At 33.8% G+C, this 72,089-nt stretch overlaps 1 annotated feature.

Annotated features, from left to right (window-relative positions):
• Window positions 26,227-27,426: an enhancer, noted in NCBI's record as "P300/CBP strongly-dependent group 1 enhancer chr1:105248976-105250175 (GRCh37/hg19 assembly coordinates)". NCBI's record gives its function as "activates an origin of replication core promoter dependent on BRD2, BRD4, P300/CBP, MED14 and CDK7 cofactors, with strong dependence on P300/CBP, by STARR-seq in HCT116 cells {active_cell/tissue: HCT116}" and the evidence as "EXISTENCE:reporter gene assay evidence [ECO:0000049][PMID:35650434]".

The raw sequence follows: 72,089 nt of genomic DNA on the forward strand, positions 1-72,089 counted from the left end.
AAGCTCTATGATATTGGTCTTGGCGAATAATTTTAAATATGGTCCCAAAAGCACATTCAGCAAAAGCAGTAGACAAGCGGGATTACATCAAACAAAAACCCTTCTGCACAGCAAAGAAAACAATCAACAGAGTGAAAATGCAATCTATAGAATTCGAGAAAATATCTGCAAATTATACATTTGATAAGAGGTTAATTTTCAAAATATATAAGAAAATTATACAACTCAATAGTAAGAAAATGAATTACCTGATTTTAAAAGGAAGAAAAGGACCAAGCAGACATTTCTAAAAAGGAGTAATACAAGTAAATAACAGGTATCTGAAAGTATGATCAAGATCACTAAGTATCAGGGAAATAAAAATTAAAGCCACAATGAGTTATCATCTTCCACATGTTAAAATGGCTGTTATCAAAAAAGATGAGACAGCATATGTTGGAGCTGATGTGGAGAAAAGGAAACCCTTATACACTATTGGTGGTAATGTAAATTAGTACTGCCAATATAGAAAACAGTATGGAGGTTCCTCAAAATATTGAATATGAAACTATCATATGATCCAGCAATTCCACTTCTGTGTATACACTGAAAGGACATAAGATGAGTATGTTGAAGAGCTATCTGCACTTCCATGTTCATTGAAGCATTATTCATAATATCCAAGACATGGAATTCAACCTGTATCATCATTGGGTCAATTAATAAAGAAAATGTGATACATATGCACAGTGGAATAATAGCCTTAAAATATAAGGAAATCCTGTCATTAACCACAAGAAGCCTAAACCTGGAGGGCAATGTGCTAAATGAAATAAATCAGTCATAGAAAATATTGCATAATCTCACTTATGAGTGAAATCTTAAAAAGTAGAAGCAATGGAAATAGGGTAGAATGGTGATTAATATATATATGAGGCAATACATATGTTAAATAGCTTGTTTTACCCATTCAACAATGTATACATATATGAAAACCCCATGTTGTACACCAAAAATGTATACAATTTTTACTTGTCAGTTAAAATAATTTTTTAAAAGTCATTGGAATGAAAATAATAGGATGTTATTATACAAATATTACAATAAAATAATATTTACTTTGGTTACTCATAACAGGCATTTGAACAGAGAGCAGTGGAATATTATATGATGAGAAAACAGTTGATCTTAATTTTTATGTGTGCAACATTAAGGAACCTCTTCTTTTTAAATTATGTTTTTACATTTAAAAATATGCTAGTAATAGGAAATAAAAATCTTGTCTTCAAGTTCAAATTCTGGTTTTATATTGTCAGCTAGTATATCCAGAGTAAATAACTTATCTGAACACTGGCTTCCTAATTAATGAATAAGAAAGTAGGCCTACATTTTGATGAAACAAGCATACATTCTTATATCAAGTTGTAATTATTCCTTTGTGTGATATTATTCGTGAGGCAAATCTACTGTATCGGGGGAGTATTTTATTGGTTTTTTTCAGTAGGAACCAAACAAGATAAGACCATGAATTCAGAAAAATATGTATAAGTCAGTCAGAGAGATAGAACAAGAATTTGGGGGTTGGTTACAGATATATAATAATAATCATAATCATAATTTGTATGAACAAATAGGTTGATTTTATTAAAACAAGAATGAAATAAAGTAAGAACAGATGCAGGACAAAAATCTCAAAAAAGACCAGAAGTCACATGTCATTCCCAGTTACCTTTGAAGAAGGATAACTTCCCACATCTATGAAAACTAGAGTAAACAGTAATAACTGGCAAGATTAACTGGTTCATTCTTTGAAAGGATGTTCATAGTACCAAGAAAAGAGACTTTGAGAGATTGATTTGGGGTTGTACATAAGATTAATTTTATTAGGTCTCCATGCTCTGAAACAACTTGTCTAATGCAAAATCCCCAGACCTCCCCCTAACATGTCCAAAGATGACATAAACTACATGTTTGTGCGTTCCAGTTGCCACCAAGCTCTATGAGTGACTTTTACCACGTGAATATAAATCGATGAAATACATTTCCTAGGATAGTGGCTGGAAATTAGATTTGAATTCTTTTTTAAAACGTAATTGAAAGTTCTGGGATACATGTACAGAACGTGCAGGTTTGTTACATAGGTAATCATGTGCCATGGTGGTTTCCTGCACCTATCAACCCATCACCTGGATTTGAATTCTTTGAAATAGCAGTGATCTGATAGCTAGATTATGAGAAAATTTAAACCCACTCAAACCTATAGGTCAAGGCAGTAGAAGTCAACAATTGAAAAATGCTTGTACGTCTCAGCTCATTACTTACACATTACAGTCAACACTGATTATAAGAAATATGGAGAGTATTCCTGGTTTCTTTATGTCCAATAGAAAATCCAGTATAGTATTTTCTTAGCAATGAAAAGAAAGTAATCCAAAAATAAATAATAAGGAGATAAAAGCCAACACACTTTTGGAAAAGACAACTGATAGTATATTACCTTTTCAATATAAATTAATAATTATGATGAGTATTAATCCATATTTTATGATACATTTTTACTATCTTCTGTTCTATATGAAGTATTTTATAATTAAAATAAAAAGAGTGTTACCATTGAAAGCATAGACAAGTAAATGGTACAGAACAGTTCAGATTCAGGTATACACAATAATAACCTAGTATTGGGAAAAGGTTGTGTAATAATCACTAATGAAAGAGAATATTATTCAATACTTGACACTAGCAAAATCAGACACTTAAGATATATATATACACACATATATAATTTTCTTTTTCTTGTGTCCATATGTACATATGTATATAATTATATATAAATATATGTAGTTTTATATGTATATATACACATATGTATACAATTATGTATAAATATATATAATTTTATATGCACATATGGACACAAGATAAAGTATATATAATTATATACAATTTATATATGTGTGTATATACATATATATGCAATTTGATTCTCACTTCACCTCCAGACAATTTCTAAAGAAAACTTAAACTTTCTATAATAGAGCTATTTTATTTTAAATACAAATGCATGCACACACAATAACACAACAAACTTTATCTTATAATACTGAAATACATATACAAACAATAAATAATTAGTTAAATATTCATTTCAGAAGTCACAGAAGAAATTAGAATCTTTATATCTAAGTATCTCACAAACATATCATAAAACTATAAACTCAATAAAACGGGCAATGCAATGCACACAAAATCATAGAGGAATGACAAGTGACTGAGAAATATATTAATACATTTAATCCAACTGTGAATAAAATAAAATAATAAAAACAGCAAGCATAATTTTCAAATGAACTTAAGTATTACTATACTCAACTTTGGCATTCTGTGTTGGATTGGTACCCTCATATTCCTCTGTGAAAATGTAATTTTTAACAGAAGAATATGGAGAATATTATTGTACTGATTTTTATTGAAAATAGTTTTGTTTTTCAATTCTAATTCTACCTTGGGAAACACAAACTAACAGATAATTCAACAAAGGTTTATGTACAAGGAGTGGCTAGAATTGAGGATATGTGACTGAATCCTTAATATTTTGGGGAATTGCAGCAATCTTCCACTTTCTAAAACTGATTTTAAAAGTTTTGATTTAATTATAAAACAATTTATTTTATGCAACAATGTTTCCATTGGAAATTTGATTACACCACAGTAAAAAGGAAACACTATTCTAGAATGCAGAGTGTTAAGATAGGGCAAATACATCTTTCATGCCTGATAATTTAAATTGTTTTGGCTAAAGAAACACCTCAAGGAAAATATGTTGACTGGGAAAAATGGTCTTCAGTATTTAATGAAAAGCGGAAAAAAAAAATAAAGAAAACAAAACCTCTCACTGAGCCTAAAACACTGGAGTAGGTATTGGGCTTTAGGAAGTTTAGATATAATCAAAAAGAACATATTAAAAACAAAACAAGCTAACAAAAAATAGCAAAGACAGGAAAAATATCAATGATATTTGGTGAGAAATACCATGTAAAAGATTACTGTATGCACTCTGGAAACAGTTACATCTAGATGTGGCTTATATTTTATTTATGCTTTGTCACGTTTTCTGTTATACTTAAATCTTAAATCATCATTAAAATTTTTTTATCCCTTAAAACTTTAATTATATTTGGAAGATTGAGAAGGGCCTAAGTGTCAAATGGGACAAAAGTGTATAGAAATGGGTGGCATTAGCTTAGGGTCTGATGGAAATACAACACACAAGGAGCAGTTTTTCTGAAGCGCAGAGGAGTATCCTGCAGGAATGTTTAATGTTGAGCAAAGAACTAAATAACAAATAAACCAAGACAAGATAAACTTCTCGAACCTGTAATCATTTCTTAATGAGAAAAAAGACCTCAGGAAAAGAAGTGATAGAATAGAAGCCTTCTCATCATAAGTTACTATGGAGTCAGTTATTACTGCATTTGGTTATTAAGGGAGTGGGTGCCCTTTCTTGATAAAATACAGTATATTATGGCAGCTTGAAACTTCTGATGTCACAACTAGAAAAAAAGAAAGACAGATTAGTTACAAAAAAATATATTATGAAAGGCATCAGGGAGCATTGCATAAACAATGGGAAACATGATCAAAACTTCTGGAGGGGGAAGAACTGTTTTGATGTAAACTGATAATGTATAGCTGGTTGGTTTTCTGTTTGTTTGTTTTTGTTTGTTTTCGTAATGGATATTTTCCAGTTCTTTCAAAAGAACATTTTCCGAGTTCAGGGCTTATTTGGAAGACAGAGGAGCTAGGCCAAAAGCTTTGAAAAGCTACACACAGTAATTTCATCTACAACCCAGTGTCAATTGGAAACAAAGATCTGTCAAGGCAGAGGCCTTCCCCAAAACATGGCATGCTCCATCGTAAGGCATTTGTCAAAATTTGCAGCTGCGTAGGATCACTGGTTGGGGTAGAATTAAATCTCCCATAATCTAAGCAATGAGCTCAGAGCACAAACCCCAGAACCAAGGAATAAATTAGAAAGAATGAAACTTCAAATCAGCCCTGATGCAGCTCTGTCCTTTTTAGGGTTGGGAATTTTGCCTCCATACCACCTTAATACAAAATAAAACATACATTTTATGCAGCTGGCATACAATTAAACAATTATTATACATACAAGAGGGCAGACTATGTGACCAGTAACCAAGGGAAAAAATGACAAAATAAGTTTTTTATTTGTTTGTTTGTTTGTTTTTCTTGAAACGGAGTTTCACTCTTGTTGCCCAGGCTGGAGTGCAGTGGCACAATCTCGGTTCACTGCAACCTCCACCTCCTAGGTTCAAGCAATTCTCCTGCCTCAGCCTCCCGAGTAGCTGGGATTACAGGTGTGCGCCACCATGCCCGGCTAATTTTGTATTTTTAGTAGAGACAGGGTTTCTCCATGTTGGTCAGTCTGGTCTCAAATTCCCGACCTCAGGTGATTCGCCCGCCTCGGCCTCCCAAAGTCCTGGGATTACAGGCACGAGTCACCATGCTCAGACCAAAATAAGTAATTTTAGTAATTTTAGAGACCTTGTCTGGAGTTACCACAGAAAGACTTTAAAATTACTATGACACATATGTTCCACAAAACTTTAAAAAGTGACAAAATAGAAGAAACTATTAGAATGTTCACTTTTGAAATAATCAATAATCATGCTAGAAATTGAAGACCTTAAAAAATAAACATTGTATTTGAAACTCTGCAGCCAATGGATTTGTTTCACAGCATGGTGGCCAAAGAAGAAGCTAACATTAGTTACATGAAAGGCAGAGTGAATAAAAAAAAAAAAAATCCTGGGAAACTACAGAAAAAAATAATTTTAAAAATAGACTTGTGTGAGATAAATGTGAGACAAACATAATATGTGTACTTTTCACTATTTATATTTAAATAAAAACATTTTTAAAATTAATTTTTTTCTGGATGGTTTTACATCTTCATTATTTCTCTATTCTTTGAGGTTATTTTATCTTTTTATAAGAAAATCCCACTGGCTTTTCACCTAATTGAATTAAGTCTATAAATTAATTCATAGAGGATGGTCATTTTTACAATTCCCATCCTGGCACTTGTTATATTATACAATTTATTCATTAAAATAATTCCTAGTTAACTTTTTATTATTCTGCTTCTGGAGAGAGTCCTTACTAAGTTTAATTTCAAATGTATTTTAATAAGTCCTGTGACTATCTGAATATAATATCATATATTGTTTTTCTCAAAGGTTTTTCTTGATAGAGAAGATAATTTATTGCAACTTACTTATTTTTTGTTTCTTATTACTCTACCCTGGGTACAATTTTCAGGTAATGTACATCTTAATAATCTACATATTTTATTTTTAAAATTTATTTTTTATTTATTTTGCTTTCCAAATTTAGGTTCAGGGGGTGCATGTGCAGGTTTGTAACATGGGTAAATTGCCTGTCACAGGGGTTTGGTATACATATGATTTTATCATCCCATTAATAAGCACAGTGCCTGACAGGTAATTTTTTTTATACTCACCCTCCTCCCACTCTCTGCCCTCAAGTAGGCCCTTGTGTCTATTGCTTTATTTTTTGTGCTTCATGTGTATTCAGTGTTTAGCTCCCACTTGTGAGAACATGAGGTATTTAGTTTTCTGTTCCTGCATTAATTTGCTTACTATAATGGTCTCCAGCTGCATCCATGTTGCTGTAACAGACACGATTATGTTCTTTTGTATTCTATAGTGTATATGTGCCATACTTATTTTTTTTTTTAGACGGAGTCTCACTTTTTCGCCCAGGCCGGAGTGCAGTGGCGCTATCTCGGCTCACTGCAAGCTCCGCCTCCTGGGTTCACGCCATTCTCCTGCCTCAGCCTCCGGAGTAGCTGGGACTACAGGCGCCCGCCACCTCGCCTGGCTAATTTTTTGTATTTTCAGTAGAGACGGGTTTTCACCGTGTTAGCCAGGATGGTCTCGATCTCCTGACCTCATGATACGCCCGCCTCGGCCTCCCAAAGTGCTGGGATTACAGGCGTGAGCCACCGCGCCCGGCCTGTACCATACCTTCTTTATCCAGTCCATCGTTAATGGGTATCTAGGTTGACTCCATGTCTTTGCTATTGTGAATAGTGCTGCAATGAATACAGTACCGCAATGAACATATGAAGGCGTGTGTCTTTATGGTAGAACAATTTATATTTTTAATATTTATATCTTATTTTTTTGAACTATTTAAAAATCATACGCGATTTAAAACATAGTTGTGTTACCTAGTATCTTTGAGTCACCCCCAGTTTACAAGGAGTATTACTATTGTAGTCTCTTCCCAAGAGCGTGTTCATAGTATATATTATGAGGCTCTCCACAAACACAGTGAATAACTGTCATCTAATACACATTTAGTAAGTAGTTTAAACAGATTAATAGACAAAATTGTTCCCTAATTGTATATTTTTTGCTTTTACTATTTTACATCTCCTTTTGCTAAGCTTAAATAACTTTATCTTCTTTTTTTTCAACATACTATTTTTGTCCCAGGTTCGACACTATATTATGTAAATATCGCACATCAGCACATATGGAATTTCACTGTCCAAGGCTTTGGAAACATTAACATTCTGAAGCTAATATGTGATTACTTCCTCCTGTTTTATTTGATGAATGTGAGGTCATAAAATTCATTAAGTCAATTTATATTTTGAAACAATGTGTCTACATCTCAAGTCTTCTATATATAAGTTCTCTACACTGTGAAAGTTTTAACAATATTAATATGTTGCGAAACTAGAAAAATCTCACTCAGCTATATGTGAATCTAAATACAGAGGTAGACCATATGAATCACAATGATAATTTCACTCTAAGTTAACGTATTTTTTAATTGGTTCTCACATATAATTTCCACATAGAGACATCTGATTTCTGTGTCAAATAACTGTATGACAATGATGTTTACACATGCTACAATAAGTAACATACTGTTAGGTATCCTTTATTCTACAACAATCCTTAGGTGTTTTCTTATTCAGTGTACTGTGAAATGAATTAACCCAGTTTTTATTTTCAAGCCAGAACAAATAATTGATAAAGACTCCAAAAATCAGCTCTGGCATGAGGTACTATGAGGTGAAACAAAAATAAAACCAAGGATAAGTATGTACAGGTATGCTTACATTAAGAGAAAACAAAAGTAATATTCATAGGAAACACTTACCTATTGCATTTGTCAGGCCCTCTTTAAAATGCATCCCCCCACACAAACACACTTAATTGATTTAATCTTGTGGTATAGGTGCAATTACCACCTGTATGTTGGAAATGATGAAACTGAAGCAAAAAAAAATTAAGGCACTTTATCAAGGTAACAGTATTTTGAATAATGTCACATGGTAGTAATAGAGGCAGGGCTATGATTTAAACCCAGTAACATCACTAGTAGTAGTAGAAGTATAGCTATGATTTAAACCCAGGAAGTCTGTTCCCATGATCCATAATTTTAAACAGCATGTTATATTTTTCTGTATTACCTCATAAGTAGAAACAGAGACTGCTTAGACATCATGAGCTATCTCTCTAGTTCATGATGTTTATAAAACACATAACACAGCATCTAGCATAAACACTCAACTAGTTCCTCTTTTACCTTTATCTTGTCCTACTGTATGCAAAAATAGTATCTGCTTTCTGTGCGGAGAGACTCAAGTTTATAGTACCAGGTACTCTGGATAGTCAAACAGAAATTTTAGTAGAAATATCAAACTGAAAAATATGATCTTTGTTTGTATTAACCAGTTCTTCCACTGCTAATACCCGAGACTGGGTAATTTATTAAAAAAAAAGATGTTTTACAGACTCACAGTTCCATGTGGCTGGGGAGGACTTACAATCATGGTGGAAGGTGAAGGAGGAGCAAAGGCATGTCTTACATGACGTCAGGCAAGAGAGCTTGTGCAGGGGAACTGCTTTTTTGTAAAACCATCAGTTCTTGTGAGACTTATTTACTATCATGAGAACAACACAGGAAAATCCACCCCCATGATTAAATGTCCTCCCACCAGGTCCCTCTCATGACTCCTGGGAATTATGGGAACTGCAATTCGAGATTAAAGTGGGAACACAGCCAAACCATATAACTGTTTTTAACTATAGTGTAATAACATATAAAAGGATAATCACAGCTATTTGCCTGGAAATATTCAGGTTTGCAACTCTTCCTATTATGATTATTAACAGCATGCATTTCTTGCTCAAAAAGTATTCTAACTTGGAGGATATATTTTATTGTAGTCTTACAGATAAACTGTATACACAGTGCTATAGACTGAATTGTTCCACTCACCCTAATTCATATGCTGAATCCCTAACTTCAAATATAATAATGTTTGGAAATGGGGTCTTTGGTAGGTAATCAGGTTTAGATGAGAATGGGGGATTTAGGATGAGATTAGTGGCCTTATAAGAAGAGGCATCAGAGGTATTGCTCTTGCCCTCTCTCTGCCTGTGAGCACACAAGAAGAAAATAGCCATCTTACAAGCCCTCATCCAAACCTGACCATGCTGGCATCGTGATCTTGAATAGCCTCTAGAACTGTGAGAAAATAAATGTCTGTTATTCAAGCCACTCTATGGTGTCTTGTTATGACAGCCTGACCTGACTAATGCACACAGCATCAAAATACTATTATATGAAAGTATATTAACTGTTAACAAATTACATGCTAATTAAATTATATGCATATAAGAGCTCACTTGCTTTATTTAACCAACTAGAAAAAAACATGTTTGGCCCTAAGTTATTCTTAGTAAACTTTGATTTAACTATAAATTCAAAATTGTAATTCTAATAGTGGCATAATATAAATGTATATTACAGTAATTTTTTAACATTGAATTTTGATCTATCAAAGCAAAATTCTTTACTACATTAAAATTGGTAATTAAAGTCTAATTTCAAAACATTTTAAAGATAATTCCTGAATAATTTATCAGTGATTATTTAATGAACAAAATAAAAAGATTGAACCACAGTTTTGTATTAGTATATATTTTAATTTTTATTACATATCATCCTCAACTTTTTCAATCTTGGAAAATATTTGTTCACAGTTGAAGAGGGCAGGAAATATCTGTTTATGGTGAAGTGAAAACTAATTGACATCACTAAATCAATAAATACACTGAATTCCACACTAAATATTATTCCATACTCAAAATTCTTTGCAATCTCGATTTAGCAGGGGTTTGATTGTCTGTATTGTGACCATTTGAGTCTATTGAATATTCAGTGGGTTCCATTTGTATTGCTATGGGTACAACTCTAGCTTCAGCTTGTTAAAGTTACTGTATTTTATTTAGTCACATATTCTTAACTTCATTCATCATTTACCTTAATGCACCCTAATATATTGAATGTACAACAATACAGACCTAGATATAGACTTTTTTCTTATACAACATAATGATTAAGAAAAAGTGTTATAAATGAAAAACAAACATAAGTTTACAGGTTATCAAATTCTGATAAAAATTTTATTTCCTCCAAAACAGAGGAAAGTTTTATAAATCATAATTTAGATTGTTTGAATGTGTCCGAATCTATTTATTTCAAATAAATGACTACTTTGCTTCCTGAATATTCCAAAAGTAGTTGTGAAGCAACCTTATACTTTGATTAATAATGTCAATCACCTTTAAAGTACAGGAGGGATTCATTTTCTTTTCCTTCATTAATAAATATGAGAGTAAAATTGTGTCATAAATCTTTTAGATGATATAGTTAGTGATAATATGCCTGGATATAATTTCACCTTGGTAGTTCTGCCACTTATGCTATTACTTAATTAAAATATTTGAGAACATATAACATATATTTTTATATGTTACATATATCTTTATATGCATATATTATATAAATTTATATATTTTTCTCTAATGTCTTAATTAAATTATGGCATAAGTGGCAGAACTTAAAAAAACTATGTATTAGATATTAGCTATTATATATACACACATATGTGTGTGTGTGTTTGTAAACAAACAATTGACCCTTGAACTACATGGGCCTACTAACACATAATTTTTTTTTAAATAAATAATTGGAATATTTTTCAAGGTTTGCAATAATTTGAAAACCACTTTCAGAGAAATGATGTAGCCTATAAATATTGAAAATAATGATTAAAAAGTTTGGTATGTTGTGTATGCATAAAAAATTTTAGTATATGTAGACACTAGTCAATGTTATTCACTAATCAAAATGTATACAAACCTATTTAAAATTTATCAAAATGTATTCACACAAATATTTACAGGTCTTATATGGCCCATTCACAATCAAAACAAATATAAAGAAATTTAATGAGGATGGATTAAATCATAACAGCATAAAATTAATTGTAATACATACTATACTACAATATTAATTTCATAGCCACCTCCTGTTGCTATTGCAATGAGCTCGTGTTGAGACTATCCACTTAAAATGCCAAGTCGTGCTAATTATCACATAAGCAATTCTTCTCTCCAGTAAATTGCATATTGCAGTAAAAAAGGATTTTTCACCATTCTCATGTTTCATAACATTTCATGCAATACTGTGAGTCTTGAATAATACCATCAGACCCATAGGAACTGTCACTGGTGATGCTAGAAGTGGGTCCAGGAAGCAAGAAAAGTCACAACATCACAATAAAAGTTGAACTGCTTGATAGGTACTGTAGATTGAGGTCTGTATCTGCAGTTGGGCAATATTTCATGATAAATGAATCCAGCACAAGGACCATTGTAAAAAAAATGAAAGAAAATTTGTGAAGCCATTGCTGCAGCTACAGCTGCATGCATCAATACCTTGCACTTTTTGCTAAGTACCTTTTTAACTTATATTAAATATGAACCTTTACATGGGTGCATGATTCCTATAAGAAAGGCATACTTATAGATGATAATAAGACAAAAAAAGCAAAATTATTGGCTGGGAGCGGTGGCTCATGCCTGTAATCCCAGCACTTTGGGAGGCCGAGGCAGGCAGATCAAGTGGTCAGGAGATCGAGACCATCCTGGCTAACACGGTGAAACCCCGCCTCTACTAAAAATACAAAAAAATTAGCCGGGCGTGGTGGCCTGTGCCTGTAGTCCCAGCTACTCGGGAGGCTGAGGCAGGAGAATGGCGTGAACCTGGGAGGCGGAGCTTGCAGTGAGCCGAGATCGCGCCACTGCACTCCAGCCTGGGCGACAGAGACACTGTCTCAAAAAAAAAAAAAAAAAAAAAAAAAAAGCAAAATTATTACATGACAACTTAAAGCAAGAGGAAGGTGAAGGATCTGATTGGTAAATTTAATGCCAGCAAAGAATGGTTTGATAATTTTGGAAAGAAGTTTGACCTAAAAAAAGGTCAAGATAAAAAGAGAAGCAGCTGGAGAGAGAAAAAAAAGAAAAGCAGATGAGTTCCTAGACGCCACATAAAAAAGCATTGAGAAGAAAGTATAACTAATAACTGCCTACCTAAGTTTTAATGCAGACAGAAGAACATTTTTCTGTAAAATAATGCCACCGAAGACACTTATTAGTAAGGAAGAAAAGCAAGCACTAAAATTTAAGGCAGGAAAGCACATGCTAACTCTCCTGTTTTCTGCAAATACAAACAGGTTTATGATCAGAACTGACTTTATCTATAAAGTGGTTAACCCTGGAGCCTTGAAGGAAAATGAAAAACACCAGCCACCAATCTTTTGGTTGTACCCCAAGAAGTCCTGAACAATGAGAACTGTTTTTCTAGGTTGTTTCAATTGATGCTTAGTCCTTGAAGTCAGAAATTACCTTGTCAGTAAGGAATTGACTTTTAAATTCTTTTGATATTAGACAATGCCCCTGGCATCCCAGGATCCCATGATTTTAACACCAAAACATCAAAGTGGTTTCCTTGCACCCAAACACAAGTTCTCAAAATCAGCCTGTAGATAAGGGGCTCATAAGAATGTTTACGGCATATTATTCACAGTATTCTATGGAAAGGATTGTCAATATTATGAAAGAAAACTCCAGTAGAGAACATCATGAAAGTCTGGAGAGGTTACACTATTGACGATGCCATCATTGTTATAGAAAAGGCTGTGAAAGCCATCAAACCCATAACAATAAATTCCTACCGTGGAAAACTGAGACTAGATATTGTTGATAACTTCTCAGGATTTATGACAGAGCCAAAAATGGAAACTATGGAAAACATTGCTGATATGTCAAAAAAGGTAAGGGATGAAAGGTTTCAAGATATGAAACTTGAGATCTGTTTCAAGATGGCCGAATAGGAAGAGCTCTGGTTGCAGCTCCCAGCATGATCGACGGAGAAGACAGGTGATTTCTGCATTTTCAACTGAACTCTGAAGAGAGCAGTGGTTCTCCCAACACAGTGTTTGAGCTCTGAGAATGAAGAGACTGCCTCCTCAAGTGGGTCCCTGACTCCCAAGTAGCATAACTGGGAAAAACCTCCCAGTAGGGGCCGAAAGACACCTCATATACGTGGGTGCCCCTCTGGGACGAAGCTTCCAGAGGAAGGATCAGGCAGCAATATTTGCTCTTCTGCAATATTTGCTGTTCTGCAGCCTCCACTGGTGATACCCAGGTAAACAGGGTCTGGAGTGGACCTCCAGCAAACTCCAACAGACCTGCAGCTGAGGGACCTGACTGTTAGAAGGAAAACTAACAAGCAGGAAGGAATAGCATCAACATCAACAAAAAGGGGCATCCACACCAAAACCCCATCTGTAGGTCACCAACATCGAAGACCAAAGGTAGATAAAACCACAAAGATGGGGAGAAACCAGAGCAGAAAAGCTGAAAATTCTAAAAACCAGAGCTCCTCTTCTCCTCCAAGGGATCGCCATGGAACAAAGCTGGATGGAGAATGACTTTGATGAGCTGACAGAAGGAGGCTTCAGAAGGTCGGTAATAACCAACTTCTCTGAGCTAAAGGAGCATATTCGAACCCATCGCAAGGAAGCTAAAAACTTTGGAAAAAGATTAGACAAATGGCAAACTGGAATAAACAATGTAGAGAAGACCTTAAATGAATTGATGGAGCTGAAAACCATGGCATGAGAACTTCGTGATGAATGCACAAGCTTCAGTAGCCAATTTGATCAAGTGGAAGAAAGGGTATCAGTGATTGAAGATCAAATTAATGAAATAAAATGAGACAGAAGTTTAGAGAAAAAAAGAGTAAAAAGAAACCAACAAAGCCTCCAAGCAATATGGGACTATGTGAAAAGAGCAAATCTGTGTTTGACTGGTGTACCTGAAAGTGACGAGGAGAATGGAACCAAGTTAGAAAACACTCTTCAGGATTTTATCCAGGAGAACTTCCCCAACCTAGCAAGGCAGGCCAACATTCAAATTCAGGAAATACAGAGAACACCACAAAGATACTCCTCAAGAAGAGCAACCCCAAGACACATAATTGTCAGATTCAACAAGGATCAAATGAAGGAAAAAATGTTAAGGGCAGCCAGAGAGAAAGGTCAGGTTATCCACAAAGAGAAGCCCATTGGTCTAACAGCAGATCTCTCGGCAGAAGCCCTAAAAGCCAGAAGAGAGCGGGGGCCAATATTCAACATTCTTAAAGAAAATAATTTTCATTCCAGATTTTCATATCTAGCCAAACTAAGCTTCATAAAAGTGAAGGAGAAATAAAATCCTTTACAGCCAAGCAAATGCTGAGATATTTTGTCACCACCAGGCCTGCCTTACAAGAGCCCCTGAAGGAAGCACTAAACATGCAAAGGAGCAACTGGTACCAGCCACTGCAAAAACATTCCAAATTGTAAACAACATCGATGCTATGAAGAAACTGCATCAATTAACAGGCAAACTAACCAGCAAACATAATGACAGGATCAAATTCACACATAACAATACTAACCTTAAATGTAAATGTTCTAAATGCTGCATTTAAAAGACACAGACTGGCAAATTGGATACAGTCAAGACCCATCAGTGTGCTTATCCAGGAGACCCATCTCATGTGCAGAGGCACACAAAGTCTCAAAATAAAGGAATGGAGAAAGATCTACCAAGCAAAAGAAAAGAAAAAAAAAAAAAGCAGGGGTTGCAAGCTCAGCCTCTGATAAAACAGACCTTAAACCAACGAAGATCAAAAGAGACAAAGAAGGCCATTACATAACAGTAAATGGATCAATTCAACAAGAAGAGCTAACTATCCTAAATATATATGCACCCAATACAGGAGCACCCAGATTCATAAAGCAAGTCCTTAGAGACCTACAAAGAGACTTAGACTCCAACATAATAATAATGGGAGACTTTAACAACCCACTGTCAATATTAGACAGATCAATGAGACAAAATGTTAACAAGGATATCCAGGACTTGAACTCAGCTCTGCGCCAAACAGACCTAACAGACATCTACAGAACTCTCCACCCCAAAAAACAGAATATACATTCTCAGCACCACAACACACTTATTCTAAAATTTACCACATAATTGGAAGTAAAGCACTCCTCAGCAAAAGTAAAGGAACAGAAATCAAAACAAACTGTCTCTCAGACCACACTGCAATCAAATTACAATTTAGGATTAAGAAACTCACTCAAAACTGCACAAATACATGGAAACTGAACAACTTGCTCCTGAATGACTACTGGGTAAATAACGAGATGAAGGCAGAAATAAAGATGTTCTTTGAAACCAATGAGAACAAAGCACAATGTAGTAGAACCTCTGGGACACATTTAAAGGAGTGTGTAGAGGGAAATTCACGCACTATATGCCCACAAGAGAAAGCAGGAAAGATCTAAAATCGACACCCTAACATCACAATTAAAAGAACTAGAGACTGGGTGCGGTGGCTCACGCCTGTAATCCCAGCACTTTGGGAGGTCGAGGCGGGTGTATCACGAGGTCAGGAGATCGAGACCATACTGGCTAACATGGTGAAACCCCGTCTCTACTAAAAATACAAAAAATTAGCCAGGCCTGGTGGCGGGCACCTGTAGTCCCAGCTACTTGGGAGGCTGAGGCAGGAGAATGGTGTGAACCCGGGAGGCAGAGCTTGCAGTGAGCTGAGATCGCGCCACTGCACTCCAGCCTGGGTGACAGAGCAAGATTTCATCTCAAAAAAAAAAAAAAAAAAAAAAAGATCACAGCAGAAATGAAGGAGATAGAGACACAAAAAACCCTTCAAAAATCAATGAATCCAGGAGCTGGTTTTTCGAAAAGATCAACAAAATTGATAGACCATTAGCGAGACTAATAAAGAAAAAAAGAGAGAAGAATCAAATAGACACAACAAAAAATGATAAAGGGGATATCGCCACTGATCCCACAGAAATACAAACTACCATCAGAGAACACTATAAACACCTCTATGCAAATAAACTAGAAAATCTAGAAGAAATGGATAAATTCCTGGACACATATACCCTCCCAAGACTAAACCCAGAAGAGTTTGAATGTCTGAATAGAACAGTAACAGCCCTGAAATTGAGGCAAAAATTAATAGCCTACCAATCAATAAAAGTCCAGGACCAGATGGATTCACAGTCAAATTCTACCAGAGGTATGAAGAGGAGCTGGTACCATTCCTTCTGAAACTATCCTAATCAATAGAAAAAGAGGAAATCCTCCCTAACTCATTTTACGAGGCCAAAATCATTCTGAAAACAAAGCCTGGCAGAGACACAACAAAAAAGAGAATTTTACACCAATATCCCTGATGAACATCGATGCCAAATCCTCAATAAAATACTGACAAACCAAATCCTGCAGCACATCAAAAAGCTTATCCACCATAATCAGGTCAGCTTCATCCCTGGGATGCAAGGCTGGTTCAACGTATGCAAATCAACAAACATAATACATCACATAAACAGAACCAATGACAAAAACCACATGATTATCACAATAGATGCAGAAAAGGCCTTCGACAAAATTCAACAGAACTTCATGCTAAAAACTCTCAATAAGCTAGGTATTCATGGAACACATCTCAAAATAATAAGAGCTATTTATGACAAACCCACAGCCAATATCATACTGAATAAGCAAAAACTGGAAGCATTCCCTTTGAAAACTAGCTCAAGAAAAGGATGCCCTCTTTCACCACTCTTATTCAACATAGTGTTGGAAATTTTAGCCAGGGCAATCAGGCAAGATAAAGAAATAAATGGTATTCCATTAGGAAAAGAGGAAGTCAAATTGTCCCTGTTTGCAGATGACATGATTGTATATTTAGAAAACTGCATCATCTCAGCCCAAAATTTCCTTAAGCTGATAAGCAACTTCAGCAAAGTCTCAGGATACAAAATCAATGTGCAAAAATCGCAAGCATTCCTCTACACCAATAACAGAGAGACAAATCATGAGTGAACTGCCATTCACAATTGCTACAAACAGAATAAAATACGTAGGAATCCAACTTACAAGGGATTTGAAGGACCTCTTTAAGGCGTACTACAAACCACTGATTAACAAAATAAAAGAGGACACAAACAAATGGAAAAAGATTCCATGCTCATGGATGGGAAGAATCAATATCGTGAAAATAGCCACACTGCCCAAGGTAATTTATAGATTCAATGCCATCCCCATCAAGCTACCAATGACTTTCTTCACAGAATTGAAAAAAAAAACAAAACACTTTAAAGTTCACATGGAACAACAACAACAACAAAAAGCCCACATTGCCAAGATAATCCTAAGCCAAAAGAACAAATCTGCAGTCATCATGCTACCTGACTTCAAACTATACTACAAGGCTACAGTAACCAAAACAACACCGTCCTTGTACCAAAACAGATATATAGACCAATGGAACAGAACAGAGACCTCAGAAATAACACCACACATCTACAATCATCTGATCTTTGACAAACCTGACAAAAACAAAAATGGGAAAAGGATTCCCTATTTAATAAATGGTGCTGGGAAAACTGGCTCACCATATGTAGAAAGCTGAAACTGGATCCCTTCCTTACACCTTCTACAAAAATTAATTCAAGTTGGATTAAAGACTTAAATCATAGACCTAAAACCATAAAAACCCTAGAAGAAAACCAAGGCAATACCATTCAGGACCTAGGCATGGGCAAGGACGCCATGACTAAAACACCAAAAGCAATGGCAACAAAAGCCAAAATAGACAAATGAGATCTAATTAAACTAAAGAGCTTCTGCATGGCAAAATAAACTACCATCAGAGTAAACAGGCAACCTACAGAATGGGAGAAAATTTTTGCAATCTACCCATCTGACAAAGGGCTAATATCCAGAATGTACAAATAACTTAAACAAATTTACAAGAAAAAAACAAACTACCCCATCAAAAAGTGGGCAAAGGATATGAACAGACACTCCTCAAAAGAAGACATCTATGCAGCCAAAAGACACATGAAAAAATGGTCATAATCACTGGTCATCAGATAAATGAAAATCAAAACCACAATGATATACCATCTTATACCAGTTAGAATGGCAATTATTAAAAAGTCAGGAAACAACAGATGCTGGAGAGGATGTGGAGAAATAGGAATGCTTTTACACTGTTGGCCAGAGTGTAAATTAGTTCAACCATTGTGGAAGACAGTGTGGTGATTCTTCAAGGATCTAGAACTAGAAATACCATTTGACCCAGCAATTCCATTACTGGGTATACACCCAAAAGATTATAAATCATGCTACTATAAAGACACATACACACATATATTTATTGCAGCACTATTCACAGTAGCAAAGACTTGGAACCAACCCAAATGTCCATCAATGATAGATTTGTTTAAGAAAATGTGGCACATATACACCATGGAATACCATACAGCCATAAAAATGGATGAGTTCATGTCCTTTGCAGGGACATGATGAAGCTGGAAACCATCATTCTCAGCAAACTATCACAATAACAGAAAAATCAAACATCGCATATTCTCACTCATAGATGGGAACTGAACAATGAGATCACTTGGACACCGGGCCAGGAACATCACACACCAGGACCTGTCAGGGGGTGGGGGGCTGGAGGAGGGATAGCAATGGGAGAAATATCTAATGTAAATGACGAGTTGATGGGTGCAGCAAACCGACATGGCACATGTATACCTATGTATCAAACTTGCATGTTGTGAACTTGTACCCTAGAACTTAAAGTATAATAATAACAATAATAATTCACAAAAAAGAAAAAAAAGATATGAAGCTTGAAGAAATTCAACAGCTCATAGACACTACACCAGAGGAAGTAACATAAATTACTTCATGGAAATAAGTGCTTCTGAACCAGTGCCAGAGGATGAGGAAAAAACTTAGAAGTAGTGTCAGAAAACAAATTGACATTAGACAATCTGTCAGAAGCAGTCTGATTATTCAAAACTGATTTTGATTTCTTTTAAGACATAGATCCTTATATGATATGGGCACTGAAACCAAAGCAAACAGTGGAAGGGGGATGGGCACCATCTAGAAACATTTTTAGAGAAAGAGAAAGCAAAAGAGTCAGTTGGAAATGACAGTGTATTTCCATACAGTTAAACCAAGTGTGCCTGCCTCTCTGGCCTCCCCTTCCACCTCCTCCACCTTTTGATAGTCTCTGCCAGCCCTGAGACAGCAAGGCGACTGCCTTCCTCTTCCTCCTTCTCCTCAGCCTACTTATTCTGAACACCATGAAGGTGAATACTGTTATGATAGTCTATATCCATTTATGAATATAATTTATATTCATAAATCCATTTATATCCATTTACTACATTTAATGAATAGTAAATGTATTTCTTCTTCCTTATGATTATCTTAATAACATTTTCTTTTATCTAGCTTTCTTCATTGTAACAATACAATATACTATATGTAACATACAAAATATGTGTGAATTGACTATTTATGTTACAGATAAGGCTACCTAGTCAAAAATAAGCTATTAATAGTTAAGTTTGGGGGAAGTCAAAGGGTATAGGTAGATTTTCAGCAGAGTGGAGGTGGGCACTCATAACACCTGAATTGTTCAAGGGTCAACGCTGTGTGTGCGTGTGTGTGTTTGTGTATTTATAAAGTACATCACCATTATTATATTCAAAATTAAATTAGCTTCACTAACAATCCCAGAAATGAAGCACCATTTTATGATAAGAAGCAGCAGGATCCAAATTCCTAAAATGTTTTAATAATACTACTGTTAATATTTGTGCTAGAAGAATAATTTTGTAACACTAATCCTGATGTTTCATTCATTTCATTGGCACACGTGTCTTTTGCTGGGCAACAAATGAGCTTAACATAAAAATTTTAAAAAATTATATATATAGTGGCAATCAGGTTCACATTAAAAATTCTGATGCTAAAACCAAGTAGAGCCAATAAAAATTTCATCATAGAAATATATGATGTCAGACATAGCTAATAACATTCATTGGACAGTTCATTTTTATTTAATTGACACTTTTTTATTTATTATTATTATTGACACTTTTTTATTTAATTGCCATTCTAAAATAAAAACAATATTTTATAAGAATTTTTATTTGAGTTACTTGTATTTTTGTTGTAAATTCAGGCAGCAGTAGATAATTAAAATGAAAATAATTATGATTAATTTTTAATAAATATTTTCTATGAACCAGTCATAATCCTAAGTGTTTTACTCATGGTCTTATATTTACAAATGATTGTCTTACAAATATTTAATTTTAATGCACATTAAAAAAATGACCCTAAGTTTTGGCAATGCTATTTTATTTTAGAGAAAAAACAAAAACAACAAACTTAGAAGCTACAAAACAAATTAGCAGTTCAAATTATGAAATTAATATTTGTTCTGTAGCTATTTGCATTGCAATACACTGTTTTAATTGGTGTTTCATAGCATTTTAGTGGATTTTATACAAATAATAATATTTACTATAGCTATATATGTAATTCAAAAGATTTAACCAAAACATGTTACATTTCATTTAAGCAATGTATATATATATATATATATATATATATATATAGCATTAGTTAAATGTTGTTGAGAATTATTAATGTGAAAATTCTCTTGAGCCATATACTACAGAGCACTATTATTAGTCTCAGAGATGATTAATTTTTATATAGATTTTAAGTGAACTCAAATTGGCAAAAGTTTTTAATCAATCCCCCTCCCACTTCTTTGCAAAAAATCAAAGATTATGGATAAAATTAGTTAGATTTTGATGATGGAAATGTTCAAAAATATTGTAAATATTTTTTTCTTCTGCTTTCAAATATAATGGCTTAAAATAACAGTGTTATTCCCCACTTCCCTATCCCTCTAAGAGAAACACAGATTCTCTGATATTTAATATTTAGGTAGTTTGAAGTTATCAAAAGTAGCTCTTGAACTGGTAATGGGAAGTGAGGGAGAGTTTTATATAATAGAAAGTCATAGACTAACCAAATTGTGGATATAATCCAGTATTATGATCATCCTCCACCTCTTTGTTATGTATTGTTTTATATCTGGTATGAGACTATAATGTCTCTTTTTATGCTCATGTGTCTCAATTCAGAAAATAAATTGTATGGTCATTCTTTTTTATGTGGAATGTAATTAAAATGGGAATAGACACCACTCAGAGAAGCCTGGAGAAGGTATTTAATATTAGACCACTGGAAATCTTTCAAAATATACAGAGCTAGGTTTAAAGAGGGCATACTTTGATCTCCTGTGCACAGCAAAGGATTCAAGTCAATATTAACTGTCAAGATCATATGAGTAAAAAGGGACTACAGTTCTTTATTATCCTCATGACTCTAGAGAGTAATTCTAGTAACCTGGCTCCTGAAATAGCTAAAGTGGAGCTTGAAAGTCTACCTTTGTATGATCTAGTCATATGTATATTTATATATTTCAATTTAATTGAATATTGTTACTCTACAACACTTTAAGATATCCAATGTAGAGCAATATTTCAGTAACTAGAAACAGGTAAATTGGCATAACCACGTACACATCAGAATCAGTGGGTATGGGCTCCTACAAAAGTGAGGAAAGGGAGAGAGAGGTAGAGCAAGATGGTGAAGTAAAAGTCTCCATTGATGGTCCTACCTGAAATAAATAATAAAGATTACAGCAGAAATAAATGAAATTGAAATAAAAAAAAAGCAAAGTATCGATAACACAAAAAGTATTAAGCTAAACAAAATCAACAAACCTTTGGCCAGACCAACTTACCAAAAAAAAAGAGAAGATACAAATAAATAAAATCAGAGATGTAAAAGGAGACATTACAACTGATAATGCAGAAATTCAGAAGATCGTTAGTGGGTACTATAAACAAGTAATAAATTTGAAAATAAATTGGAAAATCTAGAATAAATAGACAAGTTCTTAGACACATACAACCTACCAAGATTGTACCATGAAGAAACCAAAAAACAAAACCTGAACAGAAGAACAACAAGTAATATTATTGAACACATAATAATAAAAGGCTTCAAGCAAAGAAAAGCCTGGGACCTAATGGCTTCACTGCTGAATTCCACCAAACATTTAGAGAACAAATATCAATCCTCCTCAAACCAGTGTGAAATATAGAGGAGGAGAGAATACTTCCAATGACATTCTACAAGTCCAGTGTTATCCTGATACCAAAACCAAAGACGCATCAAAAAAACAAAAACAAAAACAAAAAACAAAAAACTACAGGGCAATATCACTGATAAATATTGATGCAAAAATCTTCAACTAAATACTAGCAAACTATATTCAACAACATGTTTAAAAAATCATTAATCATGACTAAGTGGGATTTATCCCAGTGATGCAAGGGTGATTCAACACACACAACTCCCATCAGTGTGATACATCATATCAGCAGAATGAGTAACAAGTATCATATTATTGTTTCAGTTGGTGCTGAAAAAGCATTTGATAATATGCAACATACCTTCATAATAAAATCCATCGGAAAACAGTATAGAAAGAAGATATCTCAACATGTTAAGAGCCCTATACCACAGACTTGCAGCTAGTATCACACTGAAATGGAAAAACTGCAGCCTTTTTTCTGAGATATGGAACATGACAAGGATGACCACTGTCACCACTGTTCTTCAGTGTAGTCCTGGAATTCCTAGCTAGAGCAATCACACAAGAGAGAGAAATAAAGTGTATCCAAATTGGAAAGAAATAAGTAAAATTATTCTTGCTTGCAGACAATAGGATCTTATATTTGGAAAAACCTAAAGATTCTACCAAAAACCTATTAGAACTGATAAGCAAATTCGGAAAGGCTGAGGATAAAAACTCAACATAAAAAATAAGGGGAAGTTGTATATGCCAGCAGCAAACAATCTGGAAAATAAATCAAGAAAATTATCACGTTTACAATAGCTACAAATAAAATACCTAGGAACTAATTTAACCAAAGAAGAGAAGAATGTCTACAATGAAAACTATAAAAGTTTGATGCAAGGAATTGAAAAGGACACAAAAACTTTTAGCTAGACACAAACCTTTAGCCAGACAAACTTTAAAAAAAAGGGAAAGATATTTCATGTTCATGAATTGGAAAAATCAATATTGTTAAAATGTCCATAGAACTCAAAGCAATCTACAGATTTAATGCAATCACTATCAAAATACCAATGATATTCTTCACAGAAACAGAATAAACAGGACTAAAATTTACATGGAACCACAAAAGACCCAGAATAGCCAAAGCTATCTTAAGCATATAAAACAAAACTGGAGGAATCACATTACTTGATTTAAATTATACTGCAGAGCTATCATAATCAAAATAGCATAATGCTGGCATGAAAACAGACACCAGTGGAATTGAATAAAGAACTCATATATAAATCCATACATCTACAGTAAAATCATTTTTGATGAGGTTCCAAGAACATTCACTGAAGGAAAAGACAGTCTCTTCAACAAATGGTGCTGGGAAAACTAGATATTTATATGCAAAAGAATAAAGCTAGAACCCTATCTTTCACCCTATACAAAAATCAAATCAAAATGGATTAAAGACAAGTATAAGACTGCAAACCATAAAACTACTAATAAAAATAATTGGGGAAACTCTTCAGGACATTGGAGTGGGCAAAGACTTTTTGAGCAATACTCCACAGGCACAGGCAACCGAAGCAAAAGTGGACCAGTGAGATTACATCAGGTTAAAAACCTTCTGCAAAGCAAAGGGAACAATGAACAAAGTGAAGAGACAACCCACAGATTGGGAGAAATTGCCTGTCTGACAAGGGATTAATAATCAGAATATATGGTGCTCATACAACTCCATAAGAAATATCTAATAATCCAATTTTTTAAATGAACAAAAGATCAGAATAGACATTTCTCAAAAGAAAACATACAGATGGAAAACAAGTATATTAAAAGATGCTTAACATCATCGATTGTATTAGTCTGGTCTCACACTGCTAATAAAGATATAACTGAGACTGGGTAATTCATAAAGGAAAGAGGTTTAATTGATTCGCGGTTCCACATGGCTGGGAGGCCTCACAATAATGGTGAAAGACAAAAGAGAAACAAAGTCACCTCTTACATGGCGGCAGGCAAGACAGTTTGTTCAGGGAAACTCCCATTTATAAAACCATCAGATTTCCTGAGACTTATTCACTGCCACAAGAACGGTATGGGGGAAACCACCCACATAATTCAATTATCTCCACTTGGCCCTGCCCTTGACATGTGGGGATTATTACAATTCAGGGTTAGATTTGGGTAGGGACACAGCCAAACCGTATCATTGATAATCACAGAAATGCAAATCAAAACTAAAATGAGGTATAATCTCACCCCAGTTGTAAGGGGAAAATATAGTAAATTTTCAGGAATAGATTGGAAATACATTCTTCTAACAATATATTGTAACCCATTCTTATTTCACCTAGAATGAAGGTTAAGAACACTTTTACTTGTCAGTTGTTTGTATTTCATTTTCAGCAAAACAATAATTGTTCATTTTCCTTTTATTTTATGTAATTTATTTCTTATTAGTTTGAAGAACACATTAAAATATTATAGAATTTAACCAATTGGAAAGTGTCTTTTATCTTTTGCTTATTTCTTATTAGTTTGAAGAATGTATTAAAACATTATACAATTTAACCAATTGGAAAGTAGCTTCTGTCTTTTGCATTAAAATTTATTACTTTACTTTAAAATTTTCTTTTCATTTTTTTCTAGATACTTTTCTTAATTTTTTTTTCATCTGGGTCATAATTTGGATAAGCCTGCATTTTGTTTCAGTATTTCCGTATTTTCTGGTTTTACCCTTAAATCTTTATTTATACATACCTTGTAAGAGTCTAAAGGTGATCTTTTCTACCTTGTAAAAAACAAGTGAATGATTAATTTTCTCTCATTGGCATTAAGTTTTGAAAAACATTATAGGTAATAATTGATTATAGCACAGAATTTACATAATTCTGTCTGATTTCATTTATAATACTGTGAAAGCAAACTATCTTTGGCCTCCAAAATCACTTAGGAAAACTCAATCTGTAAACTGCTTAAGGCAAACCTGCCTCCCATTGTATTCAAAGTTATCCCTCTCTCCCCACTCACTTACACAGATGTATATCTCATTGCCTCCTTTGGAAAGGGTAATCAGAAACTCAAAAAGAATGCAACCCTTTTGTCACACTTATCCCCCCCTCCTCCTTTGAGTCTTCCTGCCTTTAATTCAAGTTGTCTCACCTTTCCGGATCGAACCAATATATTTCTTACCTATATTAACTGATGTCTCACATCTCCCTAAAATGTATGAAACCAAGCAATGCCTCGGCCATCTTGGGCACATGTCCTCAGGACTTCCTGAGGGTGTGTCATGGGTGCGTCCTCCACCTTGGAAAAATAAACTTTCTAAGTTAACTGAGACCTATCTCAGATTTTCTGAGTTCACAATACATATTTTAAGCTCTTTGAAAATAGAGGGGTATGTTTACATTCCTTGAGGTTTATCCATAATTCATAGAAGAATACTAAGGATATGTTAATGTTTGGATGGAAAGCATTTATCCTGAAACTTGTCACATGTTTATTTTTTCAGATGAAATTTGGAATATTTTATTTAGACTCAAGTAGCACCAACACAGACAAAAATAGAATTATGATTTTATTAGGTTGTATTAAATGTATAATTACAGCTTATTAGAAATGTGTGTCCTCATACAAAAGATGATATGTCACACAGTTTACTCTGTTTTGTTTTATTTTTTTGTTTGTTATATATGTTTAATTCAGTTCACAATAGGTTATAATAATATAAATTCTATATCCTTCTTAAGTTAATACTAGTTAATTCATACTCTTGATATTGTGAATGGAGTTTTCTATAGGATTACACAATGCTTCTTGCTAATAATGAGACGAGAAGTCTTCTTCTGATTGAAGGTTTTTCTTGATCAAAGGGTTCGTGGTCTCAAGGGCTTCAAGGAATGAAGCCGTGGACCTCAGTGGCGAGTGTTACAGCTAGATTAGAGAAACACGTGGACGAAATGAGATGCCGAGTCTGCTTCCTGATCAAAGGGTTTTCTCGATCAAAGGGTTGGTAAGTCTTATGGGCTTTAAGGAATGAAGCCATGGACCGCAGAGGCTAGTGTTACAGCTCGATTAGAGAAACACGTGGACCCAAAGAGTGTGCAGCGGCAAGATTTATTAAAGCCAAAGCAAAAGTAAAGCAAAAGCAAAAGTAAAGCGAAAGCGAAAGTAAAACTTTGCTGGAAGGGGACCCAAGGGTTGCCATTTCTGGCTTGGGTGTCTTTTGCTTATATCATCTTATGACCCCTCCCCTTTTCCTTTTTCTGTCCTATAGAATTAGCTTATTGTCTATCTGCTTGTGAGTTGGTGGGCCTGATTGGTTAAAAACATGGGGCTGCAGCTAGAGTTTAAACTCCCTATATGATTGGTTGAAGTTTCAATCCCTTAGCTTGTAGCCGTGACGCATTTTAGCTCAGGGGAAAGTCCCCTTTGATTGGTTGAAGTTTCAATCCTTTAGCTTGCACTCATTTTGGCTTAGGGGAAAGTCCCCTTAGGGAAGTCCCTATTGACCCAGGAAGTCCAGCCAACTTAGCCACTTAGACCCTCAATAATATTAAGAGATTTTTAATTTTTAAGCAGAAATATTTGCAATAATTATGCCATTTACACAAACCTAATAGAATTGGCCAGCACTACAATAATTTAAAAACTTACTAGTAATGATATTCTTCTTTCTGCTTTCAATAGAGGCGTTCTCAATATTTGTCCTGAAATATGACACTGACAATTAGTAAAAAGATTTTGCTTTCAATTTGGTTATTAAAATAATTAAATTATGTTACTAAACAATTTTAAAACTTGGAAATGCATGATTCATATTCTGAAGATCTCTAGAACTTATTCATTTTATGAAACTAAAACTTTATACTTGTTGAATAGCAATTCCCAATTTCCCCCTTCCCCAGGCACCGGCAACCAACATTCTACTCTCTTCTTCTATGAGTTTGACTATTTAGATACTTCATAAAACTGGGATTATGCTGTATTTGTCTTTCTGTGACTGGCTGTTTTTGTTTAGCATAACTTCCTCCCGGTTTATTCTTCTTGTTGATAAAGCCAGACAGTTGGTTTTTTTTATTTGTTTGTTTGTTTTGAGGCAGGGTCTTACTCTATGAAGTGCAATGGCATAATCATGGCTCACAGCAGTCTCCACCTCTCAGGTTCAAGCCACTCGGGAGGCTGACAGGAGGATCTGTGTGAGCCACCATGCCCAGCTAATTTTTTTTTTTTAATTTTTTATAGAGACACAGTCTCCCTTTGTTGCCCAGGATGGTCTCACTCTCTTGGGCTCAAACAATCCTCCTGCCTTGGCCTCCCAAGGGGAGGGATTATAGGCAGGAACCACCACAACTGGCCAGGCTGAATAATATTTTTTTTGTATGTTTACACGATATTATCTTTATCTGCTACTGAACATTGAAGTTGCCTCTAAATCTTGGCTAGTATGAATAATGGTGCAATGAACATGGGATTATAAATATCTTTCACAATACTGATTTTAATTCCTTTGGACAAATACTCAGAGTGGGATTGTTGGTAGTTTTATTTTTAATTTTTTGAGGAACCTGCACACTGTTTTTCATAACAGCTGCTCCAGATCACATTCCAGCAATATTGTGCAAAGATTCTAGTTTTTGCACACCATCAAAACTTATATTTTCTCCTGTTTTTCTTTGCTTTATAATAGTCATTCTAACAGATGTGAGATGATATTACAATTTTGATTTGTATTAACCTGAGGATTAGCGATGTTGAGTATCTCTTCATATGTGTTGATTATTTGCCTGTCTTCTTAGAAGAAATATTTACTAAAGACTTTTGCTGATTTTTTAATTGGATTATTTCTTTCAGTTGTGTGAGTTTCTTATATATTTTTACTATTAGCCTCTTATCAGATGTGTGGTTTGCAAATATTTCCTCCCATTACCTAGATTGCCTTTTCACCATTTTGATTTTTTTGTCTTTGCTGTGAAGAGCTTTTCCTTTTATATAGCTTCACTTTATTTTTGTTTTCATTACTTGCGCTGTTGGTGTATATCCAAGGAATGATTGCCAATAACAATGTCAGGAAGCTTCCTCCCTGTTTCTTGTAGGAGGTTTACAGTTTCAGATCTTGTGTTTAAGTCTTTAGTCTATTTTGAGTTGATTTTTGTGTATAGTATAGGATAAAGGTTCAATTTCATTCTTTGCATGTTATACGTGGTTTATCAAATACCATTTGTTGAAGATATATCCTTTTCCCATTATGTATGTTTGGCATCCGTGTAAAAGATAAATTGACTGAATATGTATGAGTTTACTTCTTGGCTCTCTATTCTGTTGAATTGCTAGAAATGTCTATTTTTATGCCAGCACCTTACTGTTTTAATTTTGTAGTGCTGTAATATGTTCTGAAATCAGGAAGCTCTATTCTTCCTTTTCAAGGTTGTTTAGATTATTCAGTCTTTTGTGGTTCCATACAAATTTTAGAATTGTTTCTTAATATATAAATGAAATGTGGCATATTCAGTGGAATTTTAATCAGCTATAAAAAAGATTTGTTATAATATACTAAAAACAGTATGCTCTGTGAAAGAAAGCAGTTCCAAGAGAACACATATTGTATGATTATAATTATAGAAATATGAGAAAAAGACTATCTTGAGAGACAAAAAGCAGGATTAATGGTTCCTTCCAAGATTTTTCTTTGGTAGGTTTTTGATCTCTTTGTTAAAAGTTTCGTTTTGCTCACACATTGCTCTCTTGATCTTATTGAGCATCTTTATGAGTGTTATTTCAAATTCTTTTTTCATAACTTTGTTTGATTAGGATTGATTTGGAGTTTTATCTTGTTACTTTGTTTGGGATGTCACTCCCTATTTCTTCATTTTCTTTGATTCTTTCTGTTGGTATCTGTGCACTAGTAAAAAACAGCCATCTTTCCCAGTTTTCATTCATGTAGGACCTTCACCAATCAGCCTAGCCAGAGATTCTTGGGGTCTGGCAGACCTTTGTGTTAGTCTAAACCACTGTTTTTATTCTTAGGCATGCTGATCAGTCAGTGCTTCAAAACAGGTGAGACAATAGCCAATCCCTCGGGTAGTCACTAGAAAAGTTGGAGAGTTCTATGCTCAGTCCAACTCTTTCCTTTTCCAGAGAAAAGAAGGAATCTGAGGTTGAGCTGAGGGGCAGGGATTATGGCTACTGCTTGCATTCTACTTTCAACCATCTTCTTTCTTCTTACTAGCCCCATGTCAGGATCCATCAGTGTTCTGAGACCAGAGACAGAAATCAGTACCTTGGGCACATCCTTGAAAGATCTGAGCATTGGTCATGTCGTCAAATGTCCTTCTTCTCTAGGGAGAATCTGAAAGCTTTCCTTCTGATCTTATGGCATTGTGATGGGGTTAGGGATTATGGCTAAAGGAATTCTGAAGTTTTTCTACCAACTATGATGAATCTGATTTCACACTCACCCAAAGCGCAGAAATCTCTCAACTAGTATTTGAATTTACCATGGGAATTTGTCCATGTATTACTGTTCAATCTGTGTGTTCTTAATCAGAAGGAAGTTCCAGGGCTTTCTATTCTGCCACTTGGATAACATTTATCAATATCATTTTTACCATGTGTTTCAAGTTTTAATTTTTTAAATTCCTATTTTAAATTTTTGCATATTTTTCAGTAATATTAGTATGCAAAGTTTTAAAAATTGTTCTTATAGCTGAGTTTTGACGTAAAATTTATATTAACATTCCAAAACTAAGTGAAGGAATTTCTCTCTTTCCTTGCATTGAAACAGCTAGAATACAGATCTAGTAATTTTTGAGTGTTCAAATAACTTACTTGTGTAGATGATGACTTGGTTATGCTTAATGAGGTTAAATTTAAAATATTTTTATGTTACCATATTATTATTCATTTAATTGGGTTTCTTATTACTTCTTGCAATGTAGGCTTCCCTTCAAAAGTTTATACTGATTTGCACATTTGTTACCACATATTTATAAAAAATAATCTTCTAAATATTTCAATTTTTCATCTGTGGTTATATATGCTTTTCATGCATAAATCGCAATGTGACCGCTTTTTCTTTATTACTTTTTAGGAGTTTCATTTTTCCCAAAAAATCAGTTTTTTAATATGTTATATATTTTAAAAACATTAATAACATCACTTTTTAGTATAATTATTCCCCATTTCTTTTTATAGCTGATTTGAGTGGATTCTGTTTCTTGTAAATACATTATTTCTAAGATAAACTGTTTTCTTTTTTATTATTTGTTTCATAGATATTGGACCATCCTTTAAATTTAGTGATTTTACTTTTTGAAAACTTCTTAGTATATTTCAGCTGTAGAACAATTGAGTTTTAACTCATTATGCCATTTTAAAAATAGGCAAATGTCTCAATTGCATTCTTGATTGATTTATATCTTTACATTTATAGTTTAATAACATTTTCTACTTTCTTTTCTTTCTCTTGCTTTTGTGAGTTTCAATTTAAAAAGAAATTCTGTCATCACTTCAATTGAAATATAAATTACTTTCAAGCATTTATAAAAGATACACAAACATTAATTAAAACATCAATTTGATGTATAAAAATAATTCGGGAGTTGATAGCCCAACTACAAAGATCTTTACTTCATTATGAACTACCACAGTATAAATGGTTTTCTAGGCCATGGTAGAATTACATGACCTTTCCAGTTGGCTCTATGACAGAGCCATGATTCTCTTAGAAATTTTAAATGTCACTAATGATGGTCCATGTTAGTATCTGTGACTCTCCATGTGTAAGATATGTTTTTCCTTTGTTTTTGTTACTATACATCATTCCTAATCCTATTTTAGGCTCTGTTCTCCACTTGTTCAATGGATCCATGAATTTGAATTCACAGAAGAATTTCATTGCTGGATCAATCCCTGCTCTGTCCTACATCACCATTTTTAACACTCATGGTTGGCTTACCTTCATCAGCTAAAAGCATGCTTCAATGTCGCTCATACTGAGCAATTAAAAACAGGCAACAAAACATCTTGTAACTAGAGTCCCCTCCACGCACTGGATTTTCTGGTTTTTTTTGTTTGTTTGTTTTGAGACAGAGTTTTGCTCTTGTTGCCCAGGCGGGAGTGCAATGGCCCAATCTTGGCTCACTGCAACCTCCACCTCCTAGGTTCAAGTGATTCTCCTGCCCTAGCCTTCAGAATAGCTGGGATTACAGGCATGTGCCCCCATGTCTGGCTAATTTTTTGTATTTTTAGTTGGGATAGGGTTTCACCATGTTGGCCAAGCTGGTCTCGAACTCCTGGCCTCAGGCATGAGCCACCACAACCGGCCTGATTTTCTGTTCATCTTACAGGAAAATTTAATCTTTATAATTAGATGCTGTATCCACTATCTTTACCTCTTTTCTCTTTCTCTCTTGAACTTACTTCAATAAGTCTTTTATGTCCTTTCTTATCCTCCACATTCAGATGAAATATACATCCCTAGCTTCCTCGGCGTTCTCTCTCCCCTTCTTCCTCTGTCTTCCCCTCTCTCTCACCCATACCCCCAGACTCCTTAACTTCATATGCTTCTCCTTTCAATCACTTTGAGCTGAATTTGTTTTGATTTTTTTTTGTACCTTAAATGTCAGAACCAAGGGCATGACATTTAGGTTTGAACCTCAGCTCTCATCTCATATACTCACCCATTCTCCAGCTGATCCCTAGAAATCTTGTATCCTTAAACACAATAATGATCTTTGCATATATACATATATACATATACATATGCATATATACATATATATACATATACATATGCATATATACATATATATACATATACTACTCTTGAAGAATGTAAAATATACATTTTATGCATATATAAAAATACATATATATAAAACATACATGTTATGCATATGTATACATATACATATATATGTGTAACATGTATATTTTATATATATACATATATACACACACACATTTTGTTTATCATTGTTTATCCAGAACATAAAAGAGTTCTGGCACATAGTAAGGGCTTAAACTATTTTTCTTTATTAGATAAATAAATAAAAATATGTGGCTCTTGTCAAATGCTAAGAATACTTAGATATGTATTGTTTTAATTATCTTTTACTTTTCCTAGTTAGAATCAATTCTGCATCTCAGCTCTGTCAATAAAGAAAGTCTCCAACTTATCACCTTTTTCCACCTTTCACATTTCTAGTTTCTAATTTGGGTCGGCAGTTTGTTATTTTTAGTAATTTTGAATACTCTATAATGTTCTGTATGTTTCCACCCGTAACTTATAAACTTATAACCACCTGTGACTAGTTTCTTAGATTTAAATTTACATAAAAACTACTGTCATGCTTATCCATAACACATACTTGTAGAAGTATACTTGCAATTTCTGCTTTTAATTTTTTTATGTCTCGGTTTTCATAAACAGATCTGTACAGAAATGTTATTTTTGTAATATAATTTAAAATCTTTATCTATTATTTATTTTATTTTCGGTCTTCAGATATATTATCCATATAATATTTCCATTGTGTGGACTCTATAACTATCATCTTTGTCTTTATTTCTAAATTTTTTGATATAATTTTTTTCACAGCTTCTAAGGTTTTCTTGAGATTACACTTCACAACACTTGATTTAATATTTGGCAGGACTGATTCTCTGCTTAATTTAATTTTACTTATGATACAATTTCTGTTATGCTTTTTTCTTTAAGAAATATTTTTATCTACTTTTGTAATGATTTATGCAAGAAATTTCTTGATATTTTCATTTTTTACTCTGTTCACTATACCCCAGGTAACCCACTTAACATTTTCCAAAACCTATAGTATAACTGTTCATTTTTGTAAAGATATATTTTATGCAAATTACTTTAAAAAACTATGACTTTCTTTGACTATCTTTTTTTCTAACTCTTAGTAGATATATAAGTTAGAAAAATATTTATCATGTATGAAAAACATAATAGAGAAAGAGCTGTAGTAAGTGGGCAATGATAATTACTCTTCGTGTCAGATAGACAATAGTTTATAAACCACAGAATGAATATTCAATAAAAGAGACACAAACCTAATCTTCTTCCTCAAGAGAAGGAATAAATTTACATATTTCTGTTAGTTTTCTAATTCTTTTTCTCTTGGCTTAATTTCTTAAAAAAATCACCTTAATATTTGTCCATTGGGCCATCAATTTGTGAGCTTTTCATTAAGAAATAAGTAAAAAAAAATCCATAAATTAAGAGTTTCTGTAAAAGAGGAGCAAGAGGATCAAGAGACACTGTATTTAAGAGATTATAACTCAAGATCTTCATTTTTCTCACATTTTATAAAAGTGAATATATCTATTTTTAAAATATGTACACCTTTTAATTTTTTAATTCTTCCAAGTATAGTTGAACTTTCTCATATTGAGAACCATATGTTATCAATTATGTCCAAAATACTAGCTTTAAAACTCCATTAAAAATAACTCATTTGGATATAATTTAGTCACAATCCTTGCTTCATAGACTAGAATGCTGCATTGCCCAGTCACATGAAAACTCCTGAGGACCGGAGTACTATACAATAGTTCTATATATACTATTCCATAGTTTGTGCTTCTGTTGCATGATCATAGCATTCCCTTGCCACCCCACACACCAGTTTAGTGACTAAATTTTAAATATAAGTTGACAATTTCCACCATATTTGATGAAATATAGGCAAGGTGTTTTACTAATTTACACCTCAATAATTTTGTCATTGCAAACTTACAGGTAGATCTGCTTACATCTCAATCACCACGATGACTAATAGGTTTGCAATTTTAAAAATTAGGATACTTCCTATAAAACACACTCTATAAATAAATGAAATGTATTCTAATAGGAAATCAGTCGCCATGGTAGTTTTTTTGAGACACAATATTTGTCTTCAAAGCATGTAACTCACTAGGGTGTTCTTCAAAGGTAGGTCATGTGAAATTGGTGATGTCAAATCTCATCATATTCACTTGCTTTTGTATGAGATTTCTTTGAGGTATAGAATTTACCCTGTTGTGGTAACTACTTTTGCGCATTGAATCTATTAAAGATTCCATATGTGTTTTTTGTATGAGTTAGATAAGCTATGCTTTTTTCAACATTTTGATCTAATTTGAAAATGTATGAGTGCCCACTAAAAATATATTAAAGACCTTGAGGTTTTCAAGTGGTAGTTATTTTACAATTATAATGTAGTATTCTTACTTTGCATTTATTGTCTGTAATTAACGGTAGGAAACAAGTGACATATGCTTATGTAAAAATTTTAAAGCCACAGAAATGTTGCCTCTTAGATCATATTTACTCATTCAAAGAAACCAGAAAGTTATTCAGTGCCTATGTGACAGGCACCATGGGATCTAATGTAATCACAGGATGCATTAGGAGCACACATTGATCGAATACAAAGACATTTTCAAGAGGGAACAAAAGTGTAATGTTAGTATAAATACAGAGTACTTTACAAGTAGCACAGGAAAATCACATAGTTAAATATTGAATAAAAATGTTTTCGAGGAATGCTGGATACAACCTGTAACTGGCATAACAGGTGTTAGAGGTATTAAGCTAAACTGGGAATGGGGAAAGCAGAGAGATAGTCAAGTTGTAGGATGGAGAAAGGAGAAGACCCAAGAAGAATTGTGCAAATGCTAAGTGGTAAAGAAAGTGGGAAAAAATAGCCTATATAATGGAATGTTTATGGCTCCGTTTAGCTGGGCCAAGAATGTTCCTTTGGGAAAGGAGGTCAGAGGCTAAACCATTGTTTTTGAACTTTCACCAAAGTCTTGATTCGAAACACGTTTATCAGTTCCATGAATCTTTTATTTTGTAGTTGCTGAATTATACATTTTGATCATACCTGCGATTCATTTGTTTCTGTTTATTCAACTGAATTCCAACCATTTTCTCACATATGGCAATTATGTTCTTAGATCTGAAACATAATAGTGTCTTTATTATTCTATCTATTTTTGTGCCTATAAATAGGTATTATAATTTTTTTTCAAAAATCTAAACAAGGCCTTTGTCCTACTTTGGTGTACTGAGGATGACATTCCATATTTCATTTCTTATTTTGTGTGTGCATCTGCATATTTGTGTGTGTGTGAGTGCGTATGCACACATATTTTCATCCCCTATTCAGGAGAAATGCCTATTAGGATCACTGCATAAAATAATAGGTTTGAAAACAGTGTTGTCAGAAAGCAATGTCAAAGCCATTAGGGGTATTCTATTCCACTCTACAAACTGAGTTAATGGAGGCATATATAGGGAGTTGAAAGATATTAGCCGTAATCTATAAGAATGTAGAAATTTAATACATCCACAATAAAATGCCAGAACTAAAAGAGCTAACTGCAACTTGCATCTACTCTAGATTCTTGCATTTAATAGCTGTTTAATAATTAGACACTGTAATATAGGTACTTATATAAGCTTTATATTTATGATATTCTGAAGAGGGAAGAGCATTGCAAGGCAAAGATGTTTACAGAATGTGAGAAGGTTAAATGTTAATTTTAAAGATGTAAAAAAATATATAATCTAAGTGTTCATCAACACATAAATGGATGAGAAAAATGTGGTATATATACACAATGGAATACTATTCCGCATTAAGAAATGAAATTTTGTCATTTGCAGACATGAAATTTGTTAAGTGAAATAAGCCAGGCATAGAAAGATACCACATGTACTCACTCATATGTGGGCACTAAAAAATTTGGTGGCATGTAGGTAGAGAGTAGAAAGATAATAGAGTTAATAGAGACTTGGAAGAGTAAGTGGAGATAAGGGAAGAGAATGAAGAGAACTGGTTTAAAGGTTACAAACATACAGTAAGATAGAAGGAAAAAATTCAATGCTATATAGCAGATTAGAGAGACTAGATGTAACAAAAATGTATTGTATTTGGGTGATGGACACTAAGCCCTGACTTAATCACTATGCATTACACAAAATTTCTCATGTATCCCATAACACTGTAAAAATAAAATATGTATATATACTCTATTCCATTCTTTCCCTTCGGACATTGTGATGACTAATATACATTTTAAATGTTATCTTTTAATTCTATTATTAACTTTTTTGAAAGTGAAATGTGATCAGAATAAGCCTGTATTTTGCCACTAAACGTGCCGTTATTAATACGAGTAATTTTTTTTGTCCAAGTTTAGTAATTTAGCATTCTTAAAATTTGGCTGCTTTTTCATGTCATTCCATGAATACCATTGAAAGGCAATTATTTCTAAATAAAGGTAGTTTATAGATATGATAAATAATATTTAAAATGAGTCTTTTCTGTGAGATTTTTAAACACCAAAAAAGTGCACATGCTCACAAAACATACATGAAAGTTAATATTAGACAATATTTACTATATTTATGAAATAAATAATATTTTAACCACAAAATCAACATTTTTCTAACTGTAAAATATTGCCAGATAATCAACAAGGATTAAGCACCATGTTGGAACAAAAGTAGTCTAGAATTATACTTTCAAAGCTGAGCACCTGCTGTAAAATAACCATCTGTGATTAACTGTAATTTAATTATAAATTCATTTCTTTTGTGTATACTGGAAAGATCTCACAGGTCTTCCCAAGTTGGTTGACAATCAACTTCTGGTATTTTGTCAAGCACACTTGCATATTTTCTTAATAGCACCTGCTAACTCTATTTCACTGCAAATTTTGTAAAGAGCTTCTGGGACTTTATGGTGGCACTAACAGGCAAATGAATTATTAAATCTGTAATCAAAGCTGCATTAATTTATCATCTGCAGTAGAAAGCTGATGCTGAAAGCTTTAGGATAAGTTTATGTTTACCTATAAAAAGTCATATGAAAAGTTTAGATATTTAATAGAATAATTGAGGTAGCCAAACATTTGTGACCATCTTATTTTTTAGAAGTGGTTTTCATTATTTTAGCAACAATTATTTATCTAATTGTTGTCTTCCTTTGCAATAATTAAATGATGATAAAATTAAAGTTATTATACTTTTCTATTTGCATTGATAATTATCAATTAACTTTTTTATTAGATATTTCAAAAATGTTACACTCCTTTTTTACAGAAATTTTTCAATAACTTATTACTGACTCAAAATTCAAAACAGCCATAAAGCAGAACCAAATTCTGCTGGCCCAGATTGACTTACAGAATAGCGAGTGAAAATGTCAGTAAACTCCCTGTAAAATGATAAAAATATGGTAAATCAACTAAAATCACTATTTCAAAAATCTAGCAATTAGCTAAAGCCACAGAACAAGATAAAAATAATCTCTCCAAGAGGAACTACTGCACCTTGTCAAAACAGCAGAATCTGTGACTCTTTAACTTAGGGCTATTCAAATTCCTTCTCTATTCCCTGCTCAGTTGTACAGTAGCCAAAAGCCAGCAACACTGCAGTCAATGGAAATATCTAACTGTTTAAGGAGCTTGTTTAAAAGCATCATCCCCAGAGCATAGTCAATATTTTATCCAATTTGTAGTTTCCTCCCTGGGAAATTTGTATGTTCAGAGGGTTATGACTTTGATTTGACAAAGAACTAAGCTCAGCCAAGAGGGGCGGTAGTGTAGAGGTGGGTACCATACACTCAGGAAGCAAATACAAAAATTAAGAATGAAAGCAACGATATCACTACTGGCCTTACGGAATAAAAAAAAGGATAGTAAGAAAACAATATAGAAAGGAATAATATGGAGAAATGCCATCAAATTAGGTAATTTAGGTGAAACGGACAATTTTCTAGAAAAAACACAAACTACCAAAACTGACTTCAAAAAGAACTAACTAATCTGAGTAGATAAGCAAAGTGATTAAATTATTACTTAAAGAGAAAAGAGAGACAGAGAAAAGTCCAGGCCCAGATGACTTTACTGATGAATTCTTAGTAACATTTAAAGATGATTTAATATGTATCCTTCACAAACTCTTCCAAAGGATAGAAAACACTTCCCAACTGACTCCTTGAGGCCAATACTAGAAGACACCACAATAAAAGAAAACTATAGATCAATAGCCTTAAGTATATATGTAAAATATCTTCAGTGAAATACTAGAAAACTGAATCCAGCAACATGTAAAAAGGATTATACACTATGATCAAGTGGGATGTACACCCAAAATGAAAGGTTGATTTAACATACAAAAGCCCAACAACATAATACAGCATATCAAATAAAATACATGATAAAAACTACATGGTTATCTCAACAGACACAGCAAAATCATTTAAAAAATATCATATAATAAGATGACTCAGCAACTAGAAATATAAGGTACCTCCTTTACCCTAACAAAGTGTCGAAGAAGTGTATCCAAAACAAACAAACAAAATAAAACTACAACTGACATGATATATAATAGAGAAAAACTGAAAAACTGAATACAATCTCCTAAAATCAGAAACCAGAAAAGAATACCCACTCTTGCCACTTCCATTTAACACTGAACTGAAGGTTCTAACCATGGTAATTGGCTAAGAAAAATAAAATAAAATGCTTCCAGATTATAAAGAAATAAGTAAAACTGTTTATATTTGCAGATGACATAATCTTGGATACAGAAAATCCAAAGGAAAACACACACATGCATATACACATAAACACCATATACACACATTATTAAAATAATAAAGAGGTTCAGTAATGTGGCAAGATATAAGATCAATTTACAAAAATTGTCTTTCTATATACTAGAAATCAAAAATGTAAAAATAAAATTAAAGGCACAGATTCATTTATAATAGCAACAAAAATAAAATATCTAGGAATAAATTTAAGAAAAAATGTGAGTTTTGTGCACCAACAATTTTTATAACATATTGAGAGATATTAAAGAATATAAACAAATGCAAAGACATCCCACAAACGACAAATTGGAAGACTTAATATTGCAAAGATAGAAATACTCCCCAAATTGATGTATAGATTCAAAGCAATCCCTGTATAACTCCAGTTGGTATTTTGCAGAAATTGGTAAACAGATTCAAAAATTTGTATGGAAGTTTAAGGGACCTAGAAGAACTAAAATAATTTTGAACAAAAAAGAACACAATTAGTGGACTCACTCTTTCTGATTGATACTACAAAGCTGTTGTGACCAAGACAGTCTTGGATAGACATAAAGATAGACATGTAGATCATGGAGTAGAGTTAGGAGTTAAGAAATACATTCTTACACTTATGATGAATTCATTTTTAACATGAATGCCCAGAAAACTTAGTGGATAATGTTTTTTTTCAATAAATGGTGCTGGATGACTAGTCACATGCAAAATAATGACTTTCTACTGATATTATGTCTAAAATGAACTCAAAATGAATCATAAATGTAAGAGTTAAACTCACAAAATTCAACAATAGGAGTAAATATCTGTGATTTCGAGTTTGATAATAGTTTCTTATATATGTCACCAACTGAAAAAATGACAAATGAAGAAAATAAATCGGACTTAATCAAAAATTAAAATTTGCAGCTTCGAAAGACACTGTTTAAAAAAGGAGAAAAACACAAATGGTAGGAAATATTTCCAAGTTATATACCTGAAAAGGGACTTATAATTCTAGACTATAAAAACAATACTTATCAGCCGGGCACAGTGGCTCACGCCTATAATTCCAGTACTTTGGGATGCCGAGGCGGGAGGATCACGAAGTCAGGTGATCGAGACCATCCTGGCTAACACGGTGGAACCCCATCTCTACCAAAAATACAAAAAATTACCTGGGCGTGGTGGCAGGCGCCTGTAGTCCCAGCTACTCAGGAGGCTGAGGCAGGAGAATGGCGTGAACCCAGGAGGTGGAGCTTGCAGTGAGCCGAGATTGCACCATTGCACTCCAGCCTGGGCGACAGAGCGAGACTCCATCTCAAAAAATATATATATAATAATAATAATACTTACCACTCAATAATAAAAAGACAAATTATCCAATTAAAAATGGATTTGAATAAACATTTCTCCAAGCAAGATATATAAATGACCAATAAACACATGAAAATATCCTCACTCTAATTTGTCATTAGGAAAATGTAAATTAAACTGGAACAGTAAAAAACTGCTTCCCACTTACAAGAACAAGGATTGGCAAAAATGTGGAAAAATTAAAATCCTCCATTTGTCGCTATTGGAAATGTAAAATGATGCCGTCACTTAAGAGAACCGTTTGGCAGTTTCCATGATTACTAAATGTAGAGTTAACGTATGACTCAGCGATTCCAATTGTAAGTATATATCCAAGAGAAATGAAAACAGATATTCATACAGTGTTCATAGCTGCATTATTCATAACAGCACAGAAGTGGAAGCAAACCAAATGTCCATTAACTGATGAATAAATTAAACAGTATGTTCACACAATGGATTATTATATGGTAATAAAATGAATAAAGTTTTGATACATAATACAACATGGGTGAAACTTGCAAACATTATGCTAAATACAAGGAGGCAGTTACAGAAGACCACATGTTATTGAATTCCATATGTGAAATTTGTAAGTCTGTAAAAGCGAGGAAGTGGATTTGGATTAGTGGTTGCTGAGGTTTGGGGTAGGGGTAGGAAGTGGCAATTGGGAATGTCTGCTAATGTAGTTTATAGGCTATCCTTTGAGGGTGTTGAAAATGTTTTAAAATTAGATTGTAGTAATAGTTGTACAGATCTGTAAATATGCAAGAAACCACTAAACTGTAAACTTTCAATTGATAAATTTTATGGTTTGTGAATTATTTCTTAATAAAAGTATAACATTAAAATATTACCTTCAAAGTTTTGAGGTAGATTTAGTAATAATAGAATATTTAATTACAGCAAGTGTTTATTGAACAGTTTTACAGTCAGTTTGAAAAGTATTTTAGATGCTTTACTTAATTAAATTATGTTATTACCTTTATAAGAGAGATATAGTGAGAATTCCCATTTTATAGCTGAGAAGACCAAGCAAGGTAAGGTAAATACACTTGCACAATATCACACTGGTAACTGATTCAAATCTAGGCAACCTGGCCTCAGAGAATATACTTTTAGAAATTAAACTTTATTTCAGAAATGTTTTACACTTGACATTTCGGCATTTCTGGCTTTATTTTCTACATTCTGTTTATTTCTATTGTTTTTCTTTTTCATCAGTAAATCTTAACTGAGGTTTTGTCATGTGTGTATTCCTTGAACGAATCTTCTACAAATGAAAGTATCATGGAAAATTGTGTCACTGAGCTTATGTATTATAATCTCATTTATGTAGTGATAAAAATTTACATTTTTCCCAAACACTTAAGATAGAATTAAACTGGTGAAATGCTTACTCACATTATATATTCCCATAAATTCAATGAAATAAAAATCTCATTTCTTTCTTTCTTTTATTTTTCCAATTATAGTGTCCTCCTTAAAGCAGCAGCAACACAGTCATTCTCCATTCTTCAATAATGTGCACTTTCTCATTGTCTTGCTAATACTGTGTCCGGAGTTTGTCCCTTCCAGTGGGTTTGTGGTCTCACTGACTTCAAGAATGAAGCTGCGGAACTTTCCAGTGAGTGCTACAGCTCTTAAAGGTGGCCCGGACCCAAAGAGTGAGCAGCAGCCAGATTTGTTGTGAAGAGCGAAAGAACAAAGCTTCCACAGCGTGAAAGGGGACCCGAGTGAGTTGCCACTGCTGGTTGGGGGTGGCCAGCTTTTATTCCCTTCTTTGTTCCCCCCCTCCATGTCCTGCTGATTGGTCCATTTTACAGAATGCAAGTTGGTCCCTTTTACAGAGTGCTGATTGGTCCATTTTACAAACCTGTAGCTAGCCACAGAGCACTGATTGGTGCATTTTACAAACCTCTTGTAAGACAGAGAAGTTATTCAAGTCTCCACCTGACCCATAAGTCCAGCTGGCTTCATCTCTCAATACTAGTTGAAGACATCATCAGATCCTGTGCAAAATAAATAAATAAATAAACAAACAAACAAACAGTTATTCACTAATAAAAAGAGCCCAGAAAGGGACTTCACCAGATAATCGGGAGCAACACATAGAGAAAAAAAAAAAAAAAGAATATTACATAGAAAAGTTCACTGGTAAGATCCACACACCTAAGACTGTTGAAGATGGCCAGGAGCAAAGAAGAAAGATGGAGGATGTCAGTATTAGCAATGTGGCAGAAACCACTGCAGCCCCAGTGGCCTGTTCAGCAAGAAGACCCTGGTATATCCTGACAGTGAGGTAATCAGAGAGGAGAACTTCGGAGAGGAGATTTCCAAAACGAAAGATGAAGAAAAATCTTATATAATGATTGAAGGATAAAGTCATCAAAAAGATATAACAACTGTAAATATATATGCACCTAATATCAGTACACATAAATATGTAAAACAAATACTAAAGGATCTGAAGAAAAAAATAGACTGCAACACAATAGGGGAATTCAGTACCCCACTTTTAATAATGGAGAGATCATCCAAAAAGCAAATCAATCAGGAAATATTGGACTTGAGCTGCACTTAGACAAAATGGACCTAACTGATATATACAGAACATTCCATCCAACAGCAGCAGAATGTACATTCTTCTCAAGCATACACAGAACCTTCTCAAGGATGAATCATGTGTTAGTTCACAGAACAAGTCTTAATAAATTTAGAAAAATTAAAAGTAATGTCAACTATATTTTCTAAATACAAATAGTATAATAAAAATAAATAATAGAAAAGTTGAAAAATTATGTATGTAGAAATTAAAAGACATTCTTCAACTAATGGGTCATACATTAAACAGGAAAATTCTAAAAATACCTTGAAACAGACAAAAAAGGGAATACAACATATGAGAATTTATGAGATACAACAAAAGCCATTCTAAGAGACGTTCACAACAATAAATGCCTAGGTCAAAAAGGAAAAAAAAAAGATGTAAAACAACCAACCTAACATTACACCTCAAGGAACTAGAATAAAATAAAAATGAACTAAGCCCAAATTAGTAGAAGAAGGAAATCATAGAGATCAGAGCTGAAACAAATAAAATAAAGACTAGAAAAACAGTAGAAAACATAAATGAAAGTGAGTTTTTTTTAAGAGATATACAAAACTAACAACTCTTGTGCAGGAGTAAGAGAAAAGAGAGGAAATTCACATAAAAATCAGAAAAGAAAGAGGAGATACTAACGAAACACAAAGGTGCATAAGAGATTACTGTGAAAAAATTACGCACCAACAATTTGGATAATCTAGAAGTAATGAACAAATTCTGAGACAAATACAACCTCCCAAAACTGAAAAACTAAAACCAAAGAATAACTGAAAAATTAAAACAAAAAAATAGAAAGTCTGAACAGAAAAATAATGAGAACGTGAGCAAATCAGTAATTTAAAAAATTTCTCCCCTCAAAGGAAAACCCAGGACCTAATTGCTTCACAGATGAATTTTATCAAACATTGAAAGAAACACTAATACTAATCATTGTTAAACTCTTCCAAAAAGTTGAGGAAAAAACACCCAAACCCATTTTACTATGCCTGCTTATGCTAATGTCAAAGCCAGGAAAGGACACTACAGGATGAGAAAAGTATGGGCCATTATTCCTGATGAACTTACATGAAAAAATTCTCAACAAAATATTATTAAACTGAATTCATCCGCACATTAAAAACATCATTTACCACATCCAAGTAAGATTGATCCCATGCATGCAAGATTGGTTCAACATATACAAACCAATAAATGTGACATATCACATTCATAGTATGAAGGACAAAAACTAACCTATACTTTTATGATAAAAATTCTCAACAAATTAGATATAGTAGGAATGTACCTCAACAAAATATAGTCCATATATTACAAGCCCATGGCTAACTGCTAGAAGTTCAAAGCTTTCTAATTCAAGATCAGAAACAAGTATATTCAGTATAGTACTAGAAGTCCTAGCCAGAGCAAGTAGGCAAGAGAAAGAAATAAAAGGCATCACATTAAAAAGGAAGAAGTAAAATTGTCTTTGTTTGCAGATTACATGATATTATATATAAAAAACCCTAAAATCCCTACCATAAACTGGTTAGAAATAAAAATTCAGTAAAGTTGCGAGGTAATGAATGAGCTTTAAAAATCACCAGAATTTCTGTCAAGTAACAATAAACTATCTGAAAAAGGAATTAAGAAAATTATCTGATTTACAATAGCATTAAAAAGAATGTGCACTAAATGTAACCAAGGAGGTGAAAGGGCTGTACGCTGAAAACTGTCAATTATTGATGAAAGAGGTTGAAGAAGACGCAATTAGGTGAAATGACAATCCATGTTAATGTATTAGAATAATTAATACTATTAAAATGTCCATATGACTCAAAGCAGTATAAAAAATGCAATGTTGGCTGGATGCAGGAGCTAACACCTATAATCCCAACACTTTGGGAGGCCCGAGGCAGGTCGATCACTTGAGGTAAGGAGTCCGAAACCAGCCTGACCAACATGGTGAAACCCTGTCTCTACTGAAAATACAAAAATGAGTCGGGTGTGGTGGTTCACTCCTATAATCCCAGCTACTTAGGAGGCTGAGGCAGGGAATCGCTTGAATCTGGGTGGTGGAGGTTGCAGTGAGCCAAAATCACATCACTGCACTCCAGGCTGAGCAACAGAGAGAGACTTTGCCTTAAAAATACACACACACACACACACACACACACACACACACACACACGTAGTAACCTCTATCAAAATTCCAATGACTTTTTACATAAATAAAAAATTCGTTCTAAAATTTGTATGGAACCACAAAAGACAGGCAACTAGCAAAAGCAATCTTGAGAAAAAAGAACAAAGCCAGAGGTATCACACTACCTCAAAGCTATAGTCATCAAAACAGCATGGCACTAGTATAAAAACACACACAGACCAATGGAACAGAATAAAGAGCCCAGAAAGATAGTTTCACATTTACTGTCAACTGATTTTTAACAAAAATGGCAGGAACACACAAGGAAAGGAGAGGGCCTTCAATAAATGGTGCTGGACAAACTGGATATCCATATGCAGAAGAAGGAAATTAAACTCTCATTTGATATCATATTAAAAAATAACTGAAAATGGGCCAGGCACACTGGCTCATGCCTTTAATACCAGAACTTTCACAGGCCTAGGCAGGAGGATTGCTTGTGCCCAGGAGCTAGAGACCAGCCTGGGCAACATAGGAAAACCCGATCTCGACTTAAAAATATAGAAATAAATCTAAAAATTAACTGGAAATGGATTAAAGTCTTAAATATAAGATACAAAACTGTAAAACTACTGGAAGAAATCTTAAAGGAGAAGCTTCATGTCATTGGTCTTGGCAGAGGTATTTCGGATATGATCCAAAAAGCACATTCAACAAAAGCAAAAATAGACAAATAGGATTACATCAAACTTTAAAGCTTATTCATAGCAAAGAAAACAATCAATAGAGTGGAAAGGCAACCTACAGAATAGGAGAAAATATCTGCAAACCATACATCTGATAAGGGATTAATATCCAAGCTATGTAAGGAACTCATACAACTCAATAGTGAGAAACTGACACAATTATAAAATGGACAAAGGTCCTAAATAGACATATCAAAAGTAGACATACAAATAGCCAATTGATATATGGAAAAAATGTTTATACATTCTTCAGGGAAATTCCTATGAGATTCAGGGAAATTCATATGAGATTCAATGAGATACCACCTCATAGATTAGGATGGCTTTTTTTTTTTTTTTTTTTTTTTTGAGACGGAGTTTCACTCTTGTCGTCCAGGCGGGAGTGCAATGGCATGATCTTGGCTCACTGCAACTTCCACCTCCTGGGTTCAAGTGATTCTCCTGCCTCAATCTCCCGAGTAGCTGGGATTACAAGTGCCTGCCATCACCCCCGGCTAATTTTTTGTATTTTCAGTAGAGACCAGGTTTCACAATGTTGGCCAGGCTGGTCTCAAACACCTGACCTCAGGTAATCCACCCTCCTCGGCCTTCCAAAGTGCTGGGACTGCAGGAGTGAGCCACCACACCCTGCCCAGGATGGCTTTTATCACAGAAACATAAAAGATTGAAAATATTGGCAAGGATGTAGAGGAAAAGGGGACACTTATAGATGGTTGGTGGGGATGTGAATTAGTATAGCCATTATGGAAAATAGTATGGAGGTTCCTCAAAAAATTAAAAACAGAACTACCATGTGATCCAGCAATCCTGCTCTTCAGTATATATATAAAGGATATAAAATCAGTAGTTGAAGAGATATCTTCATTCCCATGTTCACTGCAGCATTACTCACAATAACCAAGATATGGGTTCACCCTGTCTTCATCAAAGGATGAATGGATAAAGAAAATGAATGTGGTATGTATACACATCGTAATACTATTCATTATTTAAAAAGAAAGAAATCCTGTGATTTGCAGCACTGTGGATGAATCTGGAGAACATTATGTTGAGGGAAACAAGCCAGGCACAGAAACAAATAAATACTGCATGATATCATTTATATTTGGAGTGTAAAAATATTCAAACTCATAGAACAGAAAGTAAAATGGTAATTACCACAGGCTGGGAGTTGAGCACATTGTGGAGATGTTAGTCAAAGGACACAAAATGTCAATGAGACAGAAAGAATAATTTCCAGAGATCTGTTGTTCATCACAGTAGTGACTACAGTTAATAACAATATATTCTATATGTAAAAATTTCTGAGAGTAAGAGTAGATTTTTGTGTTCTCACCTCCAAAAATGATAAATGTATGAGGTAATGCATATGTTAAATAGCTTGATTTAGCCCTTCTACAAAGTATGCATATACAAAAACATCATAGTGAGTACCATAAATATGAGAAAAAAAATCCCGTCATTTGTCAATCAAAAAATTGCAACCCTACCACCACCACCAACAAAGAACAAAAACAAAAACAAAAACAGAAAACAATGGCAACAAAAAACAGAAGGAAAGTGGGAAAGCAATTAAGAGGGCACTCGTAACTCTGCAATTAGTAGGAATATGCAGGCTTCAGAATAACCAGAAGTTAATCAGAGACAACAAAGAAAAGAGCCAAGAATAATACTCCTGGTATCACAGTCAACCCTGTGGTTAGGAAGGCTGCACATAAATGCCAGGTTACACCTGTTTCGGAGCAGAGTAAGCCAGATGTGGAGCAGACTTGACAATATTCTCAAAGCTATGCTCAGAATCATCAATAAAGAACAGAACCTCACTGGGACTATGAACATAAGAAAAACCTTTTACCCAAAGAAAAAGATGAAAAATAAACTACAAAACACCTCACTCAACAACAATAGAATGCACCTTTTTCTCATGTACACATAACATTCTCCAGACTAGATCATATGCTAAGACATAAAACAAGCCCCCCAAAATTAAAAATATTGAAATTATGCAAGGTATGTTTTCTGATTAAAATACAATTAAATTAGACATCAGTAATGAAAGAAAGTGAAAATGCATATTATTAACTATGTAAAAATTAAACAATGTAATCCTAATAACCAAGGAAACGGGGGAAAACTCACAAGGAAAATAGAAAATATTTAGAGATAAATAAAAATAGAAACATAGCATGCAAAAAATAATGGGATGCAGTTAAACAAGTCTTCAGAGGAAAATACACGGCTGTAAACGTGTACGTTAAAAAAGATTTCAATCAATAATCTAATCTTCTCCCTGTGGAAATGAGAAAAAAAAAGAGCAAGATAAATAAAACAGAAAACCAATATAAAAACTCAATGAAAGCATAAGTTTATTGTTTGAAAAGATTAATAACATTAACAAACTCATTTTATGAGGCTGAAATTACCCTAATAGCCAAACCAAAGGTTTCACAAGAAAATTATTGGCCAATATCCCTTAAAAATATAGATTCAAAAATCCTTAATAAAATACTAGCAATCTGAATCCAGCAACATATAAAATGGTCATACACTATGAAAAAGTAGGATTTATGGAAGGATTAAAAATTTGACTTAATATATAAAAATCAATCAGTGTAATACATTACATAAATTTAAGATAAAGAAATATTTGAAAGTCTTAATAGATGCAGAAAAAGCATTTGGAAAAATCATGCACCCATTCATGTTAAAAGTGTTCAGCAAAGTTTAATAGTAGTTCAAAATATTATAAAGTAATGGAAATTTAAAAATTAGTATAACGGTCACATTACATTAAGTTTTATAAGTAATCTAGAGATGGCTTAAACTATGTGAGAAAATGTGCATAGGTTATATGCAAATGATATGGAATTTTTATTTGTAGAAATGTATGGGTTACATATAAAATGTTTTCTATGTATATAATTCATGCTGGTCAAATCAGGATATTTAGGGTGTCTATCACCAAAGTACAGTAAATTTTTAAGTACAATTACCCTATTCTACTATCAAACATAGAATTTAGTCATATTTTGCTGTGTGCTTGTACCTTTTAACCCACTTCTCTTCATCCTTCCCCCCACACTCTTGCCCTTTCCTTTGTTTGTTATAGATGTTTCCACTCTCTACCTCCATGTGATCAAATTGTTTAACTTCTACTTATGAGTTAGAACATGTGTTATCTTTCTATGTCTGGCTTATTTCACTTTATCCATATTGCTGCAAATGACATAATTTCACTCTTTTTATGGCTGAATAGTGTTCCATTATGTATATAAACCACATTTTCTTTATCCATTCATCCATTGATGGACACCTAGGTTGACTCTATATCTTGGCTATTGTCAATAGTGCTGCAATAAACATGTGATTGCAGGCATTCCATATATATGTATATTCCCGCCAGTTTGGATACATTCCCAGTAATAGGATTGCTGGATAGAATGGTAATTCTATTTTAAGGTTTTTGAGAAATTTTCATACTCTTTTCCACAGTGGCTGTTCTAGGTACATTCTCACCGACAGTGTATGAGTTTCCTTTCTTTTGCATCCTCACCAACATCTGTTAATTTCTGTCTTTTTTGATAATCACCATTATGACTGGTGTAAGGTGATACCTCAGTGTGGTTTTGATTTGCATTTATCTGATGATTGGTGATGTTGGGTATTTTATATATATATGTTGTTCATGTGTATGTCTCCTTTTTAGAAATGTTTATTTATGCCCTTGGTCCACTTTGTAATGAGATTATTTGCTTTCTCCCTGTTGAGTTCTTTGAGTTACTTGTAGAGTCTGTATATTAATCCCCTGTTCAGCTGAATAGTTTGCAAATATTTTCTGCCATTCTGAAGACTGTCTTTTCATTCCGTTGATTATTTCATTTGCTGTAATTAAGCTTTCTAGTTTAATTATGTCTCATTTGTCTATTATTTTTGTTGCCTGTGTTTTTTGTAGTTTTAGTCATAAGTTGTTTGCCCAGACCAAAATCCAGAAGAGATTCCCCTGTTTGTTTGTTGTTGTTGTTGTTTAGGTTTAGCTTTTTACAATTTCAGGTCTCCAATTTAAGTCCTTAGTCCATTTTGAGTTGATTTTTATATATGATAAGAGATACAAATCCAGTTTCATTCTTTTGTGTGTGAGTATCTCATTTTCCTGGAATCATATATCGAACAGAATATTCTATTCCCAATGTGAGTTCTTACCAGCTTTGTCAAAGATCAGTTGGCCACAAGTCTGTGGCCATTGGTTTATATGTGTATTTCCATTGGTTTATATGTGTATTTTTATACCAATACTCAACTGTTTTGGTTACTATAGGCTAGTTATATATTTTTATTTCAGGTAACATGATGCTTCAAGCTTTGTTCTTTCTGCTTAGAATTGGGTTGGTTATTTGGGCTTCTTTTTGGTTTCATATAAATGTCAGCGTTTGTTTTCCCAAGTTCTACATAAAATGGCATTGGTGTTTTGATAGAGATTTCATGAAATCTGTAAATTGCTTTTGGCAATATGGTCATTAAAAAAAAACTAGATACAGGATCTCATTCTTTCACCCAGGTAGAAGTACAGTTGGGACAATCATAGTTTACTGCAGCCTCAAACTCTTAGGCCCAAGCAATTCTCCCACCTAAGCCTCTCAAATAACTAGGAATACAGGTTTGTGCCACAACACCAGATACTTTTTTAAAAAACATTTTTTTTGTAGAGATGATGTCTCGTTGTGTTTCCCAGGCTGTTCTCAAATCCTGGCCAAAACCAATCCCCTTGCCTTGGCCTCCCAAAGTTCAATAGTTTATTTTAGTGGTATTAATTTTTTAAATCAATGAATATGGGATGTTTTTCCATTTGGTAGCATCATCTTCAATTTCTCTCATCAGTGTTTTGAAATTTTCTTTATAGACATCTGTCACCTCCTTGGTTAAATATATTTTTAGATAATTCTTTTTGTAGTTATTGTAAATGTTATTACTTTCCTAGCTAGATCGTTATTGGTGTACAGAAACACTACTGATTTTGCACATTTGATTTTGTATCCCATAACATTACTGAATTTATTTATTAAATTTAGGATTTACTTTGGTTGGAGACCAGATTTTTTCAGATATAAAACCATATCATCAGCCAAGAAGGGATAATTTGACTTCCTCTCTTTCAACTTGGATGTCTTTTCTTTCTTTCTCTTGAATAATTTATACGGGAAGGACTTCTAGTACTATGTTGAATTAGAATGGTGATAGTGGACATCTTTTTCTTGTTCCAGTTCTTATTAGAAAGGCTTTCATTATTTACCTATTCAGTACAATGTTAGTTGAGGTTTTGTCATATATGGCTTTTATTATTTTGAAATCTGTTTCTTCTACATCTAGTTTTTTGAGAATTTTTATCATGTATGGGTGTTAAGTTTTATCAAATGATTTTTCTATGTCTATTGAGATAATCATATTTTTGTCTTCCATTCCGTTTATATTAGGTATCACTTTTTTGATTTGCATATGTTGATCTATACTTGCATTCCTGATGTAAATCCTACTTAATTGTGGCTTATCATAGTTTTGATATGGTGCTGGATTCAGCTTGAGAGTACTTTGCTTAGGATTTTTGTGACTGTTAATCTAGGATATTGTCCTGCAGTTTTTTCTTTTTTGTGTGTTCTTATCTAGTTTGGATATCAGAGTGATGTTGGTCTTGTAGAATCAGTTAGGTAGAATTTCTTTCTGTGACTATTTGAAATAAATTCAGTGGGATTAGTATTTTCGTATGTTTGGTAGATTTTGGCTGTGAATCCATCAGGTCTCGGAATTTTCATTGTTGACTTTTTATTAGTGATTCAATGTCACTACTGATTGTTGGTCTATTAACGTTTTTTATTTCTTCCTCACTGAATCTTGGTAGGTTGTGTATTTTCAGGAATTTATCCAGATCCTCTAGGTTTTCCAGTTTGTTCCCATATGGTTTTTCATAATGGTTTCAGATGATCTTTTGTGTATCTGTGGTATCAGTTGTAATATCTCCTTTTTCATTTCTGATTTTATTTGGTTCCTTTCTCTTCTTGGTCTAGCTAGCGGTTTATGAGTTTTGCTTATCTTTTCAAATAATCAGTATTTGTTGTGTTGATCCTTTGTATTGCTTCTTAGGTCTCTATTTCATTTAATTCTGCTCTGATCTTTTTTACTGATTTTCTTTTGCTAATTTGGGGTTTTGTTTGTTCTTGTTTCTTTAGCTCTTTAAGGCACATTGTAAGATTGTTAGTTTGCAATTTTTTTTCACTTTTCTGATGTAGGCATTTATTGCTATATGCTTAACTCTTAGCGCTGCTTTTGCTGTCTGCCACAGGTTTTTTCTTTAATGTTGTGTTTCCATTTTCATTTGTTTCAAAATATTTTTATTGCCATCTTAATTTCCCCCATTGACTCCGCTATCATTGTATTGCAGTGTGTCTCTTTCTTTAGCACTAGTGTTGGAGGCTTCACAAGTGTTTCTTATGATTAGCCATAATTGAAGCCTGTTCACACCTGTGATCAATTAAGCAACTGACCAATCGTTACCTCCTCCTCCTTGCTCTTGTTACCTAACAAATAGGAAGAGCTGTAGAAGGCCGGGTGGCTGCCTTTGCTCACTAGGAGCAGAGAGCTCTCTTCTTCAGCATCCTAGCCTTTCCTTAAAATGATTACGTTCGTTTTTTGTTATTTCTATATTCGTCCCTTCATTCAGTCTTGTAATGATGGTCTCAAGTAGTAAGAGTAGTAACTGCCGTAACGACAGTCTGAATTACTAACAGTGGCAGTCAGCCACAAGTGGCACCTGAACAGGGACTAACAGGGACAGAGACCTGGAGGGACCTGATATGGACTTGGACGAAGAAGGTCTGCTTGAACAGAAAAGACTAAAACCAACTAGAAGAATGAGAAATGCCGCTACAAGTCTGCCGGCAGCAACAAGAGGTGAGTGCTTTAAAAAGGTACTGATCAGTGCCCTAGAGGTACAAAGAATGGGAACTTTTTGAATCAGAATAACATGGGAAAGAATTTGGCTATTTCTTTTCTGTTTTGTTTGGAGTTTGTTACCTACCATATTTTTATCATTAGTTCAGGGTTTGAGAGAATTTTTTGCCTCACCTACAGCACCTATTGAATGCGGTGAACAGGAGAGAGAGAATGGAAATTGGATGTACTGTCTTTTGTGGCTACAGAAAGGCTAACTTTAGCTTTGGCTTTCGTGGATTGTAAATGTGCACTGGCACCTGTGAGATGTGCAGAGCACTTGGGAGGTTTTCTCAGAGCTTGTCAAAATGTGGGAACTGAGCTTCATTGCTCTGCAGTATTGACTCAGGCAATTGCTAATTTGGTAACTGACAGATCTAAAAGAAGCCAAGGTTTGAGCCCTAAAGTGGGAAAGTGTTATAAGTGTAGAAAAATTGGACGTTTCAAAAAAATACCTCTATAACTCTAGGCCAAAGGGATCTTATAACACAGTTTCCCTATTTCTCAATAGAAACACCAGGACTTTGCCGTCGTTGCATATTGATTCTCTCTCCCTAGGAACACCTGGAAACGCAGGATTAGATCTCCAAGTTAGAGAACAAATTACGTTAATTGAAAGAAACAAACTGACCAAGATTTATACTGGTATTTGGAGACTTTTGCCAACAAGATACATGGGATTGATTTTGGTAAAAGCTGTCTTAACTTACAGGCCCAGGAGTTGTTGATTTTGATTGTGAAGGAGAAATTCAGGTAGTGGTAATGTCGCAAGATCTTTGGGTTTTTGAACCAGGAGAATATGTTGCTCAACTGATGATTATTCCCTGTAAATGGTACCCTTCTCTATGTAACAAGAGCAAGGAGGAGAAGGTAATGAGTGGCCAGCTGCTTAATTGATCACAGGTTCATATTGTTAACAGGCTTCAATTACGCCTAATCATAAGAAACACTTGTGTAACCTCCAACACTCTAGTAATATTTGCTTTATGAATCTGGGTGCTCCAGTATTTGGAGTGTGTGTTTTATAATTTCTACATACTTTTTCTGGATTGATCCTTTTACATAACAAGCTTCCTTGTCCTGTTTTACTGTTCTTGACTTAAAGTCTGTTCTAAGTATAGTTATTCATGCTCACTTTAGGTTTCCATTAGCATGGATTTTTTTTTTTCATCTCTTTACTTTTAGTCAATATGTGTCTTTACTAGTTGAGTTTCTTTTTAGCAGTATATAGTGGGATGATGTGTTTTGCATTCTATCATTCTTTATCTTATAAATAGATAATTTGTTTATGTTCCAGGTTCTTATTGATGTGAGACTTTTTTCCTGTCATATTTGTTTTCTGATTGTTTTATGTATTGTTTGTTCCTTTCTTTGTCTTATACTGATTGTCATTTTTGTTTGGTGGATTTCTGTAGTGGCACCAGTTGACTCTTTCCTTCATTTGTGTGATTTATTTTCCCATGAGTTTTACAATTTCATGTGTTTCTGTAATAATAAATGTCATTCTTTTGCTTCCAAGTTTAGGACTCCCTTGAACATTTCATGTAAGTCTGGTCTAATGATAATAAATTCCCTCAAAATTTGCTTGTGTGGGAAAGACTTTAATATATTCTTGACTAGCAGTGTTTTATTTTTTTTTTCTTTCAGCCTTTTAAATATACAGTGACATTCTCTTCTAGCCCTTAAAGTTTCTGTTGAGAAGCTTTAAATCTGATAATCCTTTATAGGTGACTAGGGACTTTTCTCTTGTCGTTTTTAGGATCTGCTGGTTATATTTGACTATACCATCTGACTATAAGTCATTATACCATCTGACTATAATGTGCTATAAAGAGATATTTTTTCAATGTATCTTACGAGGGATCACTGATCCTCCTGTATCTAAACATCTAAATCATTTGCTAGATTTGGAAAAATTTTATCTATTATATCATTAAATAGTTTTACCACTCCTTTTTGTCTCTACACACTTTGGGATGCTGATAATTTGAATGTTTAACTGTTCTATGTTGTCTCAAATGTCATGAAATCTTTCATCACTCCTTTTTACTTTTTTTTGCCTTTGTTTTTGTCTGAATGGATTATTTCAAATAACCTGTCTATAAGTTCTGAGATTCTTTCTTCTGCCAGATCTAATCTACTTTAGAGGCTTTGCAATGTGTTTTACCAGTTAACTATTTAGTGCCAGAATGTCTATGTTTCCTTTTCATTAATATCTTCTCTTTGGTAAATGTAACATTCATGTACTGAATTGTTTTTGATTAATTCGTTTTTTTTTTTTTAGAATTATCTTGTATCTGAGTGTCTTTTAAAATCAATATTTTAAATGTTTTATCTGTGATTTAGAAAATTGATTTTTTAATTAAGATCTATTCTTGGTTAATTATTGGTTTCCTTTGGAAGTGTCATATCTTTCTGTGTTTTTATGTTTTCTGTGTCTTACATTGACATCTGCACCTCTGGTGTAACAGCCACTTCTTCCTATGGTTCAATTTACTTTTGTAGAGTAGGATTTTCCTTATAAATGTATTTTGGTTTTGGGCTGGGTAGGGCCCTTTGGCTTTGATCCTGAGTATGTGCATTAGTGTAGTCTCTATATTTCTTTGGCTGTAAACATTGTTAATATTTTCTGTGATTTCCTGAGTATTACGATGTAGTTATCAGTAGAAGCTATAAGGAACTTGTGCTGGGAACTGGGAGGAAAGGTGAGCCAATCTGTATGCCCTATAGTGGCAGTGGTGGGTTGAGCATTGCCTATTTTATGCCCCTATTTTATTCACCAACTGCACCTGTATTGGTGGTTACCAGAATGCTGATTCTCGGGCCTCCTAGTGGCTTACCCAGATATCAGTAGTGGCAGAAGTGGCCTAGACGGGTGAGTGGGTTCTCAAGTCCCTGCGAAGCTGGTGTATTGTTGGTGATGGCAGTAGCAGTTGTGGGACAACCCTCTGTGCCTTGAGAATTGCAGGCCAGTGTTGGTGGTAGCTGTGATGGCAGTGTCTCCACCCACAGCCTAGACATAGTACCCTCAGATTCTCCTGCTCTCTGTAGCAACAGTGCGGTAGCACCACACATGGTGTTGAGGGATCCCACTCTTCAAGCCTGAGCTTCAACACAGAGGCCACACCAACAGTAGGGTAACAGTTGTCACTCACAGACTCAGAGAGGGAGCCCTCAGGTTCATCCACCCCAGACTTCAGTGGCAGTAGGAGCAAGTATGCAGTAGGAGAGGAGGTATCCTGTTCTCTATGTGCGTGTTTTAGTACAGAGGCTGTTTTGCTGGTGGGAGGGAATTTCACCGTTTGCTTACAAAGATGAACACAGAGTTTTTATGGCTGCTAGGGATGGGATGGAAAATAATTTTACATAGCTACAGACAAATAGCTTGCAGGCCTGATGAAAGTGCCCTTTGGTTTATTTTATCCTGAGGTCTGCTTTTTTGTTGCACTTCATAATCCTTTCCCTGGAGAATAACACTCCCTATGGGCTAGATTACTGAGGAGCCTGCAGCACCTCTGGGTCCAGCCAGTGCTGTGTTGCTGCAGCTCTCTAAGTGGACACAGGGCAATATCAGCAGGAGTTCCTGGGATGTAGAGACGTGGGGTCTATCCTTCTCAGTGCTGATTGTAATCTTATGACAGATATGCTTCCAAAATGGTGCTCTGCCACAGCTGCTCAAGTCTGGAGGGATGGTGAATGACCCAGTGCAAGTTCCCAGTCTGATTAATGCTTTCACTGGTTTTGAAATCAGTAGCCTTGCTAGCTTCAGGGTTTGTAAGAGTAAAGAAGTTTTCTCATGGTTCGGATTGCAGCAGCCCATGGCATGTATGTGGACCACCGAAGCACTCTCATTTACTCTTTCCCCATAGTATCATGAACTCCTCGTGGCTCCAGCCTGATCTAGGCCAAGCTGGCTGCTTGCTTCCTTCTCCTGTGCCTTAGGTGTTTCCCATGAGTTCTTGGTTAAACTCTGGTGTTCTCTCTTAGACCTTCTATTCAAGGAATCATTACCGATTTATAATTTTCGTTCTCATTTCTACAGAGGATGGGTTTTTGATATCTCTAGTCAGCCTTCTTGAAGTGGAATCTGGCATTCAATGCTATGACATTTTTTAAAAGGAAATTGAGTATTTTTATATTTTGATATCTGCAGGGGAGAGGATTGTCCTGGAACCAATCCACCATGGATACCTAGGGATGACCATATACACAAATGCTAGGTAATTAACTAAAACAAAATTGGAACTTAGAAGAAATTCAATGAGTTTTAGGATAAAGGATATGTAGAATAGAATTATATAATTATATGCTTAAAATAGACATTGTAAAAATGATATTTAGAAAATATTTCCAGCTGGGCCTGGGCATGGTGGTGCATGGCTATACTCCCAGCAATGTGGAAGTCTGTGGCAGGAAGATTGCTTGAGCTCAAGAGTTGAAGTCTTGCCTGGGCAACATGGTGAAAACTTGTCTTTAGGAAAAAATACAGAAATTGGCCAGGTGTGGTGGCATATGACTATAGTACCAGCTACTCCAGAGGCTGAGGTGGGAGGATCACTTAAGCCTGGGAGTTTGAGACTGCAGTGAGCCAGGATCACAACACTGCACTCCAGCCTGGGCAACAGAGAAGGGAGACCCTGTCTCAAAAAAAAAAAAAAAAAAAAAGGAACAATGGAAACAATTCACAAGGGCCCTATATTTAGAATTCCAATTATATTAAATTTCCAGAATAGGAAAATAGAGCTTGGGGAGAGGGCGATGAATGGGAAGTGACAGTGAATTCATATGGGATTTCTTTGGGAGCAAAGAAAATGTTTTAAAACTAGATTGTGATGGCAATGGTTGTGCAACTCTAAATATACAGGAAAAAAGTTGAGACATACATTGAGTAATTTTATGTTCATGAATTGCATCTCAATAGAGTTTTTAAAGACAACATTCTCAGGCAGATTTTATATTAAGAAAGAAGTTCAACGTTACTGGGATACTACCACGTATCAGAGTCAAGGAGATGAGGAAAATTGAGCAGAAAATGAGAATGAGCAACTACAAGGTAGGAGGAAAATCAGGAAGTCTTATGCTCAGAAAGATGAAAGTGAGTCTGAGAGAAGAGAGAAATCAAATATGTTTGTTGTTGATATTGCAAATAATAGGAGAGATGAATTTTCACTGATAATAGAGATTATTAATCATGTTAAGAAAAACAGTTCTGGTGGGACAACCGAACCAGACTCTAGTGGATTTGAGAGAAAATGCAAGAAAAATATCTGATACAGTATAGACAATGATTTCAAAGATAATACTATAAGGCAAAGAGCAAAACTAGGCAACGACTGAACAGTGAAGTGTAGGCTAATGAGAAAAATTTAGTGGAGAGAAACAAAGCATAATGCAGACAAAACTGAGAATATTTGTGTGATCTGGTACATAGATGGACATAGATGGAGGTTCTGTGATTCGCTGGAAGCACATTCAGGTCACCCATTTTAAAAGAGTATAGGATGTTTTAGGACATATACAGCTAGGAAAGTAGATGAAGAGGTTTTAATATTTATAAGTTATTGACAAAGATACCCTGTTCTAATTCTGGGATCCCACACTTTCCCTAGAAAGACCTTCAATTTGGCCACAGTTGAATATGACCACTTCAATCATTATGTGAACTTGAAAGCAATATGTTCAGTTAAGAGTGGAGATGGTATAAGAGGTGTTTGATATTTGAATAAAGAAGTGAAAATATGATATAGTCATCTAGGAATTTGAGAAATAGAGAGCAAACATACATAAAGGTAACCTAATATATTAGATTCAAATCTTTATTTGTATGGGCTTTACAATATTAGATATTCAAACAAACCATGTAACATTTATAACCCCTGTTTCCTTTATGAAGATAGCAAAGAGGATAATATCCTTGAAATACATTATTACTATTTTCCATTTTCTCTTATATATACATTTTTCCTGTAGAAAATACACTCAAAATTATTTTCTCCTAAGGGCTTATGTGATAGTATCACACTTCTTGGATTACTTCATCTGATATTTCAGGTAGTCTTTCTCATAATCTATGTCCTACAAAATTATAATTGTGGTTCTTCCGCCAACTGTTCCCCCTTTCCAAAGAAGATGAATAGGTTCTCCTGTCTTCCTTCTCTCTTCTCCTCCTGTGGCTCTCAATACTAATTCTGCCTAAAGTAAATTTTTTCTAATTCTTTGACAGTTTAGCTTAGGATATCAGTGGATATGCCTGTGAACCACCCATTTCTTTAATTTTTAATGGCAGTTGCAGGCTCTCTCTTTTCAAATAACACTAATAATGTATCACTCTTTCACTCACAGATGGAGAATGTTTAAAACTCACAGTTTACATACTTTTTTTGAGGTGACGATATAAATCAATAATGTTATAAATGAATTAGAATCAGAGAAAGTATAATATTTGTGTTAGAAAACATTTAAAATTATCTTTCAAATTGCCTCATTTTGTAGATAGTTATTTACAACACATAAAATAATGTCTTCCCCTAAGTTAGAGAGCTTATAGTGACTATGTTGTATATCCAAGCATTCTTTTGTGATGAAGTTCAGTACAAAACAATAACAAAATCTCAGTGGCTTACTGCAACAGTAATTTATCTTATACCCAAGTGTCTGCATGACTGCAGTTTGATAATCTTGGTTACCCTTCCCCAGCCTTGTATGGGCTAGGCAGGACTCCAAGTTTTGGTTGGGTCCATGTCTGTTCCACAGATCCAAGGCTGACAGAGCAATGGCTTTTTGAAATATGCTTATAACATTTCACAAGTTAGAAACTCTGAGTGCTGATAAAAAATTGCCAGATATTTTAAGGCCTCAGATGGAAACTGGTATATTGCAAAGTTTTCCCACACACTCTTAAAAAACAAAGCATTTCACAGATCCAGGACCAAAGACATAGGTGCCAAGAGGTATAAATTGCCCACAGGGAAGTCATAACCAATATAGAGAGAAAAGAAAGAAAAAGAATAAAGGACAATTTTATCTACCACAAGTGGCACGCTAGTGATATTTTAAAATTTGGCATACTTAGTTATTAATGCTGACATTGACTCTTTCAATGTAACCTCTCCCCACTATATATCATCCCACTCCATTCTGGTGTTTTAACAATCACAGGTATCTCCAGATATTGCTGAATGTCCTATAACGGGAAAAAATCATCCTTCTTTGACAATCATTGATCTCTGTCAATTATTTAAAAGCAGGATGTATTTAACACTCTCCTTTATTTTTTTTTTTTTTACTGATATCAATGATAACAGATTCATGCCTGCTATGTGATCTAGTACAGTATCTCTTCTAAAGAGTTTTTCATTCAATACTGAGACAGTAGACCTGAGTTTCAACTTATATTGAAAGAGTCAGTGTCAGCATTAATCAAATTGCCTTAATTAAATTTCCACTATTTTAGGTACTTAGATTGGTTTTTGTATTCCTGATTACATTGAAACACTTCTGGTATTTGTTTGACATTTCTGCTATCAAACAAGGTATTTGAATTGTAGATAGATGTTGCTACAACTGAACTGAGTGTTTAGTGTCTGTAGCTTAATTTATAGCAAGAATCAGTTGAACTAGCTAAGCTCAGAATTCCAGAGTATAGTCATTATTTTGTTGATGCTGAGCTACAGATCTAGCAGCAGCTTTTTGGTCTCAGTTTTCAGATATATACAAGGCATCTAAGGGAATATGTTATCAAACTTCGTATTTCCAGTGGTGACTTCTGATTTTGTAAGCACTTTCTCTTTGTGGAAAAAACAAAGGAAATAAATAAAAAACCTAAAGTAGAGTCTCTTCCCACATTGAATCCTACTGGATACAATCTGAGTGTTTAAAAATAAAGAAATTAACCTTAGGTTAACATATTATATTTTACATTACATTCTAAAACATTTTACATTTTTAACCTGATCCATTTTGACCTGTAACTTAGAACCATTGTTTAAATTTAACAGAATTTATGAAAAACAGTTTTCTTAGGATATTTAATATTCTTTTCTTAAAGTTTCTAGCTATTTATATACCTTCAAGTGTTTCATAAAGCTTGGATTGATTAAACAAATAAAAATTAAATCCTTACTTGAAAGGTAATTTCAAGTGGTTATGTTGTCATGAATTTAAAATTATATATTTTTTTAAAAATAACTTTCCTCAAGGGTATCCAAGAACCTCTAATATCTAACATAAAAGGTTTAAAGAAAAAAAATCCAATTTCCCTTAGAAAGTAGTTTTCTCTATTATGTGGGATCCCAGAATTAAAATGTTATTACATATTATTTTTCATTTGTGTTTTAATCCAGCAAGCATTTCTTTTAATCACAGTGGTGTTACTAGCAGTACTGTGTGATCTGGAAAGCTAAACTGTCATGTTGATTTGAAAGAATACATTTTCTTAATGCTAATTATTACTCTATTCCACCAGATCGCAATCATCACACAGTATGTATTACTAATCAGAAAATGTTCAGAGACAATGTTATCATGTGAAGAAAATAGAAATGATACATGACAGCTTTGTAAGAGATTCAGTTTCTAAGGTTTCTTTATATGATAATATATGCATACATGTATAGGTTCAGACTACATTTTCTTAAGATGTATATTTCATGTAAATTTAATAGTACAAAACATATTCATTCCATATATTCAAGTCAGTTGGCATATTCACAAATATTGGTACATTTTAATTACTATGGCAATTAAGAAGATCTTAGAAAATACTTATAATGAGCTGAAGTCATATGTTTTTGTTGTCACTCTAGAGCTTTGAGACACCTGCCATATGTTGTCTTTAGTAATTGCTACAGCTCCCTTCTCTATACAATGTAAGTACTTATTAAGTAATAGTGGTTTATACAATACATTTAATTGTAGCTAATATATTTTTGAAAAATAATGCCTCGGTTTTTCTTTCTCATTTCACATGAAGATACACACCACAAACACACACACAAAAAGATCAAAAGAATTGTCAAAGAAAATCATATAGGAAATAATGTGAGCAAATAAAAACAATCATCCTGAAGTGGGGGAGTCTGAAAACTTAGATGTTAAGGAGCTTTTACCTCTGAGATTTGTGGTTTGGGAAATAGCATTTAACCTGTTTTATACTGTTTCATCCTTTAGTTCAAGTAGATTAATAAAAATGAATTATTCTTACGTACATCATAAGCATACTTTGTAGTAAAAAGATGAAATGGAACTATACATATAAAAATCTTGTAAAGTACAAATTGAAATACAAGTTTAAAGCATTTTGTTGCTCTTCTTCCAAGATGGTTTTAAAAGCAAAGAGGCATTAATATATTGCCTCTGATGGTCAGAAGAAATCCTATGAACTTTTTTTTTGAAGTAGTGTTCCAGAAGCTTTTGAGAGAAAAGACAAATTCTATTTTTTTGTCCTCAAATTCTTCTGCCAAGGACATACAGAGAGTACATATCTCCTCTCTCCTTCTTTCTCCCTCACTTATCCCAGACCCCATCTCTTTCTCCTTCTTGCTCCCTCATTTATCACAGGTCCTACATACTATCAGACAATAGGAAAATATAGACGGTGAATTTCATTGGTACCAGCCTTGATAGAAATGAGCCAAAGGGTAACTTTTAATTTTTCTTTATTAGTGATCCTTGTATATGTGAACTGATCTTGCTCAAGATTCTATTTTCTAATATTCCCTGAATTATACAGAAGCAGAAGCCCCCTTCTGGTACCGTATTGAATGGGACTACAGTTTAGAAAGAATAATATGGGATTACATTTAAATAATTTCAGTCTTGTCCTCTATCCAACTCTTTCTCTATAATACCACCAACAAGCATGAGTAAACCAGATTTTTTTTCCTGAAAATTTTATGCAACTTTGTAGAGTCTTTCTGTTTTTGAAATTTCTGAGTATGAATTCCTCTTGATATATTTCATTTTTCTTTTCCTTAAATATCTTATATGTTAAAAATCTCTCTACTATTTAGGTTAGATTTTGATTACTTAAACTTTTACATTTCTGGTACATTACAGATTAACCAAAAGAGAAAACACATACGCTAAAGTTGAATTACACATTTAATTGTTGTATCAATCAATTATTTTTTTATTTTTTTTTTTTACACAAAAGCAGATGCTGAAACACCTGTAGATACTTTTATACACCATATTCTGTTATGGGAGTCATGCATCTATCAGTGATATTGTACACATGAGATAAGGATGCAGCATACATGAGAGATGCTTATCTAGCTATGCCACTGCCCTTCTTAGAGTTTACAACATGTATTTCCGGATGTTAAACTTTCCAGGTTCTGAATTGGGATTGACATTAGTAAGATCTGATTCTCATCTGAGGTGGTGCGAGGGAATAGAATCTGTACGTAGAAAGTTGTTCATCAGTCTCTAGGATTTTAATATATAAGAAAGTCTCTTTTTTCAGTCTGTGAGGCAAAACTCTTCCATTTAGTTGTTTCGAATGTCATTTGGTTTGACAATAAAAATCACAAAATTATTTCCCTAGAATTCAATCTCTGACCAGTGGGTAGTCTTTTATCTCAGAAATATTAGCTAAATAATATTTTACAACTAGGCATCAGTCATTGTACTTGGAATTAACAACTTTGGCAAGTTGTACAGTATTGGACCTTTTTGAAAATTATGGAATTACACTTTCAAAAACAACTTTTTAGTAGTATAAAATCATATTTTATTAGATTATGTAATTACTAAATTACCACAGGTTGATTAGTGGAGCCATTTATAAATATATATGCATTTGGGTTTGTGTAAATATACACATAATTGTACGAGTGTGTGAACATTTGTGTGTATCTATCTAATCTAGCTAAATTTTTTTTGTTCTTACAACCTATCAGGTGGTGTAAGGTCCTCCAGACCTACCACAAAGCTAGAACTAGTTACTATCAAAACAGAATTGATGCATTTGGGTGACTAAACTAATATCTAGATATCAGAAGCATGCCTTGTGTATGTGAGTACTAACAGCAGTGCAGCAGACTACAAGGCTACTAGACACTTATATAAACCAGGGAGCAATGCTTAATTTTGCAGTAATTTATCTTAATAATTCAAATTACCTCATTTCATGCCATTCTCAAATGAGAATCTGTCTTTATTTTTTGCTTTGTCTACAACTCATTGTATAATGCTGTATGCTTTGTTATTCCAAATGTGATCAAATCAATTTATCCTCAAAGGTGAAAGGCTTCCTTTGCCTTTTACCCATGTTAAGAATTTCTAAAGTCTTCTAAAATTGGGTCTATGAGGTTCAGGTTTTAAGATCATTTTTATAATTTTGACCAGAGTCATGTATCAAAAATAAAAAATAAGACCAAGACTTATGCACAAATGCGCTCAAGAAAGGAAAATCCAAGCAATGGTCAAAAATGAAAGATAGACATTTTAGGGCTTGCTTAGCATTTGTCTAAATTAGGTCTAAAATTTTCCCTTACTACTAATTATTTATAATTATTATAGGCGGTTTTAGAGCTTGAATTGTGAGAGGGTATTATAAATATACAGATATTACCTCAGTAATTATACTTTCAAACACCAATAAAGAATGTCAGAAAATACATGACATTATGTCAAGATTTTATCATATTCTTTAATCTTCACATCAAGTTTAAAGGAAAAGTCAAAATAATTCACATGGTTTTTCTGGAGTTCACAAATTTAATAAAATACACCAAAACATTTGGTTAATAATCTACTGCACATTAAACTTTATGGTCATATTCTATAACACTCTCTTCACTTCACCGTCCTCACCTTCATGTCAATGGACAAAGTGGTTTTAGAAGCCCTGTCCTTTATTTTTTGTTTCTTTTTCAGAAAAGACAGCACAGCACAGATATATGGCTTTGTAGCCATTTCAAATTTACTGTAAAAATCCAAATTTTCCATAAATTAAAGGCCTCTTGTCTATCCTTCCAATTTTGCTTTCTACGGTAGCTGTATTTATCCCAGAGAAGAAATTGCAGAATCACTCTGTGTTTTGGTAGCTTAGTTTTTAGGATTCAAAAAAAAAAAAAAAGACCCCCACATTTGATACATAGTTTCAGGAATATCTAAACTACCCTAGTGGTTTTTGACTTCCTGCTTGTACACGATTTGGTTCACAGGTAGTAATTTATTCTTCATTGACAGAAAAAAATTCCCAGTGATTCCATAGCCACTCATACTTTGTTCAATTATTCAACTGCTTCAGATTATCTGCTTAGGGGGCTGATAATTTTAAAGCGTTCTTTAAAAAAATAAAGCAAAACAAAAACTTCTAAATTACCACTCTATTAAGGTAGAAGAACTGACTCCACCTGATCCTTATAGAAAAATTCCTGCTTTCTTGTGCCCTGGCCATTCAGCAGATATGAGTTTGAAATATGCAGGATCTATCATTGGTAAAGAGGATAATGTCAACAATTTTTTCCTGATGCAAGAAAATTGGTAAACTCCTGACTTTCAGCCATCAGATGCAGATGTAATCAATGATTTATCACTTGGGGGCATGGTGTTCTTTCCAATCCTTATGTAAGCCTCGCTTTCCATCTCCATTCTATAGATTTTCACTTGTCTGGAAGGTGAAGAGGGCAGATTCTTCTTTTTCTGGGTATTTTACTTCATTCCTACTCTTCCTGATAGTTCCCTTTAGGTCTGCTGGGTCCCATTTTCTTTGTGAACTTACAGAGATACATTTTTTCTCACAATACCATATATTACTTTTCTGTCCATTTCGAAGTTCTCCATTGTCTTCGTTCTGGATTTTTAAAAAATCTTCTGCAGATTCCTCTCCTCCCCCCAACCTGATTATATTAAAGATGGAAGAATCTAAGAACTCTGTGGTAACGTAACATAATCTTACAATGAGATTTAAAGCTCAAAAATTGATGTGGGGGAAAGGAAAAAGGAGTCAGGCCTTGTAAACTTTGAGAAGGCCAGTAGCTCGACAGCCTTTTGTTCAGTTTCAAGTTCATTAGCTCTTCTAAAATTATCTTTTTGAAACTCAGAAATTAGTCACTTAACTTTTTAGTAGAATCACCACATACTACTTAAAAATCAAATATCTGAGGACTATGCCTTATCTAGGAAATGATAAAATGTAAACCACTCTACTTCAGCTGAATCATTTAGCTGTTTCAAGCAGAAATTTCATAAAGAAGTACATTGCCACTTGCTATTACCTGAATATGTCCCTCAAAAATTCATGTTTTAGACCTAGTCCTCATTTGGATGCTATTAAGAGGCGAAGTATTTGATAACTGATTAAGTCATGAGGGTACATGAATGGGATTAGTGTCCTTATAAAAGTGGTTGAAGTGTGCTGCCTTGCACTTTGTGTGCCATGTAAGGTGCTGCAACAAGTCACCATTTTGAAGCAGACAGTGTGCTTTTCCCAAACCATGAATCTACTGGTGCCTTGGACTCCCCAGCCTCCAGAGCTGTGAACAATAGATTTCTATTTATAAATTACCTGGTCTAAGGTAACTTATTAGCAGCCCAAATGGACTAAGATCATTGTAAAAGCAGAACTACCAGGTTTCCATTTAAGTAATATTTGTGAGCGCTTTTTATTTATTTTATTGCTATTTGTTCACAACGTGTTTGCCCTAGTTGCTAAAGTGCAAGACCAAAGATGTTTGCAAGGGAAAAGCAATGAACACATATGTTAAAAGATAATTATTCTGTTAAAATCTTTAAATTACAATAGTTCTTTTTTGGGGGTAGGTTTTTCAAGAAAAGGAGATTAACTGAAAAACTGCTTATTTTATAAAATGACACCTTCTTGCATTTGGAAAGGGAAAATAATGACATTTAAAAATATTTTCATATTCTGCTTAGCAAGTAAATGTGATTATAAAGAATTAAACTGTTTCTTAATTCTGTTTCTCACTTCCACATTTAAAATCTTGGTTGTTGACTAGTTTTATGCCAGAGCATTGCTTCTAACATCTAGCAAAGCCACCTAAACATCTGCAATCCTCTGGACTTTTCTGCCTTTGGAAACCTGAGAAACCAAAGGATTGAGCCTTGGGCACCTCTAACCTTGAGTCTTCCTTTATGAGTAGAAGAATGTACGTGAATCTCTCATATAATCCCCTAAAGAAACTACCCTAAATTGCTAAGGAATCAGTTTTCAGTTCTTCTTTTAACTGTCAGAACGTTTAATATTTAATTATGTTGACAGGGCTATAAAGCTAAATTCTAATGACACTGGTAGTGTTTCTCATCTCATTTCTGATGCCAGCTATAGTATTTCTGGTACTTTAGATATTTACATAAGAGGAAAACCTGTAGGCACAGTTGTAAATTTAGAGTAAGTATAACTAATTAGCCAAGGATACAAAATCATCTTGGAAATAATATAGACCTAAAAAAACTACAGGACTTTTTAGTTTAACTTTCTTGGTTTCAAAGGTTTGTAATAGCAGAATGAGGGGATAGCAGTGGGAGGGGACTCTAATTTGCGAGTGACACTGTACAAATGAAGTTGTGTCTTTTTGGATTTCTGAAGCTCCATTTGTAAATGACACTACCCTTTTATACTTAAAGTTTACATCATTCTACAAGAATGAAATGAATTATATATAATATCAATTTCTATTTTTCTGTATATATTATATGATTAAGGCATTGTTTACAAATATAAGATTTTCCTTTTTTTTTGCACATAACGTGGAGTTAACAATTTCAGATCTTCAGCTGGTGGGATAAAGCAGGATCAAAATGCATGTGTCTGCTTCCTAATTTTCAAAATTCTGGAAAGCTGTTTCCATTAATTTCTTATTCTCTTTATAATTTTCCAGTAAGAGAGAGAGATCGAGAGAGAGATCCCCACACATTATAAATTTTCAATTAGTATTATAATTTTCTGGAAAAATATATTTCAAATTTAGCACATTTTTTTCTTTGTTTTTTGATAACATCAAACAGTCTAATTTTTTCCTATGCACATTCTTATACCAGCACTACATCTTCACATGGCTAGTGAGGTATTCTGATTAAATGGTATATATACTTCTCTAAACTGTTTTATATACAGTACTACTCTTTCCCACCACCTAAATTTTTTTTTAAATTACACTGACATGCATCAGAATGTATCTTTAGAAATACAATTTTATAAAATTAAATATAAAGAAATCTTCACACTCTTTCTAGATGATATAATTTTATTTGAAAATGTTTATTGTAAAAAGAGATGAGCCTGGCAGAAAGAATTTAACAGTGAATATTTCAAGGTCAGTGACACATTTGTAAGGAAGAAGTATTATTGATTTTCACTTTCAGCACTCTTCAAATGTGGTAAAAGCCAGTTGCCAATTATACCCATAAGAGGCATTAAATCTAAAACTAATTTAGGAAATTACTGATTAAAAAAAATCTAAAAACAATTATAAAAGTGTGAAACTGGCGTACAATATACATTCAGATAAAAATCACACTTATTTCTGAAATATTAAAGATGGATTGTTCAATTGGTAAGGAAACTAGCTGACATTCTAGACAAAAAATAAATGTGTATGCCTGATGAAAATCACACATCAATATTCATTCTATGTTCATTAAAAGTTTTAATATAAACACTAAATTTTATGGGAATATTTACACAAATTAATTACTATTAGAGTAACTTTGTAAGAATAAACAAAATTCTAAACAGATTAGTACATTTTATTACATACAAATTAAAAAAAATAAATTCCAAAATCATCTTTTCCACAACTGAAAATAAGTTAATCAAACTATAAAAACACATTCATCATGTATTAGAGACAAAATCTTGTACTTTAATATATAATAATGCTATTATAAGATAACTTTTTTATTCAATATAACAATATATTTTTAGGCAAGTTACAAAATAAAAAGCATGGAATGTACATTAGGGAAATACTCAACTTTACCAGTAATAAAACAACTGAAAAATAAACAAGTGCAAACCGGTTTTCACTTTGCAGATTTTTATAATAAAGAGTAATACTAATGACCAATGCTGGTGAATGTACGTGGAAATGAACACCTTTGTACACTCAGGTAGGAAACAATCTTTATAAAGAAAAAATATATTGATATTCTCAAAATCTTTTATGTATAAAAAGTTCTCTTGTGGGAAAATATGCTACAACAATATTAAATAATTAAAGTGTATGAAGTCACCAGCATTATCCAAACAACTGAAAGAACTAAAAAGTTTTTCTCCCCAACTGACAGCCTTATTGCAAAGTATCTATTAGGTATGTTTGCTAGGTCCTATTTTAAATTCTATACATATAAAGGCAAGTAATATTTTGCTTGTGATTCAAGGAGCCTTTAAATTTAGTATATGTGAGGAAAGGGGTGAATAATACTATATTCAATTAAGTTTATTAAATGTCTGCAATGAAGATGAGTTTGTCTACTAAAAGCCTTAAGAGAGTATTAATATTATAAAAATAAAAATAACCTTCAATCTAACCCATTTGAATCATATTGCTTATTTTTTGGTCTTTTTAATTTTTCTAAACCGTCTCCTAAATTCTCAGTTGCTGTGTATAGGATTTATTCTCCAAGATGATTCCCCAATGAACTAGACTTCCTTCTTATATTGAGTAGGGTTAACCTTTGTAAACAGTAGAATATTGTGGAAGTGATGGTGTGGCTTCTCAGAGCAGATGATAGGACAATGTAACTACTACCTTATACTATCTTCTCTTTCTGGGATCTTTTATTCTTGTAGTAGCCCACTGACACATCATGAGGATATCCTCACAGTCCATGGAAGGAACTGAGTTTTCCTGCCAACCAGCTCCAAATTTCCAGAAGTCCTAGCAAATAAATTATATTAGTCTGTTCACATGCTGCTAATAAAGACATACCCAAGACTGGACAATTTTTAAAGGAAAGAGGTTTAATTGACTCAGATTTCAGCATGGCCAGGGAGGCCTCAGGAAACTTACAATCCTGGCAGAAAGGGAAGCAAACACCTCCTTTTCACATGGTGGCAGGGAGGAGAAGTGCCAAGCAAAAGGGGGAAAAGCCCCTTATAAAACCATCAGAACTGATGACAACTCAGTCACTATCATGAGAATAGCAGTGTGGGGGGAACTGCCTCCATGATTCAATCACTTCCCACCGGGTCCCTCCCAGGACATCTAGGGATTATGGGAACTACAATTCAAGATGAGATTTGGGTGGGGACACAGCCAAACCATATCAAAAATAATCTAAGCTTATGTAAACTTTCACTTGATCACAGTCCAAGTCAACATCTTGACTCCAACCTCATAATAACCCCTGGACCAGCTTTGTAAGCCATTTACAGATTTTGACACCATAGAAATGTGAGACAAATATAGTCAGTCTGCATTTTGCATGGTTCCAATACGTACAAATATCAGTAACTGCAATTTAGTTAAATAACAACAGGCTTACAATACCGTTTAAGTTTCAGTTACCATAGGATATTAGCTATGAGTTATTACGTAAAATACATACTTTGCTGCTAGCTCTTCAGCACAGAAATCTATGTGTAATTAAGAAGTATGTATCAGGTTCAGTGACTAATCTTGTCACTTTTTTGTGTGTCTGTCACTGATTGGCCAGTGCACGTCTGTTATTCACTTCACTCACACACAGCAAAGCATGTAGTTGTGTTGCTTCTTGTCTTCTAGTGATCAAATCATGTGACGTCTTACAAAAATGAATAAACTTAGGAGATAATTGGCAACAAAGATGAAAGTGCAGCAAAGAAAAAACTGAATATTTTATTTCACTGTGCAAATAACTGCAGAATAAAAATAAAATGTAATAGAGTTATAGAAGAAACAGTTTACCATGGAGATGTTGACACTGCTGTCATTTATAAGAATATATATGCAGCCAGGGAAACTTAGTTAAGGTGAACTTCTCAACTTAAATTTAAAAAGTTATTTTGATGAAAAGAATGGAGATGCCCTAGAGGAAGTGATGGGAGCAAAATATTTCACATTAAGGTAACTCTCAGATATTTTACAATGTTAAAACAACAAAGAATAAAATACAAGTGTATCCATATTTAGAAAGGAATGTAACAATTTGCCAATGTATAGAAAATATGTTATAAGCTCAAAAGGCAAATGCTATTCAACCTACCATTGTCAAGTTTTTTTTTTGTTTTTTTTTTTTGCAAATAAGCATTATCACAGATTCTATGTTAACATATTAAACGTTACCTTTACCTTGTTTTTTCATTTCCCTTTACGTTTATAGTCAAAATAAGAGCCTTTAATGTTTTGATTAAAATGTTAAAACATCAGTGAAAAATTGTAACTTCTCCTGTTGATTCTTAAAATTATGTTTCATGGTTTCAGTTTGCACAGTCATTTTTATAGCCCTGCATTGCCATTTAATGTGAAAACTGACTATATGTATTGTTTTAAGGTGCAGAGTACAGAGATAACTTGTTAAATTATTCTATGACTGATAAATTATGGTCCATACTGCTTACTAGATGAATTGGAGCTCAATATTTAGTCAATTTACCTGAATTTGCCAATACTTTTTTTTAAAATCATAAATTTCTGTCCTTCATTCTGAGCCTGTACAAATAAGTATATGGAAAAGTTCCTTTTGACCCTAGTATAAAAGCTGCTAACCAGGATCCAACAACATTCTTTACTTCATCTGTTTTTGCTGCTGAGTAAAATGAACACTGCTATACCAGAGCTAAAATAATAACTATTAGAAAATTTGGTGTTTTTGAATCATGGAGAACATCTGTCAAAATGAAAAGTTGAATGTAATAAGAAAAAACAGTAATTGTTGAAAAGTAGCTATAAGTTAATGTCATACTTGATTTTTGATACTGTTTTATAAAAGCCTATATAAGTATTTTCTAGTGTTCTTCTTTATCAGTCTCCTTGAATGCCTTATTCAAATTACACAATTGAAATAGACCTTGATTTCTCTGAGGACTAACAAATCTATCCCTCCAACTCAAGTCTTTCTCCTGAGTTCCAGCTGTGCATAGATGAAGGACATTTAGGCTTTTTTGGATGTTCTATAGCCACTTCAAAAGAATTATGTCACAAACTCACTTTACCTACCCGGCTACTTCCCCAAATCCCTCTCCTAAAGTAAGGACTATATCTAGACAACGT

This window comes from Homo sapiens, chromosome 1 (assembly GCF_000001405.40).
Source record: "Homo sapiens chromosome 1, GRCh38.p14 Primary Assembly".
Classification (NCBI taxonomy): domain Eukaryota; kingdom Metazoa; phylum Chordata; class Mammalia; order Primates; family Hominidae; genus Homo; species Homo sapiens.